Raw genomic sequence first — 72089 nt, forward strand, 5'->3', positions numbered from 1 at the left:
CTTTGGCATCATGGGAGTGCCCATGGGTTTACAATCATGCATCTTATCTCGTTCTAGAATATCAAGAGCATATTTGGTTTGAGATAAGGTAAGGCCATCGGTGGCTGGATTGATTTTTATACCAAGGAAATAGTGAATAGGGCCAAGGTCTCTCATGGCAAATTGACTATGAAGAGTGGAAATAAATTCAAGGAGATACACGAAAGAGAACCAGTCAACAAAATATCATCAACATACAAGAGTAAATATAAGAGTAACATGCGGGGAATGACAAATAAATAATGAAGAGCAATTCTACAAAGAAAGCCATAAGTTAATTAAAAAAAAAAATTGCTAAAAGAAAGGTTACCCTCACGAACAATCCACTTAGAATTATTTAAAACATCCGGGATACTTTTGACAATAGTCTTCCAAAATTGAGTACCTTTATCTGGCACCAATAATGATAAATGATTATCCTCCACATATTTACTTCTAAAGAAATCCGCCCACAAAGAATTACTCGAGATTAGACACCAAGTCAATTTCAAATATAGAGCTTGTTAAATATCCTCAAAACCCCTAATACCTAATCCTCCTTCAATAGGTTTGCAAATCTTATACCAAGTCATCCATTTTCTTTTTCCTTTTCTCTTGAATAACCCCAAAAGAAAGAACTTAGAAGTTTATTCAACTCCTTAAGCACAGTCTTGAAACTTGAAGGACAACAAGAAGATGAGTGACCATACTCGTAAGAACATAATGCAAGAGTATAGTTCTATCACCTACGGAAAGTATTTTCATCTTCCAACCAACAATTTTCTTTTGACTTTTCCAAGAAGATCACCAAAATCTTTTGCTCTTATGCTCTTGCTCAAGAACTTCCATGCTTATTTAATCATATTTATTTTCTGTTGAATCCAAGGTTTCAAGATTCGTGTAATTATATATCTACACATGGATTTTGATGATAACAAATAAACTCAAAGAATAAAGGAATCTCAAACTCAAGTTGTTTACATAATGGAGTCAATCACATCAAAGAACCAAGCATGAAGAAGAAGGAAATAGTTTCACATTAAAATCATAGAGTAATATTGTTAATCTCTCAAAAATTCAAAATTAGGATGAAGACTCAAAATTAATATTTTATTATAAAACATTAAAATAAATTTTCCACATGTGCATAAATATTTTGAAAATTAAATTTGAAAATTTTGAAAGATGATTGATTGCCATGTTTCACATGTGCATGACATGATTAAAGGTTTCAATTTTAAAAATATTAAAGATGATTGATTGTCATCTTTCATATGTGCATGCTTTATTTAAATATTTTCAAAAGTAATTGATACTTTTTTTGACTTATGTAAAGAGTAGATAATTTTATTTGAAAATTTTGAAAATATTAAAAACGATTGATTATTATCTTTCACATGTGCATGCTTTATTTGAAAATTTTTAAAAGTGATTGATGCTCTTTTTGACTTATACAAAAAGTAGATGATTTTGTTTGAAAAATTTTAAAAATAAAATGTGCTCATTTTGTCATATGCAAAAAGTAAAAAGATTTGATTTGATTTTTTAAAAAAGTGAATAATGTTGTTTTTGACATGTGAATCTTTTTAAATTTGAATATGGAGTCTCATATGCCTATAAATAGATCATTTAAGAGCTTTACATACACAACACCAAGAGCATACAACATTCACACAAAACTTTCATTCTCTATTATCTTAGCATTGAGCGTTAAACCTTATTCATTTTTATAGAGATATAGTTTGCGCTGTATTGTTTTTGTTTCACTCATTGAGAAGTGTTTTCTGATAACTTACATACTATCAGCTCTTGTATCAATAAAATGGTGTGTATAACTCTTGTGCGTGTAGAAAGTGTTCTACACAGGAAATAGTTGAATCACCCCGTGTAAGGTGATTGAAAGTGTAGAGGATGTTCTACATGAATCCTTTGTAGCAGTGTTGTTCAAATGTGTAATAAGTTTCTATTTCTACCTGAAAGAGGTTGAATAGTGAATTTGAGGATCCTCAAGGGGTAGCTTGAGGCGAGGACGTAGGCAATGGGGTCGAACTTCCTTAACAACTGAGTTTGCTTCTCTCTTACCCTTACTTTTTAATTTATTACTGCTTTATATTTTATTTATATTTTATATTATGTATTTGATTTATAATTGTTAATTTTTCAAATATAATCCAATTCACTCTCCATCTTGTGTTAGTCATCTGGGTAACAATTGGTATCAAAGCAAGGGCTCTATTATAAGATTAACTATTTTTTGAGTTAAGATCTTATAGCTAACATTGTAGCTTCATTTGGTGAATGTCAATCTAGCAAGCAACATCTACTCTTTTGTGGAGACAATTACTCATTTTGAAAAGTTAGAATGAGAATATTCCTTCAGGTTCAAGGTCGAGAAATCTGGAAATGTATTGTAAATGGACCTTATATTCCAACAAAAATAGTTGATGGAGTAAAGGTAAAAAATGAAGAAAATGAGTTTGATTATGAAGACAATAGATTTTATATATTAAATTTAACTACTATGAATTTATTATATAATGCTCTCAATGGTAATGAATTTAATAGAATAATGGTTTGCGTTATGACAAAAGAAATTTAGGATAACTTGGAAGTTACTTATGAAGGAATTTCGCAAGTCAATGAATAAAAAGTTTATATTCTTACTCATAAATATGAAATGTTTAAGATGCATGATGATGGATCTATTTCTAATATGTACACTTGTTTTACTAACATTATAAACAGCTTGACAACTCTTAACAAAATTTATTCAAAGATAGAGATAGTAAGAAAAATTCTCAACTTTTTACCAAAATACTGGGAATCAAGAGTGACAACAATTCTTGAAATTAGAGACCTCAAGAAACTTGAAGTAAATGAATTCATCGAGTCGCTTATCACCCATGAGTACACATTGAAAAGAGGAGAAGGAAAAAGAAAGCCAAAGAAGAACTTGGCACTTAAAATTGTTCCTAATGAAAGTAAAAGTAATGAAGATAAGAAAAATAAAGACAAAAATGAAGAATTTACGATAATAACAAGAAAAATTAAGAGGTTTGTAAAGAAAAATAAAGTTAATTTGAGGAAATCAATCAAAAAGCTTTTCAAGAAAGATTCAGGTAAAAATGACACTTTAATTTGTTATAAATGCAATAAACTTGGTCATATCAAGCCAGATTGTTTTCTATTAAAGAAAGATTGAAACAAGGGAAAGAAAGTAATGAAAGATACATGAGATGATAATTCAAGTAGTTCAGATAGTGAATCAAGTAATAAAGAATCAGCAATTTTTGTCTTATGGCTAAAGATGACATTGAGATAATAAATTTTGATAATATTGAAAATCTTTCATACAAAGAATTATAAAATGTTTTAGAAAAGGTATATGAGGACCTTGAAAAATTGGGTATCAAGTATACTCTTTGAAAAAGAAAATTTTTTCTTTAACAAACGAAAATGATTGTTTAAGAAAAAAAAAAGTATCATTTTAAAAGACAAAAATCTTGAATTGAAGAAAAAGAAAACTGATTTAGAAAATATTGTTGAAAACTTTACGAATGGAAAAAGAAATTTTAAAAGATTTCTTGATAGTCAAAGATGTGTTTTTGACAAGGCAGGCTTGGGATATATGCCAAAACAAAAATACAAACCTTATAAAAACTTTTTTAATAATCCTTCTACATTAAATTCTAATATTCAAAATTCTTATCATAAAAATAATTTTGTCAAAGAAATATACTATTATAATCATTCAAGTTCTTCATATATGTCACATGCTATTTGTAATTTTTGTAATAGAAATGGTCATAATTATCATATTTATCCTATTAGAAAAAAGCATACAATAATTATTAGGTCCATATGGATACTTAAAAATATTGTTTCTTCTAATACTAATAAATGAAGGACCCAAAGAATTTGAGTACCAAGAAAAATTATTTTAATTGTTTTTATAGGTATGCATGAAGTTCTCCACAAGCAAAAATAAATGGATTTTAGATAGTGAATTTTCAAGACACATGATGGGAGACAAGACTAAATTCTTTAATCTTAAATCTAAAGAAGAAGGACACGTGACATTTGGAGACAACTTGAAAGGGAAGATCGTATAAATAGGTAAAATTGGTAATGAATATTCTCTCATAATTGAAAATGTTCTACTTGTTGAAGATCTAAAACATAATCTTTTGAGTATAAGTCAATTATATGATAAATAATTTACAGTTACTTTCAAAATGGATAAGTGCATTATTTTGAATAATCATGATTGTAATATTTGTTTTATTACTTTTAGAAGTAATAATATTTATACAATCGATTTTGAAGAAATTACCTCACAAGATACTATTTATTTTTTAGCTCAAAATGAAACTAGTTGGCTATGGCATAGAAGACTGGGTCATGCCAACATGGAACTTATTTCCAAATTTTCAAAAACTAATCTTATGAGAGATTTACCAAAGGTAAATTTTCTTAAAAACAAAATTTGTGATGCATACCAATTTGGTAAACAAACAAAAACTTTTTTTGAAACCAAAAAATATATTTTTACTACTAGACCACTATAACTGATACATATGGATCTTTTTGGATCAAATAGAGTTGCAAGTTTAGAAAGAAAATACTATGCATTTGTTATTGTTAATGATTTCTCTAGATATACTTGGATCAGCTTTTTTGCTCATAAAGATGAGGCACGTAACGCCTTTACTAAGTTATGCCAGAGAATTCAAAATGAAAATGGTTATATCATTTCAAGTATCCAAAGTGATAGGGGAAAATAATTTGTTAATAAAAATATTGAAATTTTTTGTGATGAAAATGGTTTTGTATAGAATTTTTCTGCTTCTCAAACTCCTCAACAAAATGGAATAGTAGAGAGGAAAAATATATCTCTTGAAGAGATGGCAAGAACAATGCTCGATGAAAATAACTTGACTAGCTACTTTTAGGCCGAAGCGGTAAATATTGTATATTATGTTATAAATAAAGTTATGCTAAGATCTAAACTAAATAAAACTCCTATGAATTTTGGAATGAAAAAAAGTTCAACATTTGTTACTTTTATGTATTTAGATACGAATGTTTTATTTTGAATGACAGAGATAATTTAAGCAAATTTGATGTAAAATTTGATAAATGTAACTTTCTTGGATATTCTATTAATAGTAAAGATTATCGAGTATTCAATAAAAAAAATTTGACTGTATAAGAATATATGCATGTAGTATTTGATAAATCTAATTCTCTACTCTTCAAGAAATCCTTTGATAAAGAAGCAGAAGGTATAAATAATACGGAAAGTCTTAATCTCAACAAAGAGGACATAATAGAGGAAGTCCAACATGGATATATCAGGAAAGATCATCAAAATTTAATACAATATGCAACCAAACAGTAGAAATTTATAAAAGATCATCCCAATGGAACAAATTCTAAGAGAACCTTCACGAGGTATAAGCACTCGATCATTTTTTAGAAATATTTGCAATCATACTTCTTTTCTATCTCAAATTGAACTCAAAAATATTGATGAAGCATTTCTTAATAAATCTTGAATTCTAACTATGTAAGAAAAGTTGAATCAATTTAAAAGAAATGATGTTTGGACACTTATTCCCAGACCTAAAAGTCATACTATTATTGAAACAAAATGGGATTTTAGAAATAAGAAAGATGAGTCTGGAGTCATTAGTAGAAATAAGGCTCGACTTGTATCCCAAGATTTATGTGATATCCCCATTTTACGTGTATTTTTATTGAGTGATTTTATTTAAATTATTAGAATTAGTGATTTTCTTATTTTAAATTAAAGGTAATTTTTGTGGTATTATTTTATGATTTTTAAGTTGTGAAAATTATTTTAGTAGGCTTTCTTATTATTTCTTATTATTTTGTATTTAAATTGTTCTTTAATTTAAACTAGGTTATTTTTGGGCTTTAAAATTATTGTGTTTTTAGATTTTATTATTTTATTTTATTTATTTACTGAGTTTGAATTATTTTATTTAATTTACTGTTTTAAAAATAATCTTCATTGGATCAGTTTCATAACCCAAGTTGTGAGGGTTGGACTTCACTTCTTTCCTTCCATTTTTCTTTTTCCCTTTTTTCTTTTTCTCTTCTTTTTCTTTTCTCTTTTTCTTCTTTCTTCTATCTTCCCCTGCATTTCTCTCCCGCGCGACCCAACACCCCCCTCCCTCCCTCCGTTTTTCGTCCCGCCCTGACCACCGCTGTCAGCCCGCAGTGCAGTGCACCGCCCCCACTGGTTGACTCCCCTCTGGCCGGTGATCACTTCCCTCCATTTTCATGCCAACCAGTGCAACCGTTAGCAGCCACACATGGCTGGAAGCCGAGGTACCCTTTCCTTCCAGCTCCGCCATGCGCCACCCATTGTTGTTGCCATTACTTCCATTTTCTTCCCCATCCACCGGCGACCTCAACTCTCAAGTTTCAGCCCCCTAAACGCCACAGTTAACCGCCATGAGCACCACCCAAGCCTCACGGTTTTGTGCTCCCCGCGCTGTCGTGCCTTCGCCGTTGGCCACGACTTTTTCACCACATCATTACCGGCATCCCAGCTACCTAACCCACCCAACCCCAGTTCTAATCTGTCACCGGTGAAGCTCAACCAACCCACTTTTCGTTTTGGGCTTTTTAGCCTTTAATCGCCGTTTGTGTCGCCACCCACAACCAACCACTACTTCTATTAGCTTCATCAACACTCTTAAACACTACCCTAGCCTTCCCAAGCCTTGGTTCCTCTCTAATCAAAAGTGGGTATGTTTACAACCAACAGCCACAGTGTTTTTACACTGTCACGTTGCTTTTTCTCCACCTTTTACAGCTCTTTGATCCTCCGAAAATTATTTTATAGCACTGTAAGTATTTTCCAAACTTCATTTTAGATTTAAATATATTATTACTTTAACAATAATTTTGTGACTGGTTGGTTATTTCGGACTGAATCCGAGGAGTCGGGGGTCGGATGGATTTGAAACAGAATTATTTGTTTATTGTTGATGTTGAGATTTGTTGGTTAAATTGTGTCTTGAGGTTTACATTGCATGGTGCATGCATGTGCATGTGTTAAATATTGAAAACTGGGTTTTCACGAGTTAAATGGATTTTTGGGTGCGTGTGTATCATGACCCCAAGCCGAGATGGGGCATTATTTCGGTGGAGCTCATCTGGTTATTCGGGAGCAGATAATACTGAGTGACATCTCCTGGGTTGTCGTTGGGCGATGACCGGATCACACAATACAGTAATGCTATTGTGTCGATTCCGTGGTTCCTCGGCTGGTGAGGACTAGAGGATGCCTAGTCCAGGTACGCAATGGGCGCGAGACAAGGTATCGCTCTTTTAGATGTCACATGAGTAGTCGTTACTTGCGGTGTGGCATAGAAGCCAAAGTATGCGGATGATCCTTAGGGGAGATCATGGTTCATGCATTTAATTAGAAATTGGTTTTGGATTTCGGATATGAGCCATTTTTCTAGGAAAATAAAGAGTTTGATTAAAGGATATTTGTGGGACATTTTCTGGGAAAATGACGAGATTTTGTGAGAGAATATTGTGATCCATTTTTTGAAAAAATGGTAATTTTCTTAGTTTGGGTCATTATCTGGGATAATGGCAAGGACTTGTTTTAAAAAAATTTATTGTAGGCCAAAAAGGGGATTTTGGCGTGCGTGGAAAAATGAGAATTTTCTGATCATGGCATTTGGCATTTGTTCATGCATATTGTTGAGTTTAATATATTTTTATCTTGTAGTATTTGGATTATTACTTACATACGACACTATTTTCGGTACCGTAGATTTTGATGCAGAGGTTGAGTAGGAGGAGGCTGAGCCCAAGGAGGCAGCTCCTCCAGATTATTGTCTTGGAGTTGTTTTATTATGGAAATTATACTATTTGTTTTTATATTATGTAATTTGGATTTGAAATAATATTAAACTTGTAATATTTTGTTATGCTTGTTTTAAGCAAGTTTTGTATTTAAACAAAATTCTGGTATTTAGTTATAAGACTTTTATTATTGCTGCGTTAATTTTATTGTACACGTGTTGCATGTACACACACTCGACATTTGGTGATGGGATGTGTGACCCGTATTGTCATCATCCTGACGACTCGATTTCCACACGTCCGTACGTAGAAGTTTGGGGGCGTCATAGTTTCAATCAAGAAGAAGAAATTGACTATAATGAGACATATGTACCAATCACAAAATTAGAAACTATTCGAATGTTACTTACATATGCTTGTTATAAAAATTTTAAACTTTTTCAAATGGATGTTAAAAGTGCTTTCTTAAATGGTTTTATAAATGAAGATGTATATGTTAAGCAACTTCCAGATTTTAAAAATCATATTTTTCCAAATCATATTTTCAAACTCACAAAAACACTATATGGACTCAAACAAGCTCCTAAAACTTGGTACGAGAGACTCAGTGATTTCTTAATTGAAAAAGGGTTTCATGAGGAAAAATTGACACAACTATTTTCATTAAATACGAAAATGATGATATTCTTTTTATTCATATTTATGTTGATGATATAATATTCGGTACTACTAATGAAAATATGTGTCAAGTTTTTGTTAAAACTATGCAAGAAGAATTTGAAATGAGTATGATGAGAAAACTTACATTCTTTCTCGGATTGCAAATTAAGCAAGCAAAAAGTATGACACTCATCAATTAATCAAAATATATTAAGGAATTACTAAAAAAAATTGGGATGGAAGATGTTAAGGAAATTGGAACACCAATGAGCTCATCCACTAAACTTGATAAAGATGAAACTGGTAAACCAGTTGACTCGAATGTATATTGAGGTATGATTGGTAGCTTATTATATTTGACATCCAGTAGACCAGATATTATGTTTAGTGTGTGCTTATATGCACACTTTCAATTATCTCCAAAAGAATCTCATTTAATTGCAGTTAAGCGCATTCTTAGATATCTTAATGGTATAATTGATCTAGAGTTATGGTACCCTAAATATACATCTTTCGATTTAATCAGCTACACAGATGTAGATTATGCTAGTTGTAAAATAGATCAAAAAAGCACTAATAGAGCATGTCATTTCTTAAGTCATGCACTAGTTTTCTGATTTAGTAAAAAATAAAATTATGTTGCATTATTTATTGCTGAGATAGAATACGTTATTATGGGTAGTTGTTGTGCTCAAGTTCTTTATATGAAGCAACAACTTGAAGATTTTAAACTCATGTATAATCACATTCCAATCAAATATGATAATACAAGTGCTTTAAATCTTTCAAAGAACCTAATATAATATTCTAAAACTAAGTATATTGAAATGAGATATCATTTTTTTCGAAATCATGTGCAGAAAGGCGATATAGTACTAAAGTTCACAAATACACACGATCAGTTAGCAGATATTTTCACAAAACCTTTACCAGAAGATAGATTATATATAATTAGAAGAAAAATATGTATGATGAATGCTATGAATATCTCTTAAAAGATAGACCAAAGTCAATAAAAATTAGAGAGAGATTTTTTAAATACTTTTACATAAACTTGAGGTTTTTAACCTCATGTTTGAGACACTCATTCTCTCATATAATATCATGTCATTCCTATCCATGGGAACTGGCAAGCGGAATGAAGAATCCAATAGAGATTTCAATTGTTTATTCTTCTACTGAATGATTCATTCCCTTGCGTAAGATTCTCGAACAATTCGCTAAATTATAACAATTTGTTCTTTAAGTTTTTGAACCTCATGGTTTCTGACTTGTAACCGCTAAGAAAAAGCAACTATAGAGGAGGAGTAGCGAGTCTCGAAACTCACCAAGTCGTAGATAGCATCGGAATCTGACTTATTAGCCAAATTATTATTTTCTTACTGCAACATGGCACCAATGGCAGCTGCAGAAAGGACAAGAGGCTAAGGTGTAGAATATCTCATGGATGGATTTAGAGAAATGTTAGAAGAATGAGCCATTGAGAAAAAAATTGAAAGTTTAAAGCAAAAATATTGAAGGAATACAGATGAGTTATAGAGATGAGAAAAAAATTTGATGCGGATTGAATGAACTTTAAAACTGATTTTATAGAGATGGTATAAAAAACAAGACAAGCTATTATCCAAGTCAATGAGCAATGTGATTTTTTTTTTTGTATCCAATGGATGAAAATGATCTTTTTTTCAACAACATCAAGCAATTTTTAAAATCTCCAGCCACACGTGTCAAGTCACGGGCGGCTCCAATTTTTCAACTATCTACAGTTTCTATTAACACACATTTTTTCTCAATCCATTTACTTGCTGTGAATCCGTTTTAGTGATGCCAAAAGTGGGAGAAGTTTTAGACCAAAACATTAACATTGTTTGAATTGCTAAACTTGTTATATATGCTTAGAATTATATTTACACTTTTGCTTGAAAAACTAACGCACATTTTCAGGGGAAACTTAAGTATTAATATAGGTTTCAGATTCTATCAAATATTTGTCATCATCAAAAAATTGGAGATTGTTGAACTCAAGGTTTTAAATTTTCTGTAATTATATATCTACATGGATTTTGATGATAACAAATGAATTCAAAGAATAAAGGAATCTCAAACTCAAGTTATCTACACAATGGAGTCAAGCACATCAAGGAACCAAGTATGAGCAAGAAGTGAACAACTTCACATTAAAGTCATAAAGTAATGTTGTAAATCTCTTAAAAATTCAACATTAGGATTAAGACTCAAAATTAATATTTTATTATAAAACATTAAAATCCATTTTCTACATTTGCATGAATATTTTGAAAATTTTGAAAGATGATTGATTGTCATCTTTTATGACATGGTTAAATATTTGAATTTTGAAAATATTAAAGATGACTGATTATTATCTTTCACATGTACATGTTTTATTTGAATATTTTCAAAAGTGATTGATTTTTTTTTACTTATGCAAAAAGTAGATGATTTTGTTTGAAAATTTTGAAAATATTAAAGATGATTAATTGTCATCTTTCACATGTGCATGCTTTATTTAAATATTTTCAAAAGTGATTGATACTGTTTTTTATTTATGTAAAAGGTAGATGATTTTGTTTGAAAAAGTAAAATGTGCTCATTTTGTCATATGCGAAAAGTAAAAATATTATATTTGAATTTTTTTGAAAAGTGAATGATGTTGTCTTTGACATGTGAATTTTTTTCAATTTGAATATGAAGTCTCATATGCCTATAAATAGATCATTTGAAAGTTTCACATACACAATACCAAAAATATACAACATTCATTCAAAACTTTCATTTTCTCTTCTGTTAGCATTGGGCCTTAAACCTTATTCATTTTTATAGAGATATAGTTTGCGCTGTATTGTTCTTATTTTACTCATTGATGAGTGTTTTCTGATAACCTACCTATTATCAGCTCTTGTATCAGTAAAAAGGTGTGTATGACCCTTGTGCATGTAGAAAGTGTTCTATACAAGGAATAGTTGAATCACCACGGGTAAAGTGATTGCAAGTGTAGAGGGTGTTCTACACGGATCATTTGTAGCGGTGTTGTTCAAATATATAATAGGTTTTTATCTCCACCTAAATGAAATTGAATAGTAAATTTGGAGATCCTCAAGGGGTAGCTTGAGGCGAGGACGTAGGCAGAGAGGCCGAGCCTCGTTAACATACTGAGTTTGCTTCTCTCTTATCATTGCTCTTTATATTTATTACTACTTTATATTTTATTTATATTTTATATTGTGTATTTGATTTATAATTGTTAATTTTTTAAATATAACTCAATTTACCCCATTTTGTGTTAGTCATATGAGCAACATTTTCCATCCAAAACATCTCAAGAAAACAAATATTAGATCTCTTTACCTTGATAAATGAGTTTCACTTTAGATCAATATTTTTCTTTTATCCCTAATTTTATTCGTTCTTGGGATTTCCTTTTGGGGTTTGGGAGTGGGAGGTTGGGAGTGTAGAAATAGCTGTACTAGGAATGAAGTTTTGTCGTGCAGAACTCATCTGTAAAATTATTATTATTTCATCCAAGAGGATTCAAGGGATGCTTTTATAAGGATACTATGTGGATAAGCTTCTGGAGCATGTTATCATCATTGTTGAGTAGTGGATATACTTTGTAATTCCACTCTAACAACTCTGTTATTTCCATTTGAAATGAAGACACATGTCTGTCTCATTTGTTTTTACAACTTCTCTGAATTTATAACATCTAATCATCACAAATTTTTAAATTCTCACAAAATAAAACAAACAATTCAATTTTTTCAAATCTCAAAATAAAAATAATATTAAAAATATATATTTTAATAATATTTTATTCAACTTTTAACTTTAATATCAACCCATCTCATCTTATCTGCAAAAACAAACAAGACAGATACTAGCTTGTCAATTATTGCCGTACTTATTTTCAAGGGTAACGTCATATCAACAAATGCGGTTGGAGAGGACAAAATCTAGAATGAAAAACATTATTTCACTATATTGGATTGAATTTTACACCACATTCTACTCCTATTTACAGGAGAATTGGGCATAATTCAATGAATCGAAGGAATAACCACAAAACTTAAGATTTGCTAATGCCTAACATATCTTCTATATGCTTCTGTAGAAGAATCAATCGATCAAGACCAATGATTTCCCCCAAAGAGGTATTTCATCATATTCTTTTGACCAAAGAAATTCCTCTTGGGTCACCACCCCATTCTTCAAGCACAACCAATAAATTTCCCCTCGGGTTTAGCCATGAGCGTGGAACATGATACCTGTAATTAACAACCTTGTTAGAAATCGTTTCAATGTGCAGAGATGTTGATGCTATGAGGTATCATTTTGAAAACTATTAAAATTCATCTCACCATTTTTGAGAGGGGCTCCCACAATCACTTAGGCATTTCTTTTCATTGTAATATCCAGTGTAACTGCATGCGCCACAGCTACCATATGCCTTGTTTGCAGCCCAGTGGCGCCCAATGCTTTGGCCATTTATCCATACCTGACCCTTTCCCATGCTGCTCATATCTAGAGCCAATGGTTCATTTCCTTGTGGGGCATCAAAATTAGTCTGAAAATACCAACCACGAAATCAATATATCTGCAAAAACTTGTATATTTTTGTCCCAAATTCCGGAGGAGAATTCAAAAAGCCATTGTCTGGGTAGCAGGATCGTTCTTACCTTGTACCATATCAGAGGGCGCTTTATCACTAGTCCTGCTCCTCCTGTCCACCTCACAATGTTGCTTCCTCCGGACGAAAACACACTTATATCTTCACCGTTTAGACCTTTCTGTTCAAAACCATGCACACAAGTGAGTAAACCATGAGTGCAGGCTTCACCTCGCATTGCATATTTATTGTAAGTTTAAATGACAATAATCCATTCCTGTGGAGAACTGTTTTTATGTTTTAGTTGTGAAGTGATTTTCTTTAGTAACTTTAGGTACTTTTTTAACTACTGAGGCTCTATAGTCTATACAAGCGTGATTAATGTTGCTGGTAAGTTTTGAACCCCAAATTTTTTGCAGTATGATGGGAAATGACATTTGAGGTCGGTGATCGGGGAGGCTATGGAGGAAACAAACCTTGTAGGACCATTTCCATCGTGACATGTCCCATTTTCCATCATTCACACCTGACAAGGTAACGGGACCACGAATTCCGACATTCCATGATTCAAAATGCAGGCCGATATTCTGAAATAAATAAATAGATGCATAAGGATCGAAAGAAGACAAATGTGTGGTTCCACTGCCACCAAGAATGTTCTACAAAAAGAGTAGAATGATCATGAATGCAAATACAGACCTGAAGTCCAACAGTAGCGCTTAACAAAGCAATCTTGTTGACCCCCACTCTCAGGCTCACTCCCTTCCAGAATGATACTTTTGGATTTTCACCTTTCCCATAAGCAATTCCTACCAAAGAGTACAAAATCCATGAGTTAAAAGAATCAGACATGAGCTTTATTTTCCAAAACATCTATCTTTTAGGCAAAAACAAAATGTGTACCAACTGATTGGCCGTTGACGAAAACTTGCAAAGCATGGCCTGCAGATTCAACACTGAGGACTGGAAGCTTTCCAGTTTTCAGAAATCCTTCCTCTGGTTTTATAGTCACGCTGTTGGGACAAAAGATCATATCCAGAAGTGATAAAGATAGTTTAGCTACTGATCTCAACAAGTTTTGATTAAAATTTTCGTAGAACACCATAGTTTGAGGTTCTAAGTTACTCACTCTGTCATGTACCACAAATAGTCAGTGGTGTCCCACGTGACACCTAGTTGCTCCTTTAACCCATCTGCTGTGAATGAACCTTTATCAGCAGGAGTGGCAACAGCGTCAGTGAATGACTGCCACCTGAATGCTCCGCCCACCGGCACCATATTCCTATGCGAGCCTTGATGACTAGTCTGAATACAGAATGGAGGAGAATTTCAGTACTAGTTGAAACTTCTTTTAAGTCTCACTAGCTGGATAAGTTCTCAAACTTGACAAACTCGAATGGAGATCCAAAGTCCAATTTTGAAAGACAGTGATATTATGTAACCAAGAGATCATCACCAAGGATCCTTTTTTTTTTTTTTCCTACCTTTGCAGTGTTGAAAACTTCAGTTACGCAGTCAGGGAGAATGCTGATGGACCAAGCAGGCAGAATGTAATGACCGTTTCCAAAGTTCACAGTTACAGAACTCTGGTCGTAGTTTGATAGGAATGCAGCACAAACCCCAGGTGCTTTGAAAACATGAGCCTTGTAATGAAAAAGAATTGGGAACCACAATCAGTATTCAGTTAAGAACCAGGAATATAACTTCGACTGTAACAAACGTGCATGCTTGCCCGCAAACACACAAACAGAAAAAGGGGTTCAATTTTCAAGATCTGGCAATCTGTATAGAAGAAAACCTCTTGATTTCTCCCAAGTGGCGTCACCATGGGATTTGTGGCTACTAGAGCTGGTTCAGCACGCTTGATGGCAAAATGCAAGTTTCTCAAATGGGTATATTTTGGTTCTCTAGGTAGCCCTGACATGCATAGAAGATATCAGAGAAAATCAACAAAGAATATAGAAATTCTGCATGAAATTCGAAGTTTCTTTCTATTCTTGAAATCTCACCATATTCATCAAGTGGAGCATCGTAATCATAACTAGTGGCAACAAATGGACCTCCAGAAGTCCTGCCGAAGTTTGTTCCACCATGGTACTATAGTGAAGTTGGACAAAGAAAGCAGAGCTCTAAGCATGATTTCTTCTGATTCAAGCCCCAATTGGATGGGTTTTTTTGCAGACATATTAGGAAGGATTGACTTACCATATAATAATTAAAGAATGTACCATTATTTTGTATGAATTTTAACACTGCAAGGGCTATGTCTTCTACAGGTCTATATGGAGTTGGACCCCCAAATTCCAGGAACCTGGTCGTAAGTAAGATTTACAAAGAACTAGAGCTTCAATGAATTCGAGTATAACATCAAAAAATTATAATATGTTGCACAACATCAAAAAACATTACCAGCTAGTCCAGAGTTCAGTCCACATTTTGGGTTTATAGTTTTTATTTGGAATGAAGTTTTCACAGTAGAAACCATTGCAAGTGTTTATCTGTAATATGAACATAAAGATTATTATAAGCTTAAGACAGATTCAAATTTTTTAATTAAATCGCATGCAAAGAAATATGATTCATTGTCATAAAAAACAAGTGTTATAAGAAGTTATTACAACTGGATCAGGAGCATCCTGTTGCTTGCACATGATCCATGGTACTCCAGTGTGTTGATTCACTGCCATGGTAGCTGCCCATCTCGAATAAGCAACTCCAGGTGTACCAATTTGGTATTCCACAAGGTCATATTCATTTTCTATCTGCCATTGACATGCAATCAAGCTGATTAATCAAAAGTTTGTGTCTGAATGGGCCAATCCCAAATAAAATAATATCAGAAACATTGAAAATAAGGCCTAGAAGGAGCTATTTAGTTTGATATGACATAGACGCCCATATACATAGAACAGAGTCAGGGGCCAAAAATCATTACCTATAAGTTCAGTTATATATATATATATATATATATAAAATATTGTAGGCGTGTTTACATAATCCTTAGAAATGGGGGAAACATTCACACTCTAAAATCAGTCTCCTTCATAAATTGGTTTAATGGTAAGGCTAGCTTATGCCTTACGCATGGGGCAAGATATCCACCGGCCTCGTTCTTCTCCTACCTAAAATTCGAGGTAGCAGTTCTATAGGCAAGGTTGACAGTATTGTTCATTATTAAACACATACATATATACATGCTTGAATACATACATACATACGTACATACATATATTTTTTACGTACCTGACTTAGAATTATTGGGCCTCCTTGGGGTTCAAACAATCTTTCTGCCTTCATGATATCGACGATCTTTGTGGTAAATCTTTGCATTTCAGCCTTTGATAAGAAATATCATAGATAATCACTTCATTAGCTATACATGACAGAATATCACAAAAAATGAATTTTAACATATATCAAATGAACATTAATTGATTACAAGCACCCTGTCTCTTACCTTGAATGGCCCATTGTCCGTTCTGAAGGCAATACCAGGAATGAACTTCAACCAAACAGGAAAGCCCCTGATCGAACATATTCATTAAAATCAGAATTTTCTAAAATCCGAATCCATGCCACAAAAAAGAAAAGAAAATCTTCTTCTTCTTTTTCTTTATATATATATATAGTGCAGAGTTGTTGTATGATCTATACCCAAAATTCCACTCAGCACAAGCGTAGGGACCAATTCGAAGGTGCACATAAAGACCAGCTTGCTGGACTAGTTTTATGAAATGAACTATATCATACCTCCTCTGGAAATTGTACTGTAAAAAACAGAGAAAATGGATGAAAAAGACAAACAAATTTGAAGTAAATAAATCAAACCAGATAGGATGACATTTTTTTTTTTAAATCATGGTTTACCTGTCCTCGAGAAGGCTCATGCCCATTCCAAAAGACATAAGTCTGGATGACATCCAACCCTCCAAGTTTAGCCTTCTGAATAAGACCAGGCCACATCTGTGTATGTGTATATATATATATATATATATATTCACCAAAGAAACCATAAATTAAGCCATGTCTTATAAACAGAAGAAGAAGAAGAAGAAGAAGCTAAGTAGTCATGTGAAGATTGCATTCGAATGCTGGCCGTACGTACCTCAGGAGTGCTTCGTGGGTAATGAATGGATCCTGAGATAAGAATTCTTCGTTTTCCATTGATGAGGATAGCTTTGTTGTCGTACGAGACTGTCGCGACTGCTACGGTGAAAGCGCATGAGATTATCACCAAGACAAACATGCAAAACACGAAGTTGGTTTTAACTACAGATTTATCCGCCATAACTGATGAACTTGGATTCATCGATCTGAAATTTGCGTGTTAGAGACTGGATGATTGCTACTATTTATAATACATTTTCCATATCTATTTGACGCTGAACTATGTTCTTATCCTCTTGTTGTCATCTATTTCTTGCTTACTCTACGTAAGTTTGGCCTAACTATATTCTTAATCAATTTTGAATCGAAAAACTTGGCTATAAAAAGGCTGTACCAGTAACATCTCATGCCATACATATTTTATTAATTATTATTATATACCCTCTTTTACTCTTTTATTTTTTTATTAGCCGAAAATATGCTTAAGTCTCCTACCTCTCCAAGCATGCATCCATCTTATTGAAGTTGATTTATGAATGTCTACTTCTAGATGTCGGCCTCCATGAAATTAAAGCTTTGCTTCCACCCTTAAAACACACCTAACACTAATTTGAACAACTTCCGAATAATATTATTGGTAAGGATTATATCATTAATGCATAACTAAAAGATTCCCTGCTGGTCAGTACCGTGACATCCACGTAATTATAGGATATATATGTTAAGGTGGAAAGATATATATATATATATATATATATACGTACTATATATATAATGCATGTCTGGAATGGAGACAAATGATACATCGACAACTAGGAAAAGCGACAGATCGAGCATGATGTTTAAATATTTGAGATTCTAGCAAAAATATTCACTACATATTATTGTTTTAATTCTAGTATTGTTAGTTACATAGTATTAATAGTTACATTGTCAGATAGAGTAGATTAATGGGATTTTCTTTACTAAAGGACATTAATGGTGAATTTGACATCCTAATAATTGATGGAAATCAAGTTGTTGAAGAACCAAAGGTTGTAAAGATCGATGTTTAAATTCAAAGAAGAAGCAAAAGGGTACAAGTACGCTAAGCAAGTGGGTGGGTTTTGGTACGCCAAGGAATTCATGCTTCGAGTCTATGCAAAGCAAGATACAAATGTCGTGTATATTATGGGATTAGATCGATCCTTATGTGGAAAGAAGACTTGAACAAGATGATAAAGTAATTGGAAGAGAAATGCTATTCATGATTGTTATTTTTTGTCATCATCCTGGCCCACACCATCTTCCAATTGTTATCAACTAAATGAAAAATTATTTATCATCCAATCATTTGATACCATATTATAAAGAATTGGTATGATGATGATGATTCAAAATAAGATGGCTAATAAGGATGCGAGCACTTTGTCGAGTATTCTCTCAACTGCTTTCTTCTTTTAGAAAGCGACTGAGGAGGAGCAGTTAGTATTCTTCCTCGATTGAGGAAGGAGTGTTGATCTCTGTTTGCGTCTGTAAGCAGAGGAGTACGATGGAAGACATGGAGGAAGTATGGAGGAGATTGAAGCTGAATGATGAGGAGGATGGACCGATCGAAATACAGCATTCTGATTCGAGTTTATTGAACCTGAAGAGTGAACGTAGTCTGGTTGGGAAGGTGATTTCAATGCGACGGATTGGAAAGGAAGTTATCAGATCTATGATGGAGAGAATCTGGAAGGTAGGAAAACCAGTGGAATTCCAGGAGATTGGAAGTAACTGCTATGTTATAACATTCGTAACTCGGAAAGACAAGGTGAGAGTTCTTGATGGCCGTCCTTGGCTGTTTGATAATCATCTATTTGTTCTAAAAGAATTTGAAGGTAAAGTGCAACCTAATCTGTTTGACTTTGATCATGCTTGCCTATGGGTACAAATGTTAAATTTACCTTTGAATTATATGACAAAAAGGATGGGAGAGGAGATAGGAAAATCGATAGGGAAGGTTGTGGAGGTGGATGTGCAGGAAGATGGCTCAGCTTGGGGGAGATGCTTAAGAGTTAAGGTGGAGTGTGATCTTAAAAAACCTATAGCTCGAGGAAGGACAATTCTAGTGGATGGTAGGAGAAGCTGGGTGCCTTTTCAATATGAGAAGTTACCTAGGCTTTGTTTTAATTGTGGAAGAATTGTGCATGAAAAGGAGGGGTGTAAGGGGAGTGATGAAAGTGCTGGTCAATATGGAGTGTGGCTTAGGGCAAGGCCTATAATTAGAAAAGTAACTACTAAAGGGGAAGAGGAAAAGATAAAAAAGAAAAAAGAAAAAGAGAAGGATAATTCAAGGCAGGAGTATGAGGAAATGGAGAAGGGAGGAGAATCTCAGCAGGAAAGGGAGGAGGATGAGTTAGTAGAACAAGGGGTGACTGATGTAAATTCAATGCTGAAGGTACAGGAGGTCCTATTTCAACCTATGGTGAATGTGAATGAAGGGGATGATAGTAGACCAGATGCTTGTGTGAATGTACAAGATGAGAAGTCTAAAGTGATTGAAAATAAAATGCTGCAATTGACTGATGAGGATGTGGAGAGCAAGAGGTCATCAAGGTGGAAAAGAATGGCTAGGGCTAGGCCTGAGTCAGGTAAGCAAACTAGCTCTTTTTCTCAACTAAAAAGAAATTTTGATGCTATGGATGAAGATAGTGAACAGTTTGATGGTGGCAAGAGAATTAAGAAGGGTGATGAGGTAGTGTGTGATGAAAATATACTAAGGGTGGTGGCTACTGAGCAGCACCACCTGGAAGCATGAAAATCCTATGCTGGAACTGCCGAGGGCTTGGGAACCCTCGGACAGTTCAAGACCTTAGTCTTATGGTTAAGGAAAAGCAGCCCATTCTGGTTTTTGTTTGTGAAACAAAAATCAGGTCATGTAAAATTGTTGGTTTGCAAAGGAGGTTAGGGATGGAATGAAGTTTTGCTGTTGATTCTGAGGGAAGAAGGGGTGGTATTGTACTTTTTTGGAGAGATGAGAAAGGTGCTGAGATTGTAAACTACTCAAAGTGGCATGTTACTGTAATAGTAAAAGGAGAAAGGCAAGAAAAAGGCTGGTGCTTCACAAGGTTCTATGGTCATCCTGAATCAAGGAAAAGAAAGCTATCATGGGACCTGTTGAGACAGTTAAAACCTAAAAATGATGGTGCCTGGTGTGTGGGGGGAGATTTTAATGAAATATTATGGCATAATGAGAAAGTAGGAGGAAAAAGAAGAGCTGAAAGTCAGATAAATCTGTTCAGGGAAGCATTAGAGGACTGTGGTCTGGTTGATGTTGGATATAAGGGAAATGGATTTACCTGGTCTAATAAACATTCGGACCAATCCTTTACAAAAGAAAGATTGGACAGGTTTGTGGTGAATAACAGATGGAAGTCTATTTTCAAGGAAGTGGAGGTGATGGCTCAAACAGGGAGATGCTCAGATCACTTGCCCATAGTAATCTCTACTGTTGATGAAGGGAATGGTAGAAGGAGGGGTTTTTTTCAGTTCAGGTTTGAGGCTTGTTGGTTGCAACAAGAAGAATGTGAGCAAGTGGTTAAAGAAGGGTGGAGGAAGAGTCTCTTAGCATCAGAACCTATACAACAAGTTCAAACCAGATTGCAGTGCTGTAGTCAGGCTTTATTATCATGCTTCAAAGGAAAGGATAAAAGAAGAGGAAAGGAAATTGAGCAGGTATCAAAGAACATAAGGGAGATACAAGGGGATCTTTGTCAGAATAACATGGAGGAGTTGAAAAGATTGCAAGAGAAGGTGGGCTTGTTACTTGATCAGGAGGATGTGAAATGGAAGCAGCGTGCAAAGAGGAATTGGTACACTATAGGAGACAGAAACACCAGGTTTTTCCATGAGTGTGCTAATCAGAGAAGAAGAAGGAACAAGATTGTGTCAATATTGGATGGTCAATCTGTTCTAAGAGAAAAAGAAGAGGAAATTGCAGCAGCTTTCAGAGACCATTTTTCTATGGTTTATACTAGTGCACAACCATCTACTCAAGATATTCATAAAGGTGTAAAAGCTTTGGAGCCTAGGGTGTCATCTGATATGAATAATTTTCTGGAAAGTACTTTTACAAGGAAGGAAGTTGAGGAAGCCATAAATATGATGGGGGCATTAAAAGCCCCGGGTCCTGATGGGTATGGGGCATGCTTTTTTCAAAAATTTTGGCATGTGGTAGGAAAGGAAGTAAGCAATGCTGTGTTGGGCTTTTTAAATGGGGGCAGATTGCAAGACTCGATAAATCAAACTTATATTGCTTTAATCCCAAAGGTTAATGAGCCAAGAAGTGTAAATGATTTTAGACCTATAAGTCTTTGCAATGTGTTTTATAAGATCATTGCAAAGACTCTTGCTAATAGACTGAAGAGGGTAATGGATGCCATTATTTCCAAATGTCAGAGTGCCTTTATTCTAGGGAGATTGATATCAGACAATGTTATAGCAACCTATGAAATGTTACACTCAATGAAATGTAGACAAAATGGCAGAGTTGGAAGCATGGCAGTTAAATTAGATATTTCAAAGGCTTATGATAAGGTGGAATGGGATTATCTGGAGGCTGTTATGAAAAGACTGGGGTTTGGAGATAGATGGGTGGGTCTAATCATGAAGTGTATCTCATCAGTGTCTTATGCTACTCTTGTCAATGGTAAACCAGGTGACTTTATCTTTCCCACTAGAGGTTTGAGACAAGGAGATCCATTGTCTCCTTATCTTTTTCTTCTATGTGCAGAGGGCCTAAGTTCTATGCTTGAAAAAGCCCAAATCAGAGGTGATTTAAAAGGTGTTTCAGTGACTCGAGGGGGTTTCAAGCTGACACACTTGTTGTTTGCTGATGATTGCTTGATTTTTGGGAAGGCTACTTGGAAGGAATGGAAGACAATTAGTGGCATACTTGATACCTATGAGAAGGCATCTGGACAAAGCTTGAATAAGCATAAAACAACTGTTTTGTTCAGTCCTACAACTGGTGCAAAGGTGAAAGGTGATATTATGAGGGACTGTGGGGCAAGAATTCAGAACAATTGTGAGAGATATCTTGGACTGCCAATAATGGTTGGTAGATCAAAATATCAAGCTTTTAATAGTGTGAAGGATCGAGTATGGAAAAAGCTAAGTAACTGGAAAAATCAGTTTCTCTCCCCTTCAGGAAAAGAGGTTCTCTTAAAGGCAGTTATACAGGCTATCCCTACATATTATATGAGTGTTTTCAAACTACCAAGGAAGTTATGTCATGAATTGGCAGCTCAAATGGCAAAATTTTGGTGGGGCTTCAAGCAGAAGGAAAACAAAATTCAGTAGAGGAAGTGGTCGAAGATGGGGTTATCAAAAAATGAGGGAGGTTTGGGTTTTAGGGAGGTAGAAGCTTTTAACAAGGCACTCCTTGCAAAACAGTGCTGGAGGGTTTTGATGAACCCTCAATCATTGGCTGCAGTGTTATTGAAAGATAAGTACTTTAGAAACACTGACTTGTTACATGCTACATTGGGTTTTAAACCTTCGTTTATGTGGAAAAGTCTGTGGGATTCATTGAGTTTGTTGAAAGAAGGGTTGGTATGGAGAGTTGGGAATGGTAAAAGTATAAAAATATGGGGAGACAGGTGGGTTCCAAAGGCTGTGACTTTTAAAATTCAATCTCCTATACAAATACTGAATGCTGAGGCCAGGGTGGAGGAATTACTTTCAGGTGAGAATGGAGGATGGAATGAGGGACTTATAAAGCAAGTATTTGATAAAGAAGAGGCTGCCATTGTTTGTAATCTACCTATCAGTTTTTCCAAACTTCCTGATAAGCAGATCTGGGCCTTCTCAAAAAATGGTATATACAATGTTAAAAGTGCTTATCATGTTGAGGTAAATAAAAAAAAGAAGAGAGGAAGGGGAGGTTTCAGAAAGTGCAGGGGATATGTGGAGGAAATTATGGTTGTTTAATATACCAGGGGTTACAAAGATCTTTGTTTGGAAGGCTATTACAAATTGTCTTCCAACAAAGAAAAATCTGTTTAAGAGAAAGGTTGTAAAAGATGCTTTATGCCGAGTATGCAGAAAAGAGGATGAATCAATTTGTCATGCTTTGTGGAGTTGCAGTGGATCAGGGGATGTTTGGGCGTGTGAGTGGAGTCCAGTGCAGAAATGATCAGCTAATGAAAGAGACTTTTTTGAACTTTGGTCTGAATGGTCTTTGAGGTTGACTCAGGATCAAATGGAACTAATAGCTGTGGTGTTGAGAAGGATATGGTTCAGGAGGAATGGTTGGGTCTTTGAAAATAGATTTGAAGGGCCTAATGATGTATTTAGTCAAGCTGCAAATTGCTTGAGTGAATACCAGCAGGCACAGGAGACACAGCAGGCACAACCAAAACAAAGCAATTCTCAATGCGGTAGAGCTCTACATTGGAAACCACCTGAAGGGGATACGGTGAAGGTAAACTGGGATGCAGCTCTAAAAAGTGATGACAGAAAATGTGGAATGGGGGTGGTGATCAGAGACAGATGTGGTGATGTTTTAGCCTCGTTATGCAGTTGCAGATGGAATGTCTCAAACCCTGTAGTAGCAGAAGTTCATGCTCTTTGGAGGGCAATGAAATTATGTGAGGAATTGAAATTCAGTAAGGTGCAGTTGGAGGGAGATGCAAAGTCTGTGATCAATGCAGTTAATAATGCAGAAGAGTGTTGGGAATGGCATGGTCAATTGATAGAGGATGTGAAGTCTGTTTTGAAGAATAGAAAGCAGTGGTCTGTTTTACATGTTAATAGAGTTTGTAATAGTGTTGCACATGATCTTGCAAAAAGTGCTTTATTTGTAGAGGAAGAAAGAGTCTGGATGGAAGATCATCCACAGGAGCTGTTAAAAGCTGTGAACTTTGATAAACTTTGTAACTCAGTTAACAAGTAAATTCAATATATGAGGTATTCTTTTCAAAAAATAATAATAATAATAAGATGGCTAATACAATTTTTTAAATCGAAATATCTAAGGTTACGTTTGAGGAATAAGGTGATCTTAAATAATTTATGAATAATAGTAAAAAAATAATGATAAAATAATGAATAATAATAGAGTATTGAAATATTCTAATACCTAAACTAAACGTTAGAGCGATCGATAAAGTACTTCCTGTCATTGAAGCAAATTAAGAGGCACTAAAAGCATGTTGTAATTCCTCCATTTGATTGCAAGAAAAGTTCAGAATTGTACTATACAATATATATATATGTTTATATGGATGGACATGGATGATGAAGTCTGTTTCAATTTTAATAGAATAATACTAAATCCCCCGCTAGGAGCTACCGTTCTCAACTTTTTATCTTTTTATTTATTTATTTATTTCTTAATGATTAAGAAAAAATTATTTAATATTGTTGTGAATTTTTTATATTTTTTTAAATATTTAAAAGTATTAAAAAATTATGTAAAAAAAATATTTTTTTATTACCTAGCGGGAGCCCAGCGGTGGCTGTAGCAGTGTTTATTTTAATAATACACCCTTTCGGTTTGTCAAAATTATTAATTAGATCGTTTCTATCTATATTCGATCTGCCAAATACACTAATATAGTAATCTTATTCTTGCTACATAGTAAGAATAAGAAACAAAAGAAAAATGGTCACGTTTGCTTAAAATATAGTAAGAATATAAAAAGAATAAAAAAAATTAATATATATATATATATAAATATAAAAGAGAAAAAAAATAGGGAGGAATAAAAAAACCATTATTATTATTATTATTATTATGATTGTTAATGTTACTTCTTGTGAGGGCCATTGTTTAATTAATGAAAAGGTAGTTCATACAAAGATTTTAAAAAGTAAAATTTATACATTAAGAAAACTATTAAGAACTCCATATATAAAATTTTTTTGCCTTTCATTGATAATGTAAGCACTATTTTTAATTGGCATGACATCCTATAATAAAATCAAAATATCACATATCCAAATTTGAAAATTATATGTAATAATTATTCAATAAATTGATATAATATGTTATGGTATATCATATTGTAAACTCTTTCTACCGTAAAATAAATCTACAACATCACAATTAGTGACATCAATTTATAAAATTTAGCCTTTTATCCAAAAAAAAAAAATTATTAATCTTAATTATGTAAATATTTTTTAATATTTATTAACCTTGAAAGGGATATTTGAGCTCTCACAATTTTAGCTAAGAGATAAAGTTAAGAGGGACTCAAACTCCTATAAAGAATATGACTCACACTTCTAGCAGGAGATAGATTCACACTCTTAATACGAGGTAAACTCAGACTCCTAAGAGAAAAGAGGTTCATGTTTCTAATAGGAAAGAGATTTAGACTTCTAAAAAGAAAATGCTTCATGACTAATTGGACTTCTATCACTCCAAAAAAATAATCTCTATAAACAGCCTACAAGAGGTAACAAATTCTTAACTAGATTTATTTGCTACTTTATACATTTACTCGCATATTGCTATATTGACTCTGGTATCGAAGTGTCCCCAAGGCAACGAGTGTCGCCCCTTCATTTGTTATAGGTAATCCGTGTGGTTGGTGGTGAAACACATCCTTAACAAACCTAATTTTTGTTAGCCTAAAGCTTCTATATTTTTTTATTTGAATAATGATATATACATGTTTATAAGTTTATATAACGTTATGTACAGTCGTAGAGTATATAAACACCATGCAATTAGTTTAAAAAAGAGTAAGGTTTAATATTAAAAAACTAATTTTTTTATGTAGGTTCCATACATATTTACTCACTTTAAAAATAAAAAATTATGTTACATTTACGTACTCTACGTAAGGGTGAACAATTAAACCGTTCACATAGGCCGATCCGAAATTTCGACCCGACTCGCAGAATTTTACCCAAATTGAAACAAAATGGTTCGGAAGCGGTTAATTCCATTGCTACCCGTTTTTCAAACGGTTCGGATCGAGTAATTACCCGTTAACCGATTCTATGCGGAGTTGTTTTTGAGAACCAGTGGTCGGATAGGATTCTCTTGCCAAAGAAAGTGGTGAGAGCCGCGGTGCAACTGGCCACGCTAATGCCAAACACAAGGTTTTCTGTGTTGAAAATGCTGGCCTAGCCATCAGGGGACCAAATCCCGTGGGATACGACAGGGTAAATGAAACCAGTGAGGAAGGCGACGAACTGGGTGCCCCCAATGATGGAGCCGCTAGTGATACCTGCAGCTGTGATAGCGAAGGCCCACTGGTAGAGGAAGTTAATGTAGTCGAAGTACGACAAAGGAATTTCCTTGAGTCCGAAGAAGTGGTGACCGATGAAGCCGTTGGAGGGGGAGCCAAAGGCGAGGCAAACCTGAACAGGTAACTCCATGGCAAAACCGTGTCGATAAACTTGTTGGAGATGGTGGAGATTTGGTCACAGAGGTAGCCTGCAGCAGCCGTGGCATCGGTGGTGTTTGGGCCCAATAACTGGGCCAGTTGGTCAACTGAGCAGCTCGATAACGACATAACGCCATGGCTCACTCAGAACGAGAGAGAGAGAGAGAGAGAGAGAGAGAGAGGTGATGAATCGGGAAAGACATTTTTGTGTGTGTGTGTACAGTGGAAAAAGAAAGACTTTTCAACTTCTCAATTCTAATCTTGTCCATCCAGATCCAAGACACTTCTCAATTCTAATCTTATCCGTCCAAATCCAAGACAAAACATTTAAACGGAATAACCGAACCCGACCCGACACAATTCGGATCAAGTAATCGGGTAACGGCTGAAATACGGAATGCTTCTGTTCGGAATAACCCCATTTCGGGTCGGGTCGGAACAAATCTTTACCGGTTCGGGTTGGGTCGGCGTGCAGCCCTATCTCTATGACTATAAATATCATTTTTTACGACCTTGTATGTACATTAATCTTTTATAAAAAGTTGAATTTTATTAAAAAAATAATAATTTATCCGTCCAAGACACTTCTCAATTCTAATCTTATCCGTCCAAATTCAAGACAAAACATTTAAACAGAATAATCGAACCCGACCCGACACAATTCGGATCAAATAATCGGGTAACGGCTGAAATACGGAATGCTTCTGTTCGAAATAACCCCATTTCGAGTCGGGTCGGAACAAATCTTTACCGGTTCGGATTGGGTCGACGTGCAGCCCTATGTCAATGATTATAAATATCATTTTTACGACCTTGTATGTACATTAATCTTTTATAAAAAGTTGAATTTTATTAAAAAAATAATAATTTACTTTATTTCCGCCATTAACGAGACAGACTCGACCTTTAAATTTCCCATTTATTTATTTTTATTTTTTGGCGCGAATTACCACCGAGTCGTCGTCTCCGATTTCTCTCGACCATGACCACCGTACCAGAAGTGACCGATCTAATCGCAAGGCTCGCTTTGCACCTCAAAGCCCTAAATGAAGAAGACGTAGAAGAAACTCTGGGTTGCTCCATTTCATTGTTTAACAAATCTCTGAACCTCGATGAAGATTCTAGGGTCAGTGTTTTGGACACCGCACTATCCCTAATGTGCTTCAAAGCGCCCCAGGTTTAGCTCTTTCCAAGCATCTAGGTTAGGCCTTTTGGAGAGAGCAATCTTTTCTAGTTTCTCATCGTGTAATTGTTCTCGTTTAGGTTTTCAATTCGATGCTCGAATATTTGGTCCAGACGATTGTCACTGTTTTGTCGTCTTCAATTTCTTGCGAAGTGTTTAGAGTTCATACAGACGAGGTTTTGCGGGTCGGGAGCTCATTTTCGCGCCATGATTGTTTCGAATTGATTGAAGCGTGCGCCGATGTCACATGGAAGTTGGAGGGACACGGTGGGTTTGTTTAATTTCGTGAAAGTAGGACTTTCAAACCGCTATTTTGCTATTGGCTTCTTAGTGAGTTCCCATGTCTTGGTCCTGAGAATATATGTCTAACCTCTTTAAGTTCATTGCGAACTTATTTAGTGATCGGATTAACAAAGTTCTACTGAGAACCAGAGCTGAGACTCTGAATCAATGCTTGTCATTTTTCACAGATCTCACAAAGAAGATTTTTTTTTTTTTTCCTGTTCTGTTCATTTGTCATCTGGATTTGACACTTGAATTATGTGATTTATGGGACCGTTACAGTCCTCTTCATTAAGTTATTTAACACATTTGTCAAATATTGCAGGAACGCTTTCGCAAATGTTATCATGTGCTCTTGTAAGATTAGTGATTTCAGCTTCTTGTTGTCGATACTTGTTACCATCAATTCCTGTTCTTGTTCCAAGATCAATTCATAGAAGAAGCATAGCAGTTTCACAGCTGCTTTGCCAATTTCACAGAGATTTCTCATTTAAGGATTACGAAGTACCTTTCAGGTTTGCTGTTAACAGAGTTGCTATAATTTTTTTCTTTTCCTTCCTATCGTGGGGGGACGGGAGCATTTGATGGGGCATAATTCCTCACTTAAATACAAATGTTAAACATTTTAGTTTCCACGGGTTCCATTGGCCTCTGAAAATGAACTCAATGTTATTGAATATATGAAATCCCAATTTTTGGTGAAAAGGCGAATGTAGAATTTGCAGAGATATATACCTTCTTGCCAGCAAATCTAAGCCCAGAACCTGATTTTAGTTTTCCTAAGTTATCCTTCCATTGACACTCTTTTCTTTGGGGCTGTTTTGAGTTTTACACTACTATTTCTTCAAGTTCATTAAAGACATAAAGTACTCTTACCCAATATAAAATGTTGAAGAAATTTATCCCCATTGTTTGCATAAATCTTTATGGGTATTCTGGCTCTCATAAGATTGCAGCACTCTTTAAATGTTCATAAGCACTTGTACATTTGTAAATAGTTATTTATACATCATCCTTGTGCAGGTTGCTGTCCTGGTATCTTGACCCATTAACTCTAAAGCATGATCTTTTGAAAATTTTTCAAGATACTATGGAGAGGCCTTTCATTTCTTTGAATGAGGAATTTCATGAGAGGATGGATTGGCGCCATACAATCCTATGCTTGGTACTTTCTCCTACTATGTTTATTGAGACCAGAGCTTTGTTACATAGCTGGCTTCTATTGACGTGAGTACATACTTCCTTATCCCATGAAATGCTCCAGCCCTTTGCATTGCTCATTGTTTTCTCTATCATCCTAGAAGGAATTGAAATATCAGGTTAAGTTGCTTCTAAATGCATCATAATTCTTCTGTGTTTGTTACTTTCTAAAACAATGTGCATGGTTGTACTTTATTAAAAATAAAAATAGTGTTCAGAGCTGTGTCGTGTTGGTCTCTAATATGTAGATTATTTTTCAAGCTATATATAAACATGCTTCCCTTTTATAGGTACTATATATCTTATATTGGACTTGAAAACAAATGATGTATAACGAAGGTTCTTCATTTGAAAATTATGTCCTGGTTTCGTGTTTCATGGGTTTAACATTGATGAAATAAAGTATTTACTGATAAAGATAATAAAAAAAGGGACAATTTATTTTTGAAAAATGTGTCTTTGGTTGGAATTCCCTAAGTAGCCAGCTTATAGACTCTGTTTTTCTAATTTTTGTGTGCAACAGGGGTCTGGCCTCTGTGCAAGAATTTCTAACCAAGTTGATCTCAATAATACTAGATGTAATCTCCAGACCCAGCTGGTGGGGCTTATCAGTAGAATTAGGATCAAAGCTTCCATTTTCTAATGCATATTTTCCCTACAACCACCGCTTATTGAGGATCTTGGCTGGACCATTATCGACTGAATGCCTTATGCAGTTGTCTTGTTCTGTAAGCAAACCAGCTTCACATGCTTGGAAAGATCGCATGTCAGCAATCAAGCCAGCTGTAATGAAGACTAAGACGTTTGGTCACAAATCTTCTTGGTAAATTCTTACACCACTGGTCCACGTGAATGCAATAGGGCTTTTACACCTTTTTGACCCAACTTCCAGAACTCATCCTTTAAATATTGCATAGCAGGGCTCTGGCAATCAACTTCCCAGATTGGTTTTATTTTGCTTCTGTTTTACTCTTCACTGAGGAACATCTTCCAGAATATTTTCATTCAAAATTCAAATTGGTGACCGCCAAAATTGGAGAAACTCATGACATGGAACCACCTTATTCTGCTGCTGCAGCAAGGTACATTGGATGGATTCTGAGCCCCACTAGTAAATATCATCAGGACATGCTTGTTCCTTCTTTAACTAAAATATCAGACTCGTGGATGCCGAAACAATTTGGTTCAGTTTCACGTGACAAAGATCCGGTATGTTACAATGAGAAACCAAAGAGACCCAATTTGGGTGAAAACAGAGATCATACTCTCACAAAAGTGCGTGATTGTCAAACCATTGGACTCTGGCTCAAAGAATTCCAAGACATAGGAATGTGGTACTGGAATGAAACAGTCAACAGTCAGGTGTCTTGCGAGGAAAAATCACCCAATGGTCTTAATTTTCAGCAAAATGTGCTATTCAGAAGAATCCCATTAGGCGCCTTGATTGGGTGCTCGAATAATATAGATGAAGATGGATGTCAGATGCTGCTACATTATGCTGCAACTGGGAGAATACTTCAGTCAGTAGAAACCAAATGCACTAAATTGAAACATGCAAAATGGAGCTCTGTGGAGTGGGAAGAATCAGTTAGATGGACGGATAAATGTAATAAGAGGGAGGCTGTAGCAGGTGCCTGTCTTGTTTTCAGTTTAACAGATACAGTTGAGAGCATGTCTGATTTATTATTTGACAGTGAAGAGAGTGGACTGCAATTTATTTCCCGGTTTAAGTTAAGGGCTTGCAAGTACTTAATTAATTGTATTAAGAAGCTAATCCAGCTTACAATTGATGAAGATGTAGTGATGTTAATGGATCTCAGCAGTAGATTGGCAAAGTGGAGGCATCAAGGGCAAGAACTGTCACAGGTTGATAGAGATCTAGATGGTGTAATTAATAGCTTGAGTCATAAATTGTCTTCACTTTAGTATTAGATTCTGTAGAGGAATAGACCCCCAGTTTATGCAGAAGTTGTTCTTTGAGCTCCAAACCCATTTTTTTATCTCGTGTATAGAGAAGACCAAGTTGTAAAATAAAACGTATCATTCTGTTGTTCAATGAGTACCTGTAACTTGCAAGAATGTGATAGTGTGGACATTGCCAGAATGTTGCACTACGGTGTTGTTGCTCATTAAATAACTACATGAATGTGATAATACAAGATCATGTATTTAAGAGAGCAACAAGGTGATCGAATTTCAAGTATAAGGAGGTAGAAGAGATTATTATTGAGTTCTATGGTAGAAATTGGCAAATCAAAATGCTATTCAAAAGGCTAGCACTTATTACTTCCACTTGATTCTCACAAGGCAAACTGCTTTCCCCCAGAACGATACATGACAATCCACAAACAAGTTAAAACTTCTGCCTTCGTTTGTGGAGACTCTAAAGTTGTAGTAAACTCTATGAATAACATGTAAAGCTATTTGACAAATGACAACTTCCCTATACATATACGGTATCTCTGATGCATGTTTAGAATCATCTTCACTATTTACATTATTTGGCTTTGGCCAGGTGGTGTGTGGAATGGCTACACTTATGCCCTCGTGCAAAGTCAAATCAATCGCCTTTGGCAACTCAGATGTGTAAGTATCTATATACTGAAGATGAACTCCTTGCTCATCATTTATTGTGTACGAATGGAAGCTGCTATATTTAGCTGCAGATGGCTTCAACTGAAAGTTTCTTCATATTACCTGGACATGGATCCCCTCCAAAAACTTCGGGAGCTACGGTCACATAACAAGATTGCTTTCCAACACACTTCTGCAAGAGAGAACCCAGTTTGATCGGAAGATTAGTATAAAAAGAGATGTTCGCTAACAATACTGGATATCTAGTGGGACTTAAGAATCTAGAATCAGGTAAGGAAGTGATTTAACAAAGCAAGCGAAGATTTGGGACCAAACAATGAGTACCCATCTTCTTTCAGTAACCATGGGTCTATGGTGATCCAAAGAGATTGCAATAAATAGTGGATGTTAATTGCAAAAGTCTTTGAAAGTTCCACATATCTTAGAAAGAAAAAGGAAATGATGATAATAATATACCCTTTGAGGCGCATCATAGGACTTGTGTGCATGACAACTTCCTTCTCGAAAGCTTCCACATGTTCCTTGGGGTAGTCCATAGCTAGCAAACTTTATTTGAGAGATTTTCTGCCCAGGTGGGCACCATAAATGAGCTTTGGGTCTATTGACTCTCCCAGTGGTTAGCATGCCCCAGTTCTTAAGTGTTGGCTGGCCTTCAAAGATATCAGCACAGACACTTGCCGCCGTTCTTTTAACCAAAGAAATTCCAGTTGGGTCACCACCCCATTCCTCAAACACGACCAGTAGATTCCCGCTCGGATTCAGCCATGAGCGGGGAACATGGTACCTGAATATAGCAGCTTTATCATATATATTTAAAAGTGTAATAACAAATTAAAATAAATGATTAAGAACTTTTTTCACCATCTTTGAGAGGCTTCTCCACAATTAGTTCGACATTTCTTATCAGTGTAAGTTCCAGCATAACTACAATCGCCACAACCACCATGTGCTTTATATCCAGGCCAGTGGCGTCCAATGCTCTGACCATTTATCCATATCTGACCTTTTCCCATGCTATTCATATCCAAAGCTAATGGGTCATTGCCTTCTGGTGCTCTGAAAGTAGTCTGGAGATATCACAATATCAAGTTCATCATAATAGATTCAGAAGTGTAACCGGAATGTGTTGATTGAGGGCTAAAATTGTTCTCACCTTGTACCATTTCAAGGGTTGTTTTGTAGCTAGTAATGATCCTTTCATCCAATCAACAGAGGTACTCCCACTTACGGTATGAAGACTTGAAGATTCACCTTTTAGACCGATCTGCTCGGGAAGAAATGCAAAATAAGTCATTTAACTTTTTGTGAGTTGTGACCATCGTCATGGCAAAGTAAGATCCTTAATAATATTGAAAATGATTGTCAAGATTTGATCAAGGCACTTTAACTTTTTTATTTTTATTTTTAAAGTACCTACCTATTTTCTATGAAGGTAACCTACCAACACATTCAAAAAAGAAAAGAAAAGAAATCAAGCTAGCAGGGGAACGGGGTGGAACAGAAATCATATAGAGAACAAACCTTGTAAGACCATTTCTGCTTCGACAAATCTCTTGTCCCCTCATTGAGGCCCTTCAACGTGACTGGGCCTAAAACCCCAGCATTCCATGTCTCAAAATGCAGGCCAACATTCTGATACATATCAACATGAATGCAGAGATCATAAGCATCATATCTTTCTGCAATTAAAAGCATTGTAAAGAAAATGAATCCAGTTGAGAAAACTTACCGGAAGACCCACGGCAACACTTAGTAAAGATATCTTGTTAACACCAGCCGTCAGCTTCACAACATCGCTAAAAGTTAATTTAGGATTATCCAGCCCTCCATAAACAGTTCCTACATTGAGAACAAGAAACTAATTAATTAATCAAATCAAAGTTAATCCAGCAGAAGTGTTTGGCCTAATTTCGCAAGGACTGTTCTTACCTGATAGTTGACCATTGATGAAAACATGCAGGGCATGGCCTGCTGAAAATATAGTGAGAAGAGGAGATTGTCCATTCTTCAGAAATCCTTCATTTGAATCTATCTGGACACTGAGCAAGAAAGTTTATAAAAGTTGAGGTTAGAATATATCAGTACAAGTACTCTTCTTGCTTCGTCTCAAAGAAGGCAATGCAGTGATTGGTTACTTACTCTGTCATGTACCACAAATAATCTGTAGCATCTCTTGTGACATATACTTGTTCCCAGAGTCCATTCCTTGCGGTTGAATCATCATCATCAGCAGAGGCAGTTTCCTCGTTATATGACTCCCATGAAAATGCACTATTTACAGGCGTCATCTTCATCTGTGAGCTTTGAGCACCAAGCTGTAGAAGTAACACTTTACAAAATCAGATGGAAAAAACTAACAGATAAAATATAAAGCAGTACTAAACTTTACATTTCAAATAAATAGACACTTAATTATTTTGTTAAAATATCTTGCAAGACTTTTCAAAAATCTTTCCATAGACGTTTTAATAGCTTCAGTAGGAAAATATAGTTCTTCCTAGCTAGGTGATTCCTCCATATATATTTGTGCAATGCATACTCTTCTATTAATACTAACAAGATTTTTACCGAAAAAAAAAAAAGAAAATACAGATCTGAGAAGATATGAAGAAAATGAAATTTGAAACTATTTAGGCGCTCAACACACTTTTACTGAGAGAGAATTGAGATTTCATGACGTAGCAAAGAGCATTCTCATACCCTTGCAGTGTTGAAAACAACAGCTTTGCAGTCAGGAAGAATGCTGATGGACCAAGGTGGCAAGTCATATTGTGCATTTCCAAAGGACACCTTTGTGGATGATTTTGTGTCATAGTTTGCAAGAAATGCAGCACAGGCGCCAGACTTTGATTTGAATACATGAGCCTAGAATATGACACTGAAGTTGAGAAAATATTGGGAAAAAAAAAGAGAGAGAGATATAGTTAATCATAGTTCCTATATAGCTGAAAAACCTTACCTCTTGATTATCCCCCAGTGAGTTCACTGTGGGATCTCCAGAAACTAGAGCTGATTCACATAACTTGATGGCTTTGTGCAGATCTCTCAAATGTCCCCATTTTGGGTCATTTGGCAGTCCTGGAATAGAATGGCAACATGTTCAGATAATTATGACATAGTACTTTCCAAGTACATAGGGAAAAGTCCAGTCAATTGGCCTTCAATATGAAAGTAGGTTTCACATTAGAGAAAAATAAATGAGGCGGGTAAACTACTTTAACACAACCAACTCAAATGAGCTAAAGTAAATGCCTACCAAATTCATCAATAGGAGCATCATAATCGTAGCTGGTTGCAATAAAACCCCCAGCTGTTCGGCCAAAGTTGGTTCCTCCATGGTACTATGAGAATTCAGATGAATATTTATTTTAATTGATTAACACCAGGAAAATTAGATCAACATGGAAAGAGAACAAAGGATAGTGTACCATATAATAATTAACAAAAGAGCCACCGTTCTGAATGAACCTCACTACTGAAAATGCCAAGTCCTCTGCTGGCCTATGAGGAACTGCACCACCAAACTCAGTGTACCTGGGGATACAACAAATGAAAGAGAAATTTCAGTCTCCAGAAAGACTCGAAATGAAAAGCACAACGTAATTGAAGTTTGTCAGACGTTTACAAAATTAGATATTTAATACAGATATTTTTTTTCAGAGAAAGGAAAAAATCAAAATGGTTTTCTTTACACCACAAAAGCAATTCTTGTGACTTACCAACCAGTCCAGTTTTCTGTCCACATTTTGGGTTTATTGTCGTTGTTTGGCTTGAAGTTTTCACAGTAGAAACCATTGCAGGTATCAATCTGTCCAAAGATCAAAAACAGAAAATTTTAGTGAGAGAGCAATATTCGGAAGCTTTTGTTTATTAAAAATAATAACTGAAGTTTTTCCTTTCTACTGATAAAAAGAATAAATAAATAAAAGCTGTAGTAGTTGATAATAGAAATTCCAATCCCTAGAAAAATAAACCCAAACACGTGGCTTCTGAAAGAACACGAAAATCTCTTTAACTGATTCTTCACCATAAAACATGAAGGAATTTGATAAAGTAGGATGGAGAGTCGAGACATGCCCACCATTGCATTTATTAGAAAATCCAAAACCCAAATCCAAGATAAATGAAGAGAGGACAAAAAAAATTAAAAAAAGACGCAAACATGGATAGGACGACCTGAAGTATTTGTACAGGAGAAGGGTAACCACGGCCAACAAAAAAGTCTCAGTTAAAAACCACCTTATGGAGAGATAACACACTGTTAAACGCCCCACCAATAAAGGTAGGTGGCACTAAATGATAGGCAACTAGAAATAATACGAAAATAATATGAAAATGACAAGCATAAAAAAGGCTAAAGAGGAAGCGTTGAAAATTATGCAGAGCAACTTACAACGGGGTCAGGGGCATCCTCTTGCTTGCACATAACCCAGGGCACACCAGTGTCAAGACCTAGTGCCATTTGTGCTGCCCACTTAGTATAAGCTTTACCAGGGGCACCAATTTCCCATTCAACTGGTCCATATTCATTCTCGATCTGCCCAAATATAGACAATGACATATAAACAAGATTGACCGGCACATATCAACAAGCTTGACCGCCAATCTTCTGAGAAAGCTAAGAACATATTTTATATAATTTTATAAAACCATCGTTAGAAATATGAGGGAGACTAGCTGAGCTGTTTTTCTTACCTGAGACAGAATGATAGGACCGCCCTGAGTTTCAAACAACTTTTCTGCCTTCATCATACTGACAATCTTCTCTGTGAACTTTTGCATTGCCGCCTTCATTGTGGCCAATTAAAAATCAATAAATAATTCAAAATATATTTTACATAAGTTTATAGAAAATGATTATGGATTAGAAAATCAAAGTGCTAACTTTGAATGGTCCGTTGTCTGTTCTAAAAGCGATGCCCGGAACGTATTTCAGCCAAACAGGAAATCCCCTGAATCAGAAACAGAACAAAAACAGAGCTTCTGAATATAAGGTCGTCAAATGGAACTAAATATACCCTTTTTGGTTTGAAATTTAATTTTTCGTTAAAATACAGCATAATTATGAATAATTAGTACCCAAAGTTCCATTCAGCACAAACATAAGGGCCTATCCGGAGATGAACGTATAAGCCTGCTTGCTGTACCACCTTGATGAACTTAACCAAATCATACCTATCCTCAAAGTAATACTGAAAATAGAAAGAAAAACGAAAATGCAATGAGTGTTTCTCAACCAGAAATGAACACAGTATTTACAGAAGAAAAATTAGATAAAATTCATTTGCATTACATTTCCTGGAGAAGGCTCATGTCCATTCCAAAACACATATGTCTGTATAACATCCAAACCGCCTGCTTTGGCCTTCTGTATAAGATCAGGCCACATCTGCAACAAGCCAAAAAACCCACGAAAACGAAAAACAATTTGAGCTCAGAATCGACAAAAACTTGCAACAGTGAACCACAGACAACCATGACTCAAAAAGTCATGAAAAAAGGCAGAAACGGGGGGGAGACAGAAGGAACCCGTGAACCACATTGGCATTATATTACCTCAGGAGTGCTTCTTGGATAGTGAATGGACCCAGAAATCAGAATCCTTCTCTGCCCATTAATCACAATAGCTCTGTGATCATAAGTCACAGAAGCTGCAGCACAACAAACCAAAGAAAACAAAAGCAATAACTTGAAAATGTCAGGTCTCAACATGTTCCACCAGAAAACTCTAAAACCCATATCCATATCTCTCTTTTAATTCTCAAAGCAATGGCCTTTTGTCTTGTATCTCCTAGCTTTAATTCTTCATATCTCGATAGAGGGCGGTAAACAGAGTTTTTTTCTGGGTACACTTTCTTTTTTATTCTTTTGAGATTGAAAAGAGGGAAAGAAAGCGAGTGGCAGGTAACTGCATGGAATGGAAGTGTTGAGTTTTGGCTATGAGATGTAGAGAACGGGAAGCTCCCCCAACTGCTTTATAAACATAAGAAGAATTAGGATGCAGGGTGACTGGGGTCCATTTTTGGCCTTTTGCGGGTCTCTCACTCTCTCACCTTCTCTGACACGGAACTTAAGGCTCTCTGCCCCTTAAAATCTAAAGGTATTATTTACCTTGACCTTTTGTAAACGGAAGCTATAAAATACGGAGCCAGCATTTAAGACAAATGTCTGAACTGGTAACCAAAACGAGATGCCTTTCTCCTGCAATATGTATGTTTTTTTCTGTTCACACTTCACACGTCAAGATTCGTTCCATTTTCCATTCCAACAGAGTAACGCTGCACATATAGTCGTGTGCAAGTGTATTATAATAATTTATTAAAAAAAATAATATTTATTATTAAAAAATTAATTTTTTTCATATAATTTTGATATCTAATTATTTTTTAAAAATAATTATTATATTTATTTACTACAAATATTTTTTTTTTTTAAAATTAAATGGACGAGATTGACTGAAATGAATTAGCAAAACAAACACATGAAAAGAGCCAATCTTTTCGTAAGTTCACATCAATAACACATCATCTACATTATTAATATGACTGACTAAATTTATAAATTTTAAATTTATAATTTTTTTTATAAATTAAATTTTGTCACATCAACCATATGCAATATGTATACTCTACAATAAGTTATTGATATAATTATTCATAATAATACAACATAATTTTAATAAAATAAAAAATTAATACACTAATAATTTTTCTCAATTTTGACAGAAATTTACAAAAATATGTATAGGAATGTTAAAATGCCTTTTTTTCTTTTTCTAAGTGTGAAATTTGAAAAAAGAGAGTCGGGTTGCAGCATCCAGAACGTGGACGGTTTGACGTATTTTATTTATTTGACTTTAAGCGTTAATCCATCCACCATATAGTCCTTGCGACTACTTTGCACATTCGGGGGGAATCACCTGCCGTACACTACGTGTCGAGTATCCATTGGACAATGACCGTAGATAATATTTAACTTCACCATCTTGGTTAGCACAGTTATTCTACAATTTTTCTTACAAATTCATGTGATTGGGCCTAACAAATTTTATTACTATTTTTCCTTACCTTCGAAAATTAACTTTTTAGTCTTTCTCCTTTAATTTATAAAAGCGTAATGCTATTTATTATCTTAATTTTTATCATCATTTTATTATTTTATAAATTAGTATTAAATAATTGAATATCATTTATTATTTATTATTTTTTACGATATAACCCGATACGAACGACCAAATATTAGACTAGTACTTATATTAAGATATTTTTAATCGGTTATCATAGAAAAGAAAAGAAAAGAAAGAAGATATATTCTTTGTTGCTTCATATACAATTTTGAGTGAGCAACAGCTAGTGACAAATCATAGCTTGAAAAATAAGCTATTTATTTCATTATGTGTAAGATGTATAATCAAGATTGACAAGGATGTGTAGAGGTCTTTACTGTTATTGTTGTTGATGTATTAAGCAAGAAGAATCCACAAAAACTAAAGAGAACACAAGAGGACATAATATATATACATACATATATATATATAATATTATATGGGGTTTGTTAGAGAAAATATGGTTAGGTTACCCAATACCTACCCATAAAATCTCACTTATCAATTTTATATAACAAAGACTTTGTAAAATGATTTGATCTCTTATCTTTCTTTTGCAGTCCAACAATGTGATGTGCCTTTTTTGTGATGTGTGTCCCTCAATATATGTGACAAAAAGTGTAAAAAAGTAATTACCTTGCATGAAATCATTCTAATCTTTTCCATGACTACTTCACTTTGCATGATTCAAAGCACCTAACTTCTTCAGCTAATTTTTTATTTTATTTTATTCCATTTCCCAACTTTCAAGTCAATTAATTTTATTTTTATGATAATACAGGTAATTAAACAAGTTTAATAATTAAAAAAAGACAGGAGAGTCCAACACCATTAACCAGTCATTTTTTAATTAAAGACAAGGGAGAGTTGAGAGAGATTTAAATTATTAAAATATCAATGCACTTGCATTCTTTTGGGGCCAGGATCCATTATTTTCGGATAATTATTACATTTTTTATTTGAACCTTCACAAGCATGTGAATGAATGAATAATTGTTTTGAGGTCACTGTAAATGCTGTGTTTTATATTTGTGTATTTTCTGTATATATTACTGATGTGGTTGTATCAGTTTTTTTTAATACATAAACAATCACATTAATAGAATGCATAAAAGAGTACGTAAAAGTAATTACATATAAAATTTTTGTTTTTAATTTATATTCATTTAAAAAATATTTAATCTCATCTCATCATTACAATTTTTTAAAATTTACACATAAAATATAAGAAATAATTAACTTTTTCAAATCTAAAAATAATAATAATATTAAAAAATAATATTTTATTTTATTTTCATCATTTAACTAAAATGATCTCTTCTCATTAGGTTATTTTATATGTCGATGAAAATTGCTAAATTATATATATGAAGGCAAGAAAATGCTTCTAAAAAATTATTTAAAAAAAAAAAATCAGATTTAGTAGCTAGCTAGGGTGGTCACATCACTAAAATCGGGAGAAGAATCCTACTTTATTATTGGGTGGTACTTTTGCCTAATTATCTCAAGATACAAAAAGTCACGATTCTCCGAATAATTCTTGCTTAACTCAGTGATGTGGGAATATTATTTATCATTATTTTATTATTTTTCAATATTGCTTTTTCAATAATATATTTGCATTGAATTTTTGATAAATAATAAATAATTTTTATTTATATATTTGTATATATATAATTTCTCTCATTACATGACCTAATCTTCATTAAACAGCCACCCACCATGAAAACGTAAAAAAGATGTCTGAATTCTGATTTCTGGCCAAAAGGAAATCGATCGAGAGGGAGAGTAGCTTTGAATTTTTTTCATGCAGTCTGCTAATTAAAAGATCACAAAAGGAAGCAACTGAGGGGTCCCCATGAATTAAAACACATTAATACTAGCCAACAAGGCTACTCTTTCACTCATTAAAGTTACCAATTAAACCAAAAAACATATCTTTCATACACTCACAATTACATCATCCCACACTAAGTGGTCCATATATGCAAATTAATCTATTCATTCACAAATTGTGTCACGTCAATTTATAAATCATGCAAGATGTACAACTGTTTTTTTCTTTGTTCTTTTTGGTTGTTAATTTATTCCTTTTAGATAGAAAATGAAAGGATCAAAATTCCCCATATTTTGCACTAATTATTAATGGATATCATGCATTTGAGCTTATGAATGATTGGACATAAGAACTAATGGGAGGATGATCGATGTTTATCCAATTACATGTATTTGGTCTTCTTTTCTTCATTATTTTGGTCTTATGTCTTCTCCTAAAATATAATGTTATACACACATTAACACATGTTATGGGATCTGTTTTGTGGATGAGTTTTTCTACTCAACAGTCTTACAGTATTACATATTTACTGACATGAATTTTTATTTTTTATCCTCAATAGGTATGCGGTGTTAAATAGAATTTCTTTTTTTTTTTTTTTGGTGGATATATATCATCCCTCTTGTAACGTGTCTTGGGTGGATTGGGCCCATCCTATCCAAAATATTGTTAATACCCTCACGTTTCATCCATTCCGCAGCCCCAAAAAAGGGCAAAAAATACTACTTGACATCTCCCCTAACCATTTCAATTCATTCAAACTTACGAGACAAACTAAATGCATGTGTTTCATCTTTAGAAAAAATCAATTCAATTACAAATAATTAATACATATCTCTTCCACAACATATACTTTGCTTGCTTTGTTAAGAGGACGATGAGAATGCCACGTCCAATTAGTTTTCTGTTGCTTTCATGCAACATATGTAGGAATTGGTGGCCGTCCGATTTGCATTAAATCATATCCGAGTTTCCTTGATCGAGTGGGTCCCCCAAGTATTCTATATTATAGTTAAGATTGGTGGGGTCAGATCATCCAAAGTGCTTTATCCAAGAGAAGGATCGATGCATGGGGCCGGTAGCAAAGGTGAAGCTGTTTCCCCTAAGCAAAGGTTTGCTGCACTATACGCCTAACACGCCAACAACTTGTTTAAGAACAATGACCCACCCCAACAAATTTCTAATTTCAACCTCCAATATGCATGTTTTAGTTCAATCCAATGACATTTCATCTTAATTCTATTACATTTTAACAGAAACCAGATCAGGTAGATAGAGAGTGGAGTACTTAGGATTTGTTAATAGATATTTGAATACTAACCCTCGTCGTGAATTGAATAATGTAGACTATTCGATATACATTCAAGTGGAAATTATCGATATAATATAATTTTGATTTTCATGATGGAACATTTGAATGAAAACATCATGCGGAGACATATAGTACTGGAGTTAGGTTTTATTCAAGAAATTTAATAAATATCTCATGATTAATTATCAAATTGATCGAAGTCTGTATCACATGACATAATAATGTCTGCTGCGCGCAGTACATGGAGATCCGGCCAATGTGTTCAACTGTTAAAACTGGGAATAAAGCTGGGAAACAAAGGGCTAAAGCCCTATGGCTATGGCCAACTCATTCTGACAAAACGGCCGTGACAGTCCGTGAAAGGGACAAGAGGATTACTCTCTGCCGTCTATGCAAAAAAGCATTGGTCATGTCTCTCTCTCTCTCTCTTATTATTACAATTTATTTGGCCGGCCTAGGATAACATCCTCAAAACATATATGATCAAATTAAGATTATATATATATATATATATGCATGCATGTAACACATATCAGAATTCGATAGAGAAAGTCAAGACGGACCTAAAAGATCACGAGGAATCCTTCAATTTGCATGCGTTCAATTAAGTTACGCAAGCATGCATCCTGTCTATATATATATATAGATAGCCATTTTTAATGAAATGAGTTTTGCTTTTCACCTGGTTTTTTTTTTTCCATTTAAAAAAAAAAAAATCGGAGCAAAGTCCATGGATGAACATCTAGAAGCTTTATAAATTAGGTCTCATGACTCTCATTTAGCTCGAGTACATAGTAGTTGGTGCTCCACAATCAATTATTATTATTATTATTATTATTATTTGCTTTTAGTTAATATTTATCTATATCCATTTATTATTATATGCATCAAAATATTGTTTGAAAAAGGAGGTTGCATGAGTCATGTTTTCAAAGTTAGGAGTTTTAATAATGCATGTATGGCAACCAATGAAGTCCTAGCTAGCTACATGTCGTAATCAATCATCTAGACCTTAACTAAATAATTCTAAGAACCATCAAAGTTTTTTAAATGTTTCAAGTTTGAATACATGTGTCTGAGAATCTTTTTATCCATAAAAATATATAAAGACAGGGCAAGTTTTATAACGTGTAAGTGGTACTTATCCTCAAATTTTGAGGATCGAGTAGTACCACCTAAGCTTAGCTTGCATGCTTCTAACAACTTATCCAATATATAAATTTTTGCATGGAACTTAAGTGTAGCTGATAAGGAGTCCACATCTCTTGCCAAAACAAAAACCCACTTGCCCTCTGTCGTTTTATTTCGATTCCAGCCTAGAAATATAAACATTTTTTGGGAAATATTAATGGGGACCAGAGAAAATGACATAATAATCATTTGACTTGATGCATTTATTTTAATGAGTTAGCAAGAATTAGGTTTGCTAATTGAAGTCTTAACGAACCAACGAATTTTTCTTTGGTTAAACATCATGCCTAGCTCACTAATTGATATGTTGGCTAAAATGTCTTAATTCTGATCTGGTCTCTGTACTTGAGCCCCAGAAGAAAAATAAGTAAGTCATTAAATTCTCTATCACTTTGTGGCGTTTATTTTCAGCACAGCCTTTGTTTGACATTGAAACTGCTGTAGTACTTGTCATCTGCTCAACCACTACCAGAACTAGATGAGAGAGTTCATCACATGAATTTCTCCAAAAAGTCCAGAGTAGTTTTGGTGTTCACATTGACAAAAGTTTACTGCAAGTTTATTATTGCAGTTGGAGATTATCTTCCACCTAACGCTTCCTCAACCAAATTGCATTATTTCTGTGATGGTAGAAGTTGGCCCAAATCATACACGTACACCTCTGATCTATATATATATATATCCAACCCAATATATATATATGCAGCGTAGGGTTGGTTGAGTTGGGACCAGATTAATGTCATAGAGTATTGCAAATTGGGGTCAATCCCATCCAGGCATAGCTTGCTAATATCTAGCTAACCACTCCTCTCCAATATCTGTGAGAAAGTAGCTTGCAGTACTCTTCTCCCAATTGTCTAATATATAATATAATTACATGTCAACATTAATTAGTTTTCCTTCTCTGCAATGAGCTCCATGACACATTAGCAACTCAAATGAGGCTGACATATCACGTCAGAACAAACACGTCCAGGCTGTAATTGTTCTGAGGTGACAAAATTGCAGCCTTAATTACACTATACAACACCAATATCCCTTTCGATGATGATCTGCCACGTCTGCTAGCTTATGATTTAAGGGATGAGAAGCAAAACACACAAACATTTAATTCATCCTTATCTATCTATCTATCATGTATACCTCCATCTTTGATTAGAATAGAATTTAATTCTAGGGGATAAGTAGTGTATTTGTTGATTGGACACCATTCGACTAGCTAATATCTGCAATCTGCATGCATGCATCCATGTCTCCACATCATGAATTATTAATGTTAATCCTATTCAAAAGTAGTCCTTAATATATATAGTCTCTTGACATACATAAAGCAATGCAGCTTTCCTTGACCCACTTTTAGAGGCTAATCTAGTGGGTCTATGTCCCAATTGACATGTTGTCAAATGTTGCTTATCATGTTAGGAGGTTTTGTCCTTTTTTCTTTTTAATTTTAAATGTTAAAAATTGAATGACAAAAAAAAAAAACAGTTGATATATATATATATATATATATATTTAAATTTGGAGGGGATGGCTTTCAGCCTAGGCTAGTAGGCTGTGCAGTGTGCAATACTATTTTTTGGAAGGTCCTGGGTTTTGAAATGAGCCCAGAAAATAATTTGGGCTTGGTTTGGGCCACTGTGGCTTAGCAGATAGAAGTCCAACTTAAATACCAAAGTCCAGACTGTCTAATTAAACAAGTCTTGGGCCAACAGTACTCGAAAGTTACACATCTTTCCTGAAAATCACTCGATGTGAACCCAACTCCTAATCAATATGTATGTATGGTTTTAGGCAAGCCTTCTATTATTGTCAAATCACCCTTGCCATTTGCTTTCATGTGGCTTTAAATAATTAGCATCAAAAATAAAAAATAAAAATCACCTCAAATGGACGATAATATATTTTCAACGATATGTTTCTCCCTCATTCTCTCACGGATCATTATTTCCTAGTTTTTTTTTTTTTTTTCTTATATATCCAAACAAGTTAAATGAAATAAAAAAGAGAAATGAAATTTGTAATCATAGAACATGTAAGCCCTGCACACTCCCTTTAAAAAATGTGAGAAATTATCTATTTTTTTTTTTAAAAAGACTGCGTGGAGCTTGCACACTTTAACATCGTATATAACATTAATCAGTAAAAAAAACCGCAGGTCTCAAAATGAAAACAAACTAAAGCAAAATAACATTAATTAAATTAGAAATGATATTTATAGTTATGGAATGTGTAAGAGGTATGTACTCTTTTTAAAAAAGTTGAGTAAATATGATACTCACCTAAAAAATAATTTTTAATGATAGATTCTATTCTTTTTTAAAAAAAATACGTAATATTTACATAATTCATAACTGTATCTAGCTGACTAACATTACTCTAATTAAATAACAAATGTGAGAGGAGGACTCCAACAAACATTCTGGGGAGCTATTGGAGAGCTAAAAAATAAAAGTGCATGGTTGGGGATAAGAATAGTTAGCGGGCTCCACTCACAAAACCCACTACATGATGAAAACCCGTAAAGCTCACTTCTTAAAAAATGGCCATTGAGCCCTATTTTTAATGAATAACCACCTCCAAACTATCTTACCCATCCAGAATTTACACATAGCAAACATCTATGGACTCTGAAAATTCTAAAAGGCCACTCCGTAAGATGGAAAGAACAACTGAAGAAGGGGAAAAAACTCAATCTCTCGAATTTCATTAGAGAAAAAAAAGAAAAAAAGTGACTAACTTAATCATCGGAATATCCCCGATTCTTTGGAACCTGGCAGAGTTTGGCAAGGATTTTCTTGTTTGATAAGAAGAGTTCAAATAGCAAACGAGAAATCAGAAGGTCATCCGACTGTGCTATTGGCATTCTGCCTTGATCGAAAAATGCATGAACAATTTGTCGCCATTTGTGGGATCAATTTTATCACTCTCCAAATAAAAGGTCTAATGAACCAACAAAGCAAATTTCTACACAAAGGAGGCGTTTAGCAAAACTACACCAAAACAACTACGAAGATAAGTCCTTTATCACTATGATATTTTATGATTTCAATTTTAAAGTAACTTTTGTCGAGACATGCGCTACACACGTAGGCACTGCACACCCACGCACGAGCAAGGCTGGCAATCGACCTCCGAGCAACAAGCTTTACAGGTCCTCAGCCTTGCTCACATGACGGGCGAGCAATGAAGCTCATCCTGAGCAACAAGAGTGCTAAGCACTGACCTCTCGAGTACTACATTTCTCCCTGATCAACCAGCATGGTGGGCTATGTGCTCGCCACATCACCAAGAGCAACAAAAGTCTCCCTAAGCAACATGGTGCACTCACGGGCGAGCCAAGAAACTTGCCCCAAACAACAAACGTGCCAAACACTTACCTCTAGAGAACTACATTTCTCCCCGTGCAATTAGCATAGTGGGCTATGTGCCTGCCCCATCATGAGAAGCAAAAAAGCTCTCCCCATATAACAAGGTATACTCACAAGTGAGCAAAGAAGCTAGCCCTAAACAAGAAGCGTGTTGAACACTTACCTCTTAAGAACTGCATTTCTTCTCGAGCAACTAGCATGATATGCTATTTGCCCCCCCATCAAGGGAAGCAACAAAGCTTGGGTGAGTAATGAAACCCCATTGCTGCCCTCCAACAATAGGACAAAAAAAAAAAAAAAATATCAGAGGAGAATGCAAAAATGGTCTGAAAGCAAGGGTCCTAAAGAAGAAGATGAGAACATGATGAAAAAAAGCTCTTAACGTTGAAAATGAAGACATGACGAAAAAAATACAATAGGACAAGAAAAAGGTTCCTAATGTGAAAAATACATTATTAGGGCAGAGAAATAAAGATAAGACAAAAACCTACCCAAGCTTTTTTGTCAGAGCAAACTCCCACTTACGACCAAGGATCTTGTATCCAAGCTTCACATGAGTTATAAGCCTAGCATCTAGAATGGCTTATCCCTACAAGCTGATAAGTTTAGTGCTGGAGCCACGTTGTACCAAGGGGGGACATGGCCCCCCTCAAAACATTTTGAAATCATATAATAACCCCTAAATGTTATGCATAATTCTATAAATATAGAAAATGCCCCCCAAAAAAATTATAATCTCCATATGCTCTCCTCTAATTTTTTTTTTTTTAAATTTCAATATATCTAGAAATGTCTCTCTCCAACTTTTTTTTATAGTCCCAAAATTTTGTTTAATTTCTATATATTATCTATTTTCAATGATGTGGCTTTTCTAAAATTAAAATTAAAATTAAATTTAGGAGAAATAATAAAAAAATTATTTTTTAATGGTGAACTCCACTTCTTTTTTTTTTTTTTTTTTCAAAATGAGTACATAGAGTTTACACACCATGTATTTAGCATTACCTTTTACATAAATGTGTCATACAATAGAAAAGTTGCCCCCCTCAACACAATTGATGGTTCCGCCATTAGATAAGTTAGTGTATTTTGCCAAGCCTGTTTATCTCTAAATATGACTCTATGAAATAATATTAATTAGGAGAAACATTCCTACATAGCTATCAACTCTTATTGAATGTTGGGGGAGTATATTAATTCCCTACATGTATGTGGAGTTACACTCTCGACCCCAAGCTCAAGACACGTTTTTCTCAAACAATTATATATATATATATATATATATATATATTAGTTGATCGATTCACCTTGATGGATTTTAGTGCAGCAAGCACAACACTTCTACCGTCTTCCATAGCAACTGCCAGTATGTTGCAGCCTTGTCAACTAAGCACCATGCCAAACTTAAACATGTATGAGCTACGTGTGAAGGGTGCCGACCATATAGCTCAGCTCTAACACTTTCAATCTGAGCTATGCAAATGCTCCCACATTTGGGCCACCATTCTAATTAGTTGGGCATATAGTCATGACCCTTCGTTTTATCTTCTACACTACAACTTGTCTTGGCGAGTGGCATTCGCTTGATTTCTTTAGAATGAATCTTGCCATTTTTTTTAAAAATCAAACTAATTTGTATTACTTAATCAGGCTAAAAATTACACATCTTATCCTGTAACAGTGCATTGCAGATTACAAAAGAACCCCCTTCAATCCATAACCTTTCCTCTCCAAGAAATAAAGCATGTTTAGCTAACAAATGAGCAACATAATTTCCATCTTTAGGAACATTACAAACTGTCTAGCCTTCCCTTTGATGGAGAACTTGCTTAATATCATTAATAATGTGCCCCATCCATGACTTCACATTCCTTGTTTATCCTATTGATAACAACAACTGCATCCCCTTCAAATATCACTTTGGAGTAGGAGAAAGTTAGTTCTCTGCACATCTCAATAGCTCTCCACAAAGCCATACTCTCAACCAATGCAGGATTATCAATATGTTGCTTCACATCACAAACTGAAACCAGTACCTCCCCCTCTTCATCTCAAAAGACAATCCCCACAACCATTCTCTTATTCTCCATATCAAGAGTTGCATCCCAATTGGCCTAACACATCTAGACAAAGTTTTTTCCACTTCTTCTACAATCCATGAGAAACAGTAGCTTCTCAACTACAAGTCTGCACAATTTAGCAGTTGAGCTCAATTGTGCAGACTTGTAGTCCTCCAATCCCTCAGTAGCCATCTGAATGACTTGTTTAGGACTATAGAACTTGTTTTCAAAAGTAAGTATATTCCTCATCAACCAAATTATACACATAATCACTAGAATCCACTCCAGCTCCTCTTTCTTTAGGCAATTTATCATCTTACCACAAAGAGTCATGAAATCCCCTTCATCTATAGCCCATTTTTGCACAGGACTAGTATTTTCTGCCCATACATCTGTAGCTAAAGGGCAACTACAAAGTATATCAATCACAGATTCCTCACATAGTCCACAGATTAGACATAAAGAGCAATCACCAATCTTTTTCTTAAAGAGGTTACTTTTAGTAGGTAGGATGTTGTTTGCAACTTTCCAAAGAAACAATTTTACCACTGCTGGTACCTCCAAACCCCACAATTGCTTCCACACATTGTCACTTTTATCAACTCTTGAGGCCTTCCCTCTCAATCTTCTTTTTCTGTTAACATCAAGGTGGTATGCACTTCTTATTGTAAATGCACCATCCTTAGTATGGCCCCACGTCTGTGTATCATTTGACCCCAACTTGCTCAATGGTATTCAAATAATGATATCTAGTTCCTCATTTGAAAACAGATTTATAGACAAAACCTCATTCTAGTTCTTGGTATATAGATCAATCAATTTGCACACCCTCTCCTCTTCGCAATGCATCTTAACTAGGGATTGCACACTTAGATAATGGAGTAGGCAGTCATTTCTCTCCCTAATATTTCCATACCCACCCTCCACTACAAACCTTCATTCAGTAGATTTCTTGCAGACAATACACTCCTCCAAATAAAAAAGGGGTTGAGACCAACTTTAGTTTTTAAAAAATTTGAAGCTCTAAAATACTTATCTTTGTAAATCCTAGCAACCAAACATGTAGGATTTTTAATGAGGTGTCATCTTTGTTTAGCTAGCATAGCAGCATTAAAACTTTCTATGTCCCTGAACCCGTTCCCCCATTTAGCTTCCTGCACACTTAATCTCTCCTAATTCCACTAATGCAACTTGTTTGTATTTTCTTTGTGTTCTCACCACAACTTGGCATATAGAGAATTAAGTTTCTTGCACAAAGAAACTTGTAACCTGAAAACCCCCAAAGTATAAGAAGGTATTGCATGCAACACTGCTTTAATGAGGATCTCCTTCCCAGCTTGTGACAAGAAATTATTTTCCCAACTATCTATCTTCTTCCACACCTTCTCCTTAACCCCTCTAAAAGTGTTAGACTTTGATTTATCCACCATAGCAGGTAGGCCTAAGTATTTTTCATAATTGCCACAAAGCACACCTCTAGCTATATGAAGGATACACCTCTTTTCTACTGCATCACTATTTGAGCTGAAAAACAATAACGATTTCTCCTTATTTAAAACTTGGCCTAAAACCACCTTATATCTCTGTAACAGCAAGCTCCACTGCCTCAATTCCTCCCTTTTTTCTCTTCCAAACAACACACAATCATCTGCAATAAGCTTAGACTTTCAGCACTTAGGATAAAAAGGTAGGGAGAAATTGGGTCTCCCTGTCTTAATCCCCTAGAAGGTATCACCTTGCCTCCAGGTTTTCCATTCAATACCATTGGGTATTGCACAAAATTCACACAACTCATCACAAGCTGGATCCATTGCACATTAAACCCCAATATTTAAAATAGCCTTTAAGAACTTTCACTTAATCATGTCATAGGCCTTGGACATGTCTGACTTCAAAGCCATGCTCCCTTACTTGCCTTTCAACCTTATTTTCATTGTGTGTAACACTTCATAAGCTACCATTACATTGTCAAAGATAAGTCTTCCTGAAAGAAAATCACTTTGATTAGGTGAAATAACAAAAGGTAGTACAGACTTTAGCCTATTTGCTATGACTTTTTAGCACAATTTATATACTACATTACAAAGCCTAATAGGCCTATATTCACTAACCAACATAGACATATTCACCTTAGGAATTAAAGCAATGTAAGATTAGTTTAAGGATTGAGTGATAGTACCACCATTTAAGCACTCCAAGACTACTACAGTAACCTTATTTCCCATGATGCTCCAGTGTTGTTGGAAAATCTACCCCATAGCCATCAGGCCTAGGGGACTTTAGAGGCCCCATCATCTTCAAAGCACATTCCACTTCAATTCTTGTATATGGTTGACATAGCTACCCATTCATCTCATCAGAAACTTTTGATACCATGTTCTGAATGCAAGCTTTGATATCACATTCTGTTAGTTTAGAAGATGTGAATAAGGCCTTGAAATAATTATTAAAAGCCATTTCAACATCAGCAGACTCATTAACCATTCTATCATGGCTATCTGGCTATCTTTGATCTGTGTAATCATATTCTTCCTTCTCCTCTGATTAGCACAGGCATGAAAGAATTTGGTATTTCTGTCACCCAACTTATACCAATTCTTCCTGGTCCTTTGTCTACACTTGAGGTCTTCTTGGTTTAGAAATAACCCCACTTCTTCTTGCACTCTTTTTAGTTTTGCTATATTCTCTCTACCTTCCTCAGCTTGCAAACTTTTTAAAATCTCAGTCTTCTTCTTTATCTCTCTGCCTCTATTTGCATTCACCTTATAACTCCCCTCAATTAAATCAATACTACATTTAGATAGTAAATTATGGACAATAGAAGTTGAAGTACAACCATCCCTGCCATTCCCCCATTTAGCCTTAATCACTCTGCCACATTCCTCTTCTAGTGCCCAAGAAACTTCATATTTAATCAATATTTTCTTTTCTTTCTCTCCCTCCTCTTGGCTTGTCAAAACATAGCAATATAGGTCTATGATCAGAACACCTCGAATGAAAGACCTCAAGCTGTCTAAACATTCTTTAGTAAAAGTACCATCAAAATGCCTGTTACTCCATGTGAATTTATCTACACACCATCCATTGTCATATAGCTCACTCACCTCCAAAGCCTCCGTAAACTGAGCCATCTAACTCTCCCTCCTTTGCCTATCACCTACCTTCTCATCATGTGTAGAGATTTCGTTAAAATCCCCTGCAACACACTATCCAATCCCATTCACAGGTTTGAAAGAAGCAAGCATACACCATACCTCCTTCCTTTTCTACAATTCTAGATGACCATAGAAGCCAGTGAACAACCATCTCTCTTTTATTATTGGATCTGAGAACTAGCACTTTATATGCCTTTGAGAAAAATTATGGATGTCAGTCACCATATCTCTCTCCCTACATAACATTAGACCACCTCTCTTGCCAATTGCATCCATTTCAAAGTAGTTAGACATACCAAGCATACACCATACCTCCTTCCTTTTCTACAATTCTGGATGACCATAGAAGCCAGTGAACAACCATCTCTCTTTTATTATTGGATCTGAGAACTAGCACTTTATATGCCTTTGAGAAAAATTATGGATGTCAGCCACCATATCTCTCTCCCTACATAACATTAGACCACCTCCCTTGCCAATTGCATCCACTTCAAAGCAGTTAGACATACCAAGCTTTCTCTTTAATGAATCAGTTTTTCCTCTATGCATCTTTGTCTCTATTAAAAAAGATAAAGTTGGACTTCTTATCTTTCACTAAAAAGTAAAGGTCCTGAACTGTCCGAGGGTTCCTAAACTCTCGGCAATCCCAACTTAAGAGTTTCATTTTGTTTGGCGGGACTGTTCAACAGTCTCCATCAATACAAGTGCATTATCTGCAATTTCTCACCCCTTTTCTACCTTTCTTCATTGTGCCTCCCATCACAGCTGCCTCTATTCCACTCCTACCATGTTTTGAATTGGCTTTGATTATCACAGATTCATAGAACACTCATTTCTCCCTTGCCCTCCTCTTCCACTTCACCCCTCTTTTTGTAAAGGTTTATTGTAAAGGAATGATGGTGCCCTAAGAGCACACCACTAACCCACCAAGTTCTCCCTCCTATCCACTTTAGTCCTATTCAAACCTACTATGATTGAGGATGTGTCTTCCTTCTGACCAGAGTTTAAGCTCTGAAATCCCTTAGAATTGCAGTGCCCAAACCCCTCATCATTAGTAATTCCCAGTCCTCTTATTGTTTCCCCCTTATCCTTTCTCAATCCCTCTTCTTCAGCTATCTTTTGAGCCTTCTTAGGTTCAATGCCAGGTACGCTTTCCATCTCATTTGGAACTATCGATGTGTCATTATTATACTCTCTAGTAGTTCCACCTAAGTTAGCATCACTCCCATATTTCTTTGAAAAACTAGTCTCCACATTCTTCCTTATGAAGGAATCTACTCTAAGCCAAGAGCCATATTGCCCATCCCCTCATTGTTTCTGCATAGAAACCTCCTCCCTCTTCAAACATCCCCTCCCATAGTGAGAAAATCTTTTGCAATCAAAACATATTCTAGGGAGTTTTTCATATCTAAAAGGAATCCACAGAATCTTCCCTTTCACAGAAATCATCATCCCTCCTTAGTGAAACTTTCATCAGATCCACTTCCACATTGATTCGCAAAAACTGGCCCCATCCACAACCATTCTCACCAATTACCACATCAAGAACCTTCCCAATCACACCTTCAATCTGCCTCCCATGAAAAGGAAGATGATGGAGCTGGACCCATAACCTTTCTATAGCAAATGACATTTCTCCTGGTTGGATAAAATCATTATACAAATTTAGGACAACTAAACAATTGTCGAACAACCATGATTTTCCTTTCCAAACCTTCTACTTATCAGCCAGAGTAGCAAAGGTTATTACAAAGACATTCAACCTTACCTCCCAAAATGAAGCAGTTTTGGATGCTCTCCACACCTTCACCATAGTAGATTCCAACACTCCCTTCTTGCTAGGCTCCACTCGCCCTTATCTTCCAACTCGTTCAGGATATACTCATCTACTACAAATGCCTGATCCTCTTTCTCAGTAAGTCGCAACTTCTCCCATTTCCCTGCCATCTCCTCCATTTCTAAGAGAGAAGCCCATAAGTTCCTCTCTTAGATGACCCCTCAGTGATGTTAGTAGCACCATGTTTCATGAAGTCAACACCCTAAAACCACCCAGAGATGTCCTTCCTCATCGACACCCACCTTCAATAGATTCCTTTTTGCTCTTGGGACCCCTTCTAGAAACTTAAAAATTTGTTGTAACTGCCTCACGTGCCTTGCACAACCTCACTCCACCCCTTTTTCTAGAGAGGAAAAAGAGGAGATTTCTAATGAATCTTACCATTTGAGAAGGCTCAACTGATGATGGTTAATACACAAAATTATTAGCAATACTAAAGATGAAGTTGGAGTTGGGACCGAGAAGGTCAACTCCAACAACCACTAATATTGATCTTTATTTGACAAAGCACCCGACTAGTTCCACTCAAGGGAAGATAAAATTCTTGGATTGATTCTTGCACTTGAAATCTCCAAGTAAACCTCGATTGCCTTGGCTAGAGCACCCCTCTCACATGTCAATCAAAGATATTCGCAGGAAGTGAAGCAAAGGCATTTTCAAGCTAAATTTGCTAAAGCTAGTCGACAGAGCTAGTAACTTTACCTAAACAAAGGAGTGGAACCCTCTCCGAGCATACATCTACATTCTAAGCATGTGAGACAACTTTCCAAGCTCCCCAAGCATGCTAATTGAGTGACAAAACTCGTTCACCACCACGGTTTCACATCTAGAGAAATGGAGATAGTTTCCCATAATACTGCATTAGTTATTCATATGCATACATAATGTGCTTCGTCCTGAGTTCAAGCAAACTTGTTATAATGACCATATCCTGTATTATTAATATTAAGGATGAAATATGAAAATTTTTATTCGGCCAATAATAGGATTTAAAGCCCATTTAATATTTATGGACCAAGTGGGCCATATTTAATTGGTGATAGGCTCAACTGCTATTTTAAAAGCCTAAAAATATTTATCAGAGTTAAACTCATTTTATAATTTAAGATCGGCATTAGAAATTTTTCAATTTAAAGTCACCATTGATTGAGATCCCCTCTACAGTGTCAATCACTCTCAATCCTACTTTAAATGAGCTATTTAATTATTAAAGTATTTTTTTCTAAATTTCAAACTCTCTTCTCTCAGATGAGCACGAACACCACTTTCGGCATCATCCTTCTTTCTCCTCGTTGACCACTAAATGAGTCAAACTTGAACTCTATGACTCCCTCTCCCAATTTCTTTATATACCTATTGCCATCCCTTTATTAATTCTCCTAGCCGTAGTACCCACATTTACGTAGCTAAATCGCAAGCCATCTCTAGCCCTTTGAGTCACCCACTACACAAGTAGTGCCACAAAAAGACCAAGAGCCACTCTGCCATAGGACTACTGCAAGCCTCTGTTGAAAGCAATCGAGTTGACCAGCTTCAAGCCACTCCCATGGAAGCGCACACACATGGACAGATGGAACACCAACTGACGTACTTTGTTTTTCTCAACAAAAATGGAGCAGTCTCAAAACTAGCTACCTCCCCATCTTAACTAAGAGCGACCATGGTCCTACCAAGCTCAGCCTCTTCAAGCTGCCCAGCTCTATCCAAACTGAAAGTCCACCGTAGACCACCAAATAGTGAGCAAGAAATCCTCTAAGCATAGCAACGCCATGAAGATCTCTCTCTCTCTCTCTCTCTAGCCAACATCCAAGACACTACCCAACTTCAAGCCTTTGGCTATTCCTCATACCAGGATTGTCGCCAAGCCACCATGAATCACTGTAAGTTCCTCTCTCACATTAGTCTCTCTCTCTCTCTCTCACATAATTCTTTTTCTCTCCCAATAAACTCAATGTTTGCTCTCTCTCTCTCTCTCTCTCTCTCTCTCTCTCTCTCTCTCTCTCTCTCTCAAGTCGATAATTAGTTTATTTTAGGTAAATAGATATTGAGGGTGTCACTGATTGGAGATGTTGAGCATAAAATTTGTTATTCATGGGTTTTCATGGAGTATAGGAATTTAGGAGTTCGAGCCCACAAAAAATTAGATTATTTTAGGGTTAAAATGAGAATTTTAGATTTTAGAAAAAAAAAACAATTATTTTAGTATTTTGGGCTTTTATTACAAAATGCTTAATTAGAAATTTATACAAATTACATATCTATGTTATAGGTGATCGATTACATGTTGGAAATATTGGATTAGCACTACAAAGTAGGTAGCTTGATTATAAATTAAGATTAACATACGTTAGCTAATTATATATATTATTATTAAAGCCAATCATTAAAAATCAGATTAATCAAATAATCATTCAGATGCATGATACCAATGCCAATAGGGTGGATGTGTAAGCCACGAACTCAAGCGTGATCTACCATAGTATTTTATCAAATACGTTCCCCTTGTGGCCATAGGATATTGTAAGACTGGTGCACAATCTTGCACACAATGTTAACTTTGTTGGCCAGTCATACAAGTCAGTTAAATCAGATAAGTTAGATAATTTAGATCAGTCATGCATGTCATCAACATATTTATAAACAATCATGATTTTAATTATCAGCTTGAAATATTTTATGAAAAACCTTATGTTAATATCTTTACGTTATGATGGATTTCTTACAGAGTTATCAACTCATTTTTATTTGTTTTATATTTTTAAACCACCTAAGGCTAGAATATTTATGAAAGTAGAGCTACTGAATAGGACTTGGTCTTGGGAGGCGTGATAGATGCTTAGATCATGTACAAAGATTTTAAGTTATGATTTTTTTAGTATAAAATTTGAGAAACTATAATAAATGCTTTAGTGCACTCTTTTTTATGATTTCAATAATTTTAATACAAAAAGATTTTATTTATTATAGAGAATCTTTGTATTTGGTGCTAAGAATAAGAAAATAAATTTTAAGTCAAAGTCAGTAATAGGGATGTAACGGGTCTAAGTCAATCTGATTTTAGATATATTTTAGAACCAAACTGGTTTACACTAGTTTTAAGAATTGAAGAACCGATACCATATTAATGTATCACCAAAACCGGAAGTTCTAGTTTCACCGACTTTAATCCAGTTTTATCTATGTAATTTTAATGATGAAAACCTCACAAAGTTTTCTAGAGCAGGGAAAGATAGCAAGAGTTGTGCCTAATTATTTATGAAACTAAACATACATATTTAGTACATATGATAAAAAATAATACATATTATAATTCATTATGCCATAAAGTGTATTTATCATTGATATTTATATACATATATATATATATATATACACACACACATACATTTTTTTTTTTTTTGATAATCAGACTATCATTCATTCAAAATCAAGTATCCTTACAAATAGAAAGTTTATCAAGCCATATAACTTGACTAACAAATGAAGGACAATAATCCCACCACATACAAATATCATCAATCAACCAAGCGTGTCTTGCCAAACGATGAGCCACCAAATTGCCTAAGCGGTTGACATGCACAACTTTAACTTCTTGGAAGCCATCTATAAGTCTTCGAATGTCTTGAAGAATAAATTCAAAATCTGTTAGACATTCAAAATTTGCATTCAAAGCATTAACCAATATCAAACAATCGATTTCAAGCATAATTTTTGGGACACCCCATTGAACACACAGCTGTAAGCCTCTAAGAAGAGCAATTGCGTCAATGAACTCAACAGAGGAGACCTCTTTCTCAACCTTAGAACAAGTCACTACAACCTCACCATTATGATCTCTCAACACAACTCCAATCCCAGCAATAGATTGATCATTAAAAGTGGCCCCATCAATATTCAATTTTAGAAAATCCATAGGAGGAGGATGCCATCTTACCACCTTATTAATCTTCTGATTTGAAACATCAAAAAACTGCACCTGTGCATATTCTTGTTGTAAAGAAAGAGCATTATTAACAGTCACATTAATATGCATAGAAATATTCTCATAAATCCTTTTATTCCTTCTATACCAAAGGCCCCACATAATAGCTACAAATTTGGCCAACAAAGAATCTGAACCTCTATCTCGGGCCAAATTTGCCAGATCCCAAAAAGACAAATCAGATTGCATGTTATCCATTTGAGAACAAAAAACCCCCCACACATTCCTTACTTCAGAACAAAATTACAAAGCATGAGCAGCATCTTCCATACCTTGGTTACATAGCACACAGGTTGCATCATCCATTACATGTTTCTTCTTCAGATTCAGGTAGGTTGGAAGCTTCTCTTGACACGCCCTCCATGCAAAAATTTTCATCTTCTTAGGGATTTTTAGATGCTATAATGACTTCCAAAACACAGCCTCAAATCTGCCTCTAGAAGACTGCCCATTTGAATGATGTTGACTCTGTTGAAGATATCGATAAGCACTCTTAACTGAATGGCTTCCATTCTTCTCGTGACTCCAAAACAAAGAGTTTTCAGAATTTACAGAAACTTGTAATTTTAGGATCTGTTGAACTACATTTGGATTGAATAGAGCTCTCACCATATGAACATTCCATCAACCTGTACTTGCATCTATCAATGAATGAACTTTTAAGTCTTCATCAACCTCAACCAAAGCTGAAACATTTGAACAATCCGGTAACCATGGATCTTTAAAAATACGAACAGTTTGCCCATTCCCCACACGCCACCTACAACCTTTTCTCAAGCAATCAAGAGCTTCCCAAAGTCCCTTCCAAACATAAGATGAGCTAGCACAAACTTTGGCTTCAAATAAACTTGAATTCGGAAAATACTTGGCTTTATATACTTTGTAAAGAAGAGAATCCTCATTTCTTAAAAGTCTCCACCCTTGTTTTTCCAAAAGGGCTAAATTAAAAAGATGGAGATCTCTAAATCCCATCCCGACTTGGAATTTTGAAGAACACAACTTCTCCCATCTACACCAATGTATTTTATTTTCCCGAAATTGATCACCCCACCAAAATTTTATCATCATCATCTCTAACTCATGACACAAATTTTTAGGAAACAAAAAATAACTCATGGCATAAGTAGGAATAGACATAGCTACAACTTTTATGAGCACCTCCCTACCCCCTTGAGATAACAAATTCCCCTTCCATACCTGTAACTTCTGCCACACTCACTTTTTTATATCAGAATGACCTCCCAACCATGGGAGGCAGCCCTAAATACTTCTCATACTGCTGTGTAAAGCTGCCATCCCACAGCTGTATAATATCTCTTTTCAGGTCATCATTCACATTTTTGCTAAAGACCATAGAAGTTTTTTCCTTATTAATACATTGGCCCGAAGCTCGCTCATACTTGTTCAACAAAGATTGGATCTTCACATTTGTAATCACATCAGTTTACAAAATATGACACTATCATCTGCAAATAACAAGTAGTTTATTCTAGGAGCACCTCTACAAATCCTTATTCCATCCACCCCTTCCCTACCAGCATTTCTTTTTCATAAAGAAATAAGACCTTCTGTGCACAAAAGAAATAAGTATGGTGATAACGGATCCCCTTGCCTAAGGCCTCGAGAAGGAATAATAGGGCCTTTAGGACTTCCATTGACTAAAACAGAAAAAGAAATTGTTCTAACACACTGCATAATTAAAGAAATCAGTTTCTTATCAAAACCAAGGGACTCCATTATTTTTTCTAAGAACAACAATTCCACCCTATCATAGGTTTTACTCATGTCAAGTTTGAAGGGATAAACCCCTTCCGACCCTTTATCTTAGTACGAAGAAAATGCAGCAACTCATATGCAATAAACACATTATCTGAAATCTGTCTATCAGGAACAAATGCGCTTTGAGAATCAGAGATAACATTCGGCAAAACTCTCTTAAGTTTATTTGCAATGACTTTAGAAAGAATCTTATAAAGCACATTACACAGACTAATAGGGCGGAAATCTGCTACCTTTGAAGGAGAAGCTTTCTTAGGGATTAATGTAATGAAAGTATGGTTTAAACCTCTAGGAAACATTCCAGAATTCAAAGCTGAAAGTAAAGCATTGGTAATAGAATTACCTATCACACCCCAATATTTCTTAAAGAAAAGAGGAGGCATGCCATCCAGCTCAGGGGCCTTAGAAGTGTGCATCTGTTTTAAAGCTACCTCCACCTCCTCAACAACATATGGTTTTAACGGCTCCTCATTCATCTCAGCAATGACTTTGGCCTCAAGACCCGAAAGAATATCCTCCATACCCACATGATCTACAGTAGTGAACAGATTCTAAAAATATTTAGTAATTAAGTCATCCATCGGATCCCCTTTATGCCAAAGACCAGACTCATCTTGCAACTAAATGATGCTATTTTTTCTTCGTCTAGTGGATGCCTTGGAATGAAAATACCGGGAATTACAATCCCCTTCTCTGAGCCACTTCACTTGGGATCTTTGCTTTCACATTAACTCATCCCTTTCAAGCCATTTTTGAACTTCAAGACACGCTTGTTTATGTTCCTCTAGAAAATTTGATCCCAAATCATTCTCTTCTAAACATTACAGCCTTCTTTTAGAAGTAGCTAAATTCTTCTGCACATGGCCAAAAGAAACCTTATTCCATCTTCCTAACTCTGTAGCACAGCGAGAAATCCTCCCCATAATCTGATCCAAAGAATGAGGACCATTTCTCTGACACCAAGCCCTCTCAATAATCGAAGAACATTCCTTTTCGCCCACCCACATAGCCTCAAATCTAAACAACCTCCTATTTCTCATTCTAATCAAAGCACCTTCAGTATCCAACCATAAAGGAATGTGATCAGAGTAGGCTGCAACTCCATGTTTAACTCGAAGATTTAGATACATTTCACACCACAAAGAATTGGCAAGAAATCTATCTAATCTTTCCTTTACTAAACCCTCCTCCCCCTACAGTTACTCCAAGCAAAAAGAACCCCTTCATAGCCCAAATCTCTCAATTGGCAATCTGATAATTAAAACCCCTCTAAACTCCCTCATCTGTTATTCACTTCTTATGTTTCCACCCAATTTCTTATAATGATCTAGGATTTCATTGAAATCCCCAAAAACTAGCCATGGTAAAACAACCCCATGGTCCAAAAACTTCACGAGACTCCATACTTCAGACCGTTGTCCACTCTCGGGATGACCATACACCCCTGCCAACAACCATTCCTCCCCATCACAGTTTTTAATAGATGCATGAATATGATTTCTAGAATAACTAACAATCATCAGATGAATATTATCTTTCCAAAAGAGAGCCAGCCCTCCACTTTGCCCCACACTGTCAACACTAAAACAACACTGAAAACCCAATCTAAACTTACAAAAATCCAACCGGCGTGATGATAATTTCGTTTTTTGCAAAAACAAAATTTCGGGATCTTCACTCGTGATACACACATACATATATCAAAAGTATGTTTCTATTAATAACTTAATATTAACGTTTATATTTAAGATTTAAAATTTTATGTTATATTGATTTTAATATTTTATCTTTTAAAATTAAAATTTATATGTTATATCAAATGTTATAAATTATATCAAGATTTATGAAATTAGTTTTATATTATATCAAATTTTATATAAATTTTATGTTATTAGATTATTAGACATGAATAATAAAATTTTAAAATTTAATGTTATATTAATTAACAATTTAGCATATAATATATATATATTAATATAAAAAACCATATACAAAATATTTTATATCTAATACAAAAAATATAAAAAACAATTATATATATAAACCGATCCTATTCGGTAAGGTGGTGTTATAAAAAGCAAAAGTGAAACTGGATCGATTTTGAAGTGATTTTTTGATTTTTTTTCCAGCCCTAGTCTGTAGTAACACTTTGGCTCCCTAGACTTTTAAAAAGATTTTATTCTTATCCTTGAGGGAGCAGGGTGTTACACCTGGTAATACCGAAATATATATTATCTCAAGATCCAAGTTTACAAGCATTCTTGATACGAGTACTGTAGCTCTATGGAAACGATTGCCGAGAAGCTTCCCCTTGGTTTCCGAACATATCACAGATCCGATCAAAGTTATGGTCTATTTGCTAGCTTTTGAAAAAGGTCGTTACTACCTTGCAAATTAAGAAGGTCACGATTAACGACCTCCACCTCTCTCGAATCATCAAGCGAGATCCCTTGGAAAGATGCTTGTGTTTGCCGAAAACATGAAGTAGGTCGAAATCACAGCACAAGACCTTCTCGCAATGACTGAGGAAAGAAAACTAGCCCTTGCTCGGGGTTATTGAGTAAGCCGATTTTAGCTTGCCATCAATGAGCATGCAACCAAATAAGCCCTTGTTCAGGATCACCGAGCAAGGCCAATTCCTAGCTCGCGATCAACAAGCAAGAAAGAAAATAAGCCCTTGCTTGGTAAGGCAACTCTCTACAAGCCTTTACGCGATTATCAAGGAAGAAAAAAGACTATCTACAAGTCCTCTACAGAGGCACAGAAAAGACCTCTATAGAGGTATTAGAAAGTCCTTAGTAAAGGCAACAAGAAGACCTCCACAAAAGCACCAGATAAAACCTCTACAAAGGCATCAGGAAGATCTCCATAGAGGCATTCGAAAGACCTCCACAAAGGTAACATAAAGCCTCCTTAAAGGCATTAGAGAAGGCCTCATTCGGGATTAATGAATGAGGGCAACGAATTAAGGTAAATTCTTCGTCAAGTTTTAGAATTGTTTGATATATAGAATGATTTGAAAATTTACCAAGTAGTGAGCTTAGGGCTTGAGCCTTGGATATGCACTGGACACCCCGCCTAAGTGACTACCACGTACATTTTACCCACAACGTTGAACGGTAGAAATTACCATGATTAAAAGCACATACAAGATTCCCAAGTTTGATCTGTTAAGCATGTCAACCATAGGAATCGAGGGTAATTGTTGGGGATAAGAATAGTTAGCAGACTCTCCACTCACAAAACTCACCACATGATGAAGTCCATTTCTTAGATAAAGGCCACTGAGCCCTATTTTTAGGTAATAATAACCTTCCAACTATCTAACAGATCCAGAGTTAACACATGGCAATTCATTTATGGGCTTTGAAAATCTTATCAAAGGGCACTTCGTAAGATCAAAAGGGCGACTGAAGAAAGGGAAGAAAATACTCATGATCTCTCTTTAATTTCACTAAAGGAAAGAGTAGTGACTAACTTAATCGTCAGAGTTTCCCTAGTCATTCGGGACCCAATGGAGTCTGGTGACGATTTTATTGTTTTACATGACGAAGAGTTCAAACAGAAAATGAGAAAGGAAAGGGTCACCCGACTATATTATTAGCATTGTCCCGTGACTGAAAAATGCACCAACATACATGAATGACAAGAAAAGATCATCGCTTGTCGATTTTGAAGGTAGTCTAAACTAGGAATGCAGTAACCTTTCAAAAAAAAAACTAGGAATGCAGTAAGGTTTGCTCCGTAGAAGCATGAATTGGGGTAGATTTCATTAAACTCCAATAACACAATATTGAAGGTAGGAGGAGTTTGAAGCCCATATATAGCAAAAAGCTGGGTGACACAGAATTTGCTGCGGTACTGCATGACAATCGCGTGCTTTGAGGATTGGTGTGTGTGGGGTCCATATGCATGCTAGCCGATCAAAATGTTGAAATTCTGGGTAATTGATGAGTGTTACAGTACTTGAGCACTAGGGATTTTTTGGGGAATTTCATAACGCATGCAGAACAAACCGCTTGAAAGAAATGATTTTTAAAACCTTAATTATGGGGATTTTTTTTCTTTTTAAAAATCATACACTAGTACTCATGCAAGCCTATAAGCATGTTATACATCACTCAATGCTCATTTTGATTTCTATTTTCCCACCTACAATGAAGGATTAATATTAATTATGAGAGAAATTTTTGAAATTTAAATTAATTAATTAGCCCTTAATCAAAAACTTGAAAATAAGCCATAATTATAATCTACCGCATCTTCATCATTACGTACTACTGTTCTTAAAAACCTAAGTACAGTACTACTCCCTCCATATATACTCAAACTCAGTTTCGTCCATAAAATACTGTCCAAAAGTACAACTGTAATATACATTAGACGTTCTCATCAATAGCTCAATAATTTGTTGTCTTTGGATCCAACTTTTGCCTAATCATCATGTAAATATTTGCTGCGGCCACCAGTACCATATATATAAATATATATATATATATATATATAACGTACGTACGTGCATATTAATTATGGAGAGAGAGAGAGAGAGAGAGAGAGTCGTCGAATGCAGCCATTTGCAATTCATGAGGGCGGGAATTTGTGTGGTCATGTAGCTCAAAGGTGGACAATAAGGTTCCTAGCTCGATCATGATCAGAATTGCAAGCATCAACAACTTGATATGTATGAAGAGTACTGTCCCATGCATGTTTGGACTTACTCTTTACAAATGACAGAAAAATACATTATCATTTTTCAGGACGTCCTTATCTATGTCTACTCTAGTATGTACCTTTCAACATGCACAGTATCAGTGACTCTAAAACCCCATACGTTGCCACCCTCGTGATCGTTAAAATTTTACCTTTTTATTCATTTATTTATTTATTTCTATCATGCAGTACTTATACTCGACGGACGACGTACGTACTGGATATCATCATGTACGTATATTAATAATAATTATCATCTAATTGCTTGCTCGAGGTAATTTATACATCACAAGAAAGATGTTCGATCCCATGCATTAATATATATATATATATATATTTCCAGTTTTATGTGGGTATATATATATGTATACTTGGGCTAATTTATAATAAAAAAATATTTAATTTATGCAGAGATATATCTTACAAAATTAATTAAACATAATACAGGTCTTGATATGTAGTAGAAACATATATCAGATTATAAAATATAGTTTTATTATAAAATAAATTTAACATACATATATATATAGATCACATTAAAATATAATGTTTCTATAAAATTTTTGTATAGATCTAACAGTACTGTCATTTATAATTTCAATCGCATATTCTAAAAAGATCCCCCCCACTCTCTGTCTGCACGTATATATATATATATATATATATGTGGTTCTTAATTACTTATTTACCTAGAAAAAACTAATTTCCGTTTTCGGTATTTGATCACGTATATATATATTGGTGCATGCAGCATTTTTATCATTTTATATATTAGAATAATATTATATACATGAGTCTAACTAAGATGTATAAATTTTATGCATTCCCTTTAATTTTATATTTTAAAACTGTAAATATTATTTTATGTTATATTATATTAATAATATTTACATTATATTATATTAATTATAATGTAGACAAAAAAAATGATTAAAATATATATGATATTCTTAATTTCTATATATATCAAATAGTTACCATGCATCTACTTTACAAACATGGAAATGATTGTTTACCTGCCTTTTTGTTCTACTTTAGAATCAATCAGGTGATTAGGCCATGCTACATGTATATGTCTTCTATCTCAAAAAATGTCATCTTCGTCGTAAAAATCTTTTTACATGCGACAAGAAAAATTTGTAATATATATATATGGTTTTAGGATATGTAAGTCTCACTCGCATGTTTCTTAATTTTAAAAGATCGATCACAAAAAAACAATTTTTTATATAATTATCATATTTATTTTACTTTATTTATAAAATAATATACTAGACTTGTCTACTCCACAAGTATAAACCATTTTCTATCTTATAATGACTAATATTGATAGAGGCGTTATGATGATGGACACTTGATTGATATGATCGATGCGATTACAACGACATGAGGAGGATATGTTAACACATAGGCACCATATACAAAATAGTTAGAATAATACAAAATTGAAGATGTATGGTTCATAACATACCTACGTGGAAGTTTAATAATTTAGCGAAACCTCATGCATATATATATATATATATATATATAGGCGTAAAATAAAATAAAATTAATGATCAGAATCGTGAAATTAGATATAAAAAAATATATAGAGAGAGAAAATCTTATCAGCTTCTATCATGTACAGTAGTCAGATATTACTTAATTTACCAATACCAATCAAAATTATATATAGTACGATCATATCTCAAAGATACTGCATGCATGTACTTTGAGATAGTAGTATGGAGACTGCTACATTTATTGATAGTTGCTATCAATGTGTGAATTTTTATTTTTTTAAAATATTTTTAAATATATATTTTTTTAAAATATAAATTTATTAAAAAATATTTCTTTAATCAATATTAAGTTATAAAAACAAAAATAGCGTCGGTGGCCCGAATCCTCATAGATACAGCATTTTCCTAGTATATATAACTATTGCAGCTACAGCAGTTTAATATTATTTGATAAATATTTTAACGACTAATTTTTATAAAATTAAATTTATAAATTAACGTAATTTAATATCATATGTTAAATTATAAAATTATTTTTATTATAAAATAAATTTAAAATATTATAATATCATATGTTAAATTATAAATTTATTTTTATTATAAAATAAATTTAAAATATTATATTAAATTACATTAATTTATAAATTTAATTTTATAAAATATTAATTCCATTCTACTTTTATTCTGTCAACGTCGTACGTACCCTTCCTCCCTGATCATGAGTCTGGATTTCATGTCATGCTCTACGAGCAACGAGGAGAGAGATATTTTATGATCACATGCAGGCCGATTTAGCAATGGACCCTTCTAGAGCGGTGGGCGCTCCCGCTAGGTTTTAAGATTTAATTTTTTTATATTATTTTTTAATATTTTTTAAAAAATAAAAAAATTTATAATAATATTAAACAAATTTTTCTTAAAAAATAAAAAATAAAAAATAAAATCACACAGAGCGGTAACACTTAGCGAGATCCCCTAGCAAGAGATCTAGCATTTCTCTTTACCAATATGCTAAACTATTAATTATTTATTTGAAATAAAAAACAACAAATTATTTATAATATCTCTGATCTCCTCTCAAAAGGAGATTTTTTTTTTTTTTGCCCTTTCAGTAGGAAGGAAAGTTTTCTATTTTTCCAGCAAGAATAGATTAGGAAAAGTTGAGAATTTGATTGGAGGGTTTGTGATTAAAAAAATATAAATAAATAATATAATTTATACAATTTGTTAATGATGTGAAAATTTTTATTTATAAGTTAGTGTGGATATAACACACTTAATAAAATATTTTTATAATATAATTTAATTTAAAAAATTAATTTTAAATTTTAAATATTACAAATCAAATACAGTGCATAATATAAATAATACATCCACTTTATAGATAGGCTTGAGAATAGAATATTCTTTTAACTTTTAATGTAATTAATAGATGATATGGATGACACGTCTTGTTCGATGATAAAAAAGAAAAAATTAAGATTGTATTTAGATGTTGAGTTGAGCTGAACTGAATTAAATTTTTTATCAATAATATATAATGAGTTGAGTTGATGGAATGAGTTATATAGATTTTATATAAGATAAGTTTAGATATGTTTAGATCTTAAAATGAATTTAAAGATATTTATAGAAAGTTGAAAAAGATTATGAATTTCACGTATATAGAAGTGTTGAGTTAAAAAAAGTTATAAGTTTCACGTGTAAGAAAGTTTTAAATCGAGATAAATTTAATAATTTGAGAGTTAGATATTTAAATATTAGACTCAATTTAAAATTAAATTAAATAAAATTAATCTAAATTGAATTTAACAACCAAATCATATATAATGTAATTAATTAGGTAATTAAAAAATGTATTTAATATTATATATTGTAAGAAGGTTTGAGCTAGGGCAAAAGTACTACTGCATGTGGGGGAGCGATGCTGAAACTGTCCCTCTGCCTGCCTGCACAGGCATTCAATGCCTTTTTGGCAATACCACGGGAAGGGCTGAATATGGAACGTACGTGTTCCTTGCCATTCGAGCCCATCTGATCTTTGTCTTCTGGACAATCTTTCTATCCTTGGACCTTAATCCACATATACACAAAAGATAAAAAGAAATTTATTATATATACGCATGGTCTCGTATTAATTTATATATTAATATTAATTTATTTATATTTAAAATTTAAATTAATATTATTTTTAATAAAATTTACTTTTTAATCAATCACATCATATTAATATATAAATTAATACATAATTATACTTGTAATTATATTTTTCTAAAATGAAAAATGAAAAACATGCATAGACCGCTTGCATGATGAGATAAAAATACATGTTGTCACAAAATACATCAATGGACTCAAAGATTAAGGGTAAGTTTGGATTGTCACAAAACCTTTATAGAATTGTTGCTGATGAGAGGTAATTCTAAATTAGAAAGCTTTCTGTTGCTGATTGTCACGAAATCGATCACATATAAATGAGTTTCCATATAATTCAAGATATATTATTTGAGAAATGATATTTATAATTATATAATATATAATTGCTGCATTTTTCTTTTAAAAAAAAGAGAAAATATTAGATTCAAATAAAAAATTAATATTTTAATAGAAGACTGTACTCTCTTTTAAAAGAAATACATGATACTTACACAACTTATACCTGTATCTAGTAAACTTTATATGCTCCAAAAGTATATATATAGTTTTGGATGGAATAGTGTTTCTCTTTATCTCGACTGATTTTTCTCCAGTCACACCCAACTGATATGACAAACTTAATTACATAATTTACATGATTTCATAAATCAAACATTTAAATAAAATAGCACTTAAAATATAATCCATCAACTAGTGATATTAAAATTAATGATGAAATTTCAAGACGACAAAAAATTCCATTTTTTCAGCTAGCCGGCCTGATCAGCTTACAATTTATACATGATGTGCCGAGATAATAATAGTATTCTAACATGCATCGCCACAACGAATTTATCTTTTTAAAAAGGGCGCGGGGATTTTGAATTCAGATTTTTCATTTAAAAAGCTGGACTATGTACCATTAAGTCATCAAACTCTTAGTTATGCATCGCTACAATGCAAAAAACATGATCAAGATCTTCCAGCTGCATATATATATATATATATTATAGCCATGATCTGATCTCTTACAAAACCTATGTGATTTTTTTTTTTCCCCAAAATCTGTACATGTGGTTGGTTGGATGGGGATGTATGAGAACATCATGATCTTGGTTTATGTGGCTATGATGCATCCAACCTTGTATATAAATTTTTTTTCTTGTTTAGTTAGGGCGTGTGTACAGGATGTGTGTACAGGGAGTGAAAACTTTTAGAGATAGGGTTGTCGTATGAGGCTGTGAAGTAGCATTCCACACATCTCCTTTTAGTTTGTCTTTTTAACTTATTTGCTTGGCTCTTGTGTAGTCACGTGAATGACTCATTGTGTTATTATACCTTAGACCTGATCTCTGCCAAACCTGCAGCTGCCTGATGATCTCTGCAGCTTTCTTTCATCCCCTCTCTCTTTAAAATAGGTTTAGCTCTCCATCATACAAGCCTTTTTGCTTCCCATTCTCTATCTCTCTCTCATTTCAAACATCTTCCACCTTTACTGGACAAGAAGAAAAAGGTTCTGCTTCTGTCATTCTCTTCTTTTCTTTTCTTGATCTTTCTTCTTATTCTTCTTCTCTCCATGACTCCACCTTACCATAGAACACCACCTTCTCCTAATTTTCCTTTAGATCTTAACGAAGATCATCAGCATGACCACCACCTCTTTCTTGCCAAACCACAAGCTTACTCTTCGTCTTCTTCTTTTTCTAGCCGTATTTCCTTTAACCATGCTGATCAAGATCAAAGAGGAAGTTACTACTATTGGGAATCAAAGCACTTCCAAAATGATCAAGAGGTAAACAGACCCTATTTTACGTGACTGAATTATATATACATATATATATATATATGATCTTAATGATCATTTCTACTTCTAATTAATGCTTTGTGTGCGATGATCTCACTGAATCATGATCGCTTTCCTGATTTTCGGTTGATAAACTTGTTTCCCAGGGTGGATCATGTGATCCTCTAACGCTGAAGGATGAAAGTGCGAATAATGGACTCAAAGTCACTATTTTGAACAAAGAGAACAATAAAATTGAAGACCAAAGCGAGACTAGTTCAGCAAAGTGGATGCCTTCAAAGATGAGAATGATGAGGAAGATGATAACTTCAGAAGGAACGGGTTTGGATATACCACTTAACCCTATGCAGAAGTTTGAAGATCAGAAGAAGTCAAAACCTCCAAATAATTGTGAGAATGATAACATGAGCAGGAATCATTCTTTGAACAGCAGCAGCAACACCGCAATTAGAGTTTGTGCAGACTGTAATACAACAAAGACCCCTCTTTGGAGGAGTGGCCCGAGAGGCCCCAAGGTATATATTTTTCAATGCTTATCTTAAAGATCACGTTGAAATAGTGGAAATATTATGTGTTCCATATATAGTATCTCTCTAATTATCACCACAACCGTCCAACTTTACTCTTGTTAGTAGAGGTAATTAAGCGCAGCCTTACGTATGTACAACTTGTTATCCTTGCTGTTTGAAACTCATCCATTAATGTTCTACCATTGTTATATATATGGTGCAGTCTCTTTGCAACGCCTGTGGAATTCGGCAAAGGAAAGCGAGGCGAGCAATAGCAGCAGCGGCCAATGGCACGATTCTTGAAGCAAAGCCACCATCTATGAAGAGTGCTGCTTCTGCTAACGTGCAACACAAGGATAAAAGATCCAGCAATGGTTATGTTCCGAAATTCAAGAAGTGCAAGCTCAGTACTACTACTCCTACTACCACCACCCAATCTCATCATCATGGCAGAAAGAAGCTTTGTTTGGAGGATTTCACCATAAGTTTGAGTAAAAATTCAGCCTTTCAACGAGTTTTCCCTCAAGACGAGAAGGAAGCTGCGATCCTTCTCATGGCTCTATCTTATGGCCTTGTTCATGGTTGATTATCAGTACTCAACATATGATCTGTCTTTTGGAGTTAATTAGATTATTTTCTCTTAATTAATATAGTTATATTAGAACTCGAGAACATCTGTGTGAGTGAGAAATTACGAGATCTTGTTAGGATCTATAATCCAAGCAAATAAAAGTTCTGGGCTACAGTACTACTGAGTACTACCATACATGAGGCTATGGTAGATTTGAACATGTTGATAACCAAAATATGGGGCTGATTTTGTTCATCTATATATCTCATTAATCATAATAAAATATCCAAGCTGGTTGCTTTTCACTTTTGTGACATGATTTCATGTTTTGCTATATATATATATATATATGCTTTCGTGAAAATGTCTTTGTTTGAAGACATATATATCTACATTCCGATGGATCATTCATAAGTACTTTGTCAATTATGAATATCGATCTCTTGGACTATAGATGTTTATTTCTCCAAATATCTACACGAATCAACTTTAAAATTTGTGAACAGCGAGTGTGTCGACGATGGAGTGCTACTAGTGCTGCTGCAGATTGTCCACTGTTTTTTATTCAAAACTGTTATGTTACATAGAACATATATATGTTTATAGAGGCGGTGACGGGTTCGGCGTGCCCCTAAGCCAAATTCATTTTTTTAATTTTTTTATTCATATTTTTTTGACATTTTAAATTTTTTTAAAAATATTAAAAAATACCAATATACTAATAATTAGTTTTTAATCCATAATTAAAAAAATTCAATAAATAAACTATTAAAATAAAATAAAAAATAGAAGAACAAAATACCGCGCATTAATTATTCATTACAATGGTAGTTTGAACTTTGCAGAGACCGGATCTAGTGTTAGGGCTAGGGGTACAGGGATGGCTAGCATCAGAACATGGGTGGGTTTGGCCGAAGAAAGCAACAACAGTACTACTGATCATAACGAACTGGGGCTAATTATCAAGATTGATGGTGATGATTCAGAGAGTAGAGTTTCAGCTTTTTGGTGTTCCAAAATGACCAAGATCAGTATGGTACTTTTGTTTCAGATGCTGTCTGCATTATTCATGAGTCTTTATACAAACGGTATATATATATACATAGCAAGTGGAAGCAAGTACTGCTGGATCGACTAACTCATGTACAGTCCCCGAATTAAGGCCCAACCTCTTGATTCTCAAAATGCATGGTGGGCGCGCATGCAAGTATGGTAAAAGTGATCAATTTGACCACCCTGGCCAGCCGGTCGGCCACTATTCTCGGCTCATTTTCACTCTCTTTACACCATTTTCCCACTCTTTTCGATCTACCTCTTTTTCATTGGTATTATTT

General features: G+C 34.6%; 6 protein-coding genes across 6 annotated transcripts; 3 read left to right on the plus strand and 3 right to left on the minus strand.

Moving 5' to 3' along the window:
- Window positions 1-12504: 12504 nt before the first annotated feature.
- LOC122304367 (beta-galactosidase-like) lies at window positions 12505-17612 on the minus strand. The gene is made up of 18 exons (XM_043116594.1): window positions 17262-17612; window positions 17024-17119; window positions 16811-16923; window positions 16614-16680; window positions 16400-16492; window positions 15775-15918; window positions 15566-15654; window positions 15362-15467; window positions 15166-15253; window positions 14955-15073; window positions 14641-14799; window positions 14286-14461; window positions 14060-14169; window positions 13856-13965; window positions 13633-13743; window positions 13227-13337; window positions 12909-13114; window positions 12505-12815 (listed from the first exon to the last, which is right to left on the minus strand). The coding sequence occupies exons 1-18, from the start codon at window positions 17463-17465 to the stop codon at window positions 12710-12712; spliced, it is 2208 nt and encodes a 735-aa protein (XP_042972528.1). The 5' UTR covers window positions 17466-17612; the 3' UTR covers window positions 12505-12709.
- Window positions 17613-22603: 4991 nt separating this feature from the next.
- LOC122304861 lies at window positions 22604-24182 on the plus strand. The gene is made up of 2 exons (XM_043117125.1): window positions 22604-23140; window positions 23484-24182. The coding sequence occupies exons 1-2, from the start codon at window positions 22604-22606 to the stop codon at window positions 24180-24182; spliced, it is 1236 nt and encodes a 411-aa protein (XP_042973059.1).
- A 3364-nt stretch (window positions 24183-27546) lies between these two features.
- Window positions 27547-31375, plus strand: LOC122304369. Its single transcript, XM_043116596.1, has 6 exons — window positions 27547-27808; window positions 27895-28081; window positions 28422-28611; window positions 29120-29323; window positions 29820-30119; window positions 30217-31375. Exons 1-6 carry the CDS (start codon window positions 27614-27616, stop codon window positions 31220-31222), a joined length of 2082 nt encoding a protein of 693 aa, XP_042972530.1. The 5' UTR covers window positions 27547-27613; the 3' UTR covers window positions 31223-31375.
- A 180-nt stretch (window positions 31376-31555) lies between these two features.
- On the minus strand, window positions 31556-37849 carry LOC122304368 (beta-galactosidase-like). Its single transcript, XM_043116595.1, has 19 exons — window positions 37448-37849; window positions 37185-37280; window positions 36971-37083; window positions 36777-36843; window positions 36587-36679; window positions 36285-36428; window positions 35611-35699; window positions 35320-35425; window positions 35148-35232; window positions 34851-34969; window positions 34592-34756; window positions 34031-34206; window positions 33821-33930; window positions 33621-33730; window positions 33413-33523; window positions 33045-33155; window positions 32753-32958; window positions 32348-32675; window positions 31556-32063 (listed from the first exon to the last, which is right to left on the minus strand). Exons 1-19 carry the CDS (start codon window positions 37634-37636, stop codon window positions 31953-31955), a joined length of 2529 nt encoding a protein of 842 aa, XP_042972529.1. The 5' UTR covers window positions 37637-37849; the 3' UTR covers window positions 31556-31952.
- Window positions 37850-57186: 19337 nt separating this feature from the next.
- On the minus strand, window positions 57187-57939 carry LOC122304862. Its single transcript, XM_043117126.1, has one exon. It carries the CDS (start codon window positions 57937-57939, stop codon window positions 57187-57189), a length of 753 nt encoding a protein of 250 aa, XP_042973060.1.
- Window positions 57940-69092: 11153 nt separating this feature from the next.
- Window positions 69093-71060, plus strand: LOC122304370 (GATA transcription factor 21). The gene is made up of 3 exons (XM_043116598.1): window positions 69093-69663; window positions 69822-70190; window positions 70408-71060. The coding sequence occupies exons 1-3, from the start codon at window positions 69448-69450 to the stop codon at window positions 70768-70770; spliced, it is 948 nt and encodes a 315-aa protein (XP_042972532.1). The 5' UTR covers window positions 69093-69447; the 3' UTR covers window positions 70771-71060.
- Window positions 71061-72089: the final 1029 nt, after the last annotated feature.

This window comes from Carya illinoinensis, chromosome 3 (genome assembly GCF_018687715.1).
Source record: "Carya illinoinensis cultivar Pawnee chromosome 3, C.illinoinensisPawnee_v1, whole genome shotgun sequence".
Classification (NCBI taxonomy): domain Eukaryota; kingdom Viridiplantae; phylum Streptophyta; class Magnoliopsida; order Fagales; family Juglandaceae; genus Carya; species Carya illinoinensis.

Coding starts and splice junctions, on each gene's coding strand:
- LOC122304367 (XM_043116594.1), bottom strand. CDS start 17,465: ATGAATCCAAGTTCATCAGTTATGGCGGATAAATCTGTAGTTAAAACC. Junction 16,681..16,810: donor TGTGCTGAGTGGAATTTTGG/GTATAGATCATA, acceptor ATGTTCGATCAG/GGGCTTTCCTGTTTGGTTGA. Junction 15,919..16,399: donor GCCCAATAATTCTAAGTCAG/GTACGTAAAAAA, acceptor TGTCAATGGCAG/ATAGAAAATGAATATGACCT.
- LOC122304861 (XM_043117125.1), top strand. CDS start 22,604: ATGGGGTTATCAAAAAATGAGGGAGGTTTGGGTTTTAGGGAGGTAGAA. Junction 23,141..23,483: donor AAAGTGCTTATCATGTTGAG/GTAAATAAAAAA, acceptor AGGTTGACTCAG/GATCAAATGGAACTAATAGC.
- LOC122304369 (XM_043116596.1), top strand. CDS start 27,614: ATGACCACCGTACCAGAAGTGACCGATCTAATCGCAAGGCTCGCTTTG. Junction 27,809..27,894: donor TGTGCTTCAAAGCGCCCCAG/GTTTAGCTCTTT, acceptor GTTCTCGTTTAG/GTTTTCAATTCGATGCTCGA. Junction 29,324..29,819: donor CATAGCTGGCTTCTATTGAC/GTGAGTACATAC, acceptor TGTGTGCAACAG/GGGTCTGGCCTCTGTGCAAG.
- LOC122304368 (XM_043116595.1), bottom strand. CDS start 37,636: ATGGATATGGGTTTTAGAGTTTTCTGGTGGAACATGTTGAGACCTGAC. Junction 36,429..36,586: donor GTCCTATCATTCTGTCTCAG/GTAAGAAAAACA, acceptor ATATTTGGGCAG/ATCGAGAATGAATATGGACC. Junction 34,970..35,147: donor TGCTCCTATTGATGAATTTG/GTAGGCATTTAC, acceptor ATTCTATTCCAG/GACTGCCAAATGACCCAAAA.
- LOC122304862 (XM_043117126.1), bottom strand. CDS start 57,939: ATGGATAACATGCAATCTGATTTGTCTTTTTGGGATCTGGCAAATTTG.
- LOC122304370 (XM_043116598.1), top strand. CDS start 69,448: ATGACTCCACCTTACCATAGAACACCACCTTCTCCTAATTTTCCTTTA. Junction 69,664..69,821: donor ACTTCCAAAATGATCAAGAG/GTAAACAGACCC, acceptor CTTGTTTCCCAG/GGTGGATCATGTGATCCTCT. Junction 70,191..70,407: donor GTGGCCCGAGAGGCCCCAAG/GTATATATTTTT, acceptor TATATGGTGCAG/TCTCTTTGCAACGCCTGTGG.